General features: G+C 44.0%; 1 protein-coding gene and 1 long non-coding RNA gene across 2 annotated transcripts; one reads left to right on the forward strand and one right to left on the reverse strand.

The window, feature by feature from the left end:
* Nucleotides 1-9,389: 9,389 nt before the first annotated feature.
* On the reverse strand, nucleotides 9,390-37,749 carry ACBD3 (acyl-CoA binding domain containing 3). Its single transcript, XM_077340802.1, has 8 exons — nucleotides 37,378-37,749; nucleotides 22,576-22,717; nucleotides 20,900-21,040; nucleotides 18,689-18,847; nucleotides 16,594-16,768; nucleotides 14,834-15,023; nucleotides 14,003-14,287; nucleotides 9,390-11,803 (listed from the first exon to the last, which is right to left on the reverse strand). The coding sequence occupies exons 1-8, from the start codon at nucleotides 37,652-37,654 to the stop codon at nucleotides 11,592-11,594; spliced, it is 1,581 nt and encodes a 526-aa protein (XP_077196917.1). The 5' UTR covers nucleotides 37,655-37,749; the 3' UTR covers nucleotides 9,390-11,591.
* Nucleotides 28,291-35,743, forward strand: LOC143838908 (uncharacterized). Its single transcript, XR_013231471.1, has 3 exons — nucleotides 28,291-28,403; nucleotides 32,069-32,175; nucleotides 34,460-35,743. It is a non-coding gene; the product is annotated as an uncharacterized LOC143838908 (long non-coding RNA).
* Nucleotides 37,750-52,376: the final 14,627 nt, after the last annotated feature.

Here is a 52,376-nt window from a genome sequence, read left to right on the forward strand (position 1 = left end):
GAGGAGGGGCGGGATCCATGCAATGTTTCCTGCCACATATGATGAGCTTACTTTGCCCCGCTCCAATTGATATCCCTGTTCTGCAACAATTTATATAAGAAAGCCAGCATGGTGTAGTGGTTAAAAGCAGTGGCTTGTAATCGGGAGAATCAGATTTGATTCCCCACTCCTCCACATGCAGGCAGCTGGGTGACCTAGGGCTAGTACCTCACACTGTATCTGTTGTGGGGAGAGGAAGACGATTGTAAGCCATTTTGAGACTCTATTTTGAATATAAGGTCAAAAGCTTTTAATGTTGTGCATGTGGTTTTCAAGAAACCTTGTAAGAAACCTTGTTCTTGGGCCTGAATCTGGGATCCTGAGCCCTCACTCGGGATTCACTGGCACAAGACTCTTAGCCTCTGTTAAGGACCAATCACATGTCTTGACAGGAGCTTCAAAAGTATATATAAGTTTCACAGTTCCGATTGTTGTTGGTCAGTATTTCTGGTTCCAGTAAAGTTGTTGGTTGTTGGAGCTGAGTGTCCATGTCTTACTGAACCCTTGGATTTAATATTAAACATCTTTCCCTTCTTCATAATTCGTTAAGGGCTAAGTGGGCGGAGAGTGGGAGAGACCAGTCTGGGTGAGGGACCAATCAGAAGGTGGACAGCAGTTCTGACCAGTCAGGTGACGGCCCAATCAGAAGGCATAAAGCGCCTTCCGACTGGGCCCTCAACAGCACCAGCTAGAGCAGCAATGAAGGTCGCCCGCAACAACGGCAGCACGGCCCAGCACTACAGCACCTGGTGAGATGGGAGCCTGGTGGGGACTGTGGCAGCTGAGGATGGCTTCCCCTTGGGCCTCCAAGCAAGGCCACCATGATGGCCCTGCTTAGAGGCCCCAGGGCAAGCTTGGAGCCAGGCGGGGAGCGGCACAGGCGGGGAGGAAGGCGAACAGGGATGACCTTCCCTGGGGCCTCCCAGTAGGCCCACCGCATTTAGTAATCCATAATCCTTTATAGTTTTGTTTACTATGCTGAATATACATAAGAGGACCAATGGTAACATGGGAGCCAAGAGCAGAAGGTGAACCGAGGGGGCAGGAAGCCTCTTCCATTATTACCCAAACTGGATCCCTGAAAGGGAATTGTGGGGAATCAGGAATATAGCAAGAACCTGGGTAATGCAAGCTCTATTCTACCAATTTGTACAGGGTCCATTCCCTGAGATAAGCCCTTCTTAAATGAAGACAAAAATTAAGCTTATACTCAAGGGGATTTATTTCGGGGAAATATTGGGTTACATTCAAAACATACACAAGCAAAACCATACACTCCACAGGGGGATCTTCATCAGTCCCCCCATTGTGATTAAAATGGCTGGGGAAGAGGCAGTAAAGGCAGTAATCCTGCACATGGAAGATAATGCACTTTCAATGTGCTTTTGCAGCTGGATTTTCCTGTGCAGAACAGGAAAAGCTACTTCTAAGGGGTGTTGAAGGTGCATTAACCCTTGGGTGCAGAATGGGCCCTGGTCATCATAGATGGCACACAGAAGAAGCAGCAGGCAGGCTGGGCAGTATAGCTTCATAGAACAGGAACAGGGTAAACATCAAGCGTTAGTACTTTGGGCTGGGGCAGAAAACAGAAAGGCAGGTCACATTCACTGGAACATATCCACAGGAAACAGCAAGGCAGGCGGAGAGTTGCTGTCTTCTTGACCAAGTCAGGAGGTTGAGATACCAAATATTTTTCCTTCTTTAAGGGAGAGGGGTGAAGTTGGGGGTTGTATGTCTCTGTTCCTTTTCTCTCTAATGGCCTTTACGAAAGCACACATGAGAACAGATGTGGGTTAGTTATCATGTCTGCTCCAGTATTTCTAAGTTCCTTCCTCAGAAAAATCCTGTCACTGATTCTTTTATTCCGCTGCTGAGGGGCAGAATCTCTATTCTGGAAACATTTAGGATTGAGATTGTTATGGGGGAAGTTATTCATAGGGAAACCATTTTGTGGCTTTTTCCGGGCTTGCGTGGCTGCAGGGAGCTATTATCTCTGTTCCTATTAGAATTGGGGTGATTCTGATTAAAGCAGTTTTCCCTCTTGATTCTGTACTGAGAGTGGAGACCAGTGTTTGCATATGATACTGTCTGAATGGATAAATGTTTGGAGTCCTGGTTTCTACATAACAGCTTGTTATTGAGAAATTCACGAGTACCTGATTCTCTAAGCTGGTCTGCAATGGGAAGTGATTTCTGGATTTCCTTCCTCTCAGTTCTATCTGTAGGGGTTGTAACTTGAACTGGGTGTAAGGGAGCTTGGGGTTCTATGAACATTTTGGGGATTGCTGCTGCTGGTTGGGGCTCATGAGGAGCTGGCCCTACCCTTTCAGGGCAGACTTTACTATTGGCTACCCTTTTCGGAGTGTAACTTCAGCGAACTTGAATGTGGCTGTTTTTTTTTTCAAAGACAAGCCTATTTTATGGGTCCATTTTACAAGGTTGGCTTTCTGGGGAAACCTTTAGGGAGAAGTGTTTGCTTGATCAGAGCAACACCTTTAAGGATCAGGAGACTATTTTTTGGACAGTTCCTGCTTAGCTCCAGCCTTTTGGGCCCTAGTCTGACAGAAAAAGGAGCCTAGCTTTCCAGGCTTGGCCCTAGTTAGAAGAATCTAGCCCTTTTCGGAGGTCCTAGTTCCTACAATAATGAACAACAAATAGAGAGCAGGGATCCTAGCCTTTCGAGCTAGAGTTCCTCCCAAGAAAGCAAAGCTGAGAAATCCTCCATGAAAGAATTGCTATCAAACACATGCACACATTACTCTCATCAAATCCGAAAACACAGGGTTTCTTCACAAGAAAAATTCCCTACATCTGCCTTTATGGTAACACCATTCCCCAAGTCTTAGAAGCTACCTCCACCAGAGCCAGTAACAAAGTCATATCATATGTGTTCACAATCAGGGATTGTGTAACACATGAAAACACCAAAAATAAAAAAAGGATTTAGAGTATTGATTCCAAAAGAGCACAATGCGTTTCAAGTCTGCTGTTCATGAGTGTAAGGTGGTTGGTAACAATCTGGAGAGGTTCAGGGCCTCAATAGACACCGTAAGCCCAAGTAATAGGCCAGTCCCTGGGTTCCCTCTGAACAAAACAATTTCATAGCCTTCAGCTGCAGGCCAGTTGATAAAAAGGAGAGGCAGATTGCATTAGGAAAAATGAAGGGGTGGAGGAGTGCTTTTTCACTTGCGGCATCAAATGAGCATAAAAGAGAAAAGGACTGAAAGGGAAATTGCGTGCATGGATGAACGGCAGGGGAGCATTGTGTGTTCATTCTGCTTTCTACAATGGTTAAGCTCCATAAGTCAAGAGGTAGAAAAGAGGGCACAACCTTTCTGTGCTACATACAAGCAAAGTGTGCTTAATGTCTTTATTTTGCCCAGCAGGTCATTAGCCTTCCATACCGAGTGCATACGTTATGGGGGGGGGGGGAGGAAAAGAAGAGATAATCCTCCTAACTAAGTCAGGACATTGGTTCACGTGCTGAAGGAGATGTTATCGGGTGGGTGGTGCAATTAGCAAGTAATTGCACTGTTGAACTGTACTTCACTCTGATGCTGGTGTCACAAGGGGTCTGCCAATAGGTGGCCAATCTGGTTTATGAATTTTCGGGAAGATGTATATTTGCGGGATACTCGGGTGTTTATTTTCAAAAAAAAGGCTTCATTTTTGTTAATGTAGCTGAGGCCCAGGCAACACTATAAGTTGTGTCATTACTTGTATCTATAAGCAGCAATGAAATGTAAAATTGTCCTGACCACCCTGGTAATCTACATAGCAGTGGTAGAATGAAACTAGTACAGAAGTTATTATAATATTGACATTGGAGGAGTGTATGTCCCACTGTTTCTATATGAAGAAGAAGAGTTGGTTCTTAAATGCCGCTTTTCTCTACCCAAAGGAGGCTCAAAGTGGCTTACAGTCACCTTCCCATTCCTCTCCCCACAACAGACACCCTGTGAGGTGGGTGAGGCTGAGAGAGCCCTGATATCGCTGCTCATTCAGAACAGCTTATCAGTGCTGTGGCAAGCCCAAGGTCACCCAGCTGGCTGCATGTGGGGGAGTGCAGAATCAAACCCGGCATGCCAGATTAGAAGTCTGTACTCCTAACCACTACACCAAACTGGCTCTCAGAGCCAAAGAGTATTTCCTTTTGAGATTAGTTATTTTCCTGTATCTTCCTTTTATTACAGCTGAAGGGAGGTTGTTAAAGGTAAAGGTAAAGGTATCCCCTGTGCAAGCACCGAGTCATGTCTGACCCTTGGGGTGACGCCCTCTAGCGTTTTCTTGGCAGACTCAATACGGGGTGGTTTGCCAGTGCCTTCCCCAGTCATCACCGTTTACCCCCCAGCAGCAAGCTGGGTACTCATTTTACCGACCTCGGAAGGATGGAAGGCTGAGTCAACCTTGAGCCGGCTGCTGGGATCGAACTCCCAACCTCATGGGCAGACAGATTCAGACAGCATATCGCTGCCTTACCACTCTGCGCCACAAGAGGCTCCAAGAGGGAGGTTGTTACAGCATGCTAAAGTGAAGGCCTTTCTATGACTAGGTACTTAAAGTTTGGTTAGGCATGTCATAGGAAAGGACAAATATCTATTGGGTTCACTAACAATAAAGGATGTATCACTTGAAGTTCTATATCCATTAATCTCTGCTTAAAGGACTTCTTTGGCCTGATCATATTCTATACTCAGCAGGAGCTCTGGAGAACCAGCTAGGTATAGTGTGTGGCATAGTGGTTACAGCATCCAATTAGGGAGACCTGCTGTGGTGGCTTTCTGAGAGCCTTTGCGTCACTGAAACACTCAGCTTAACCTCCCTTACAGGGGTCTGTTGTGAGGAGGGGAAAGGTATTTGTCAGCCACTTTGGGACTCCTTCGGGTACTGAAAAGCAGGCTATAGAAACCAGCTCTTCCTCTTCTGTATCATAGAGGCATTTGGGAGTGAAAAACATTTCTAAAATCTTTATAGTATTTTTTCCTCCAGTCACACTCTTAGGAACTAATTTCCAACCATGGTTATTATTGAAAGAACCTGTTGCCAAGGTAACAGTATTGTCACTGCACTAACAATTTTGGTAGCAGCTCAGCTGAAATTTTATGGTTCTTCTGGGATATTGAACATGTGAAGCCAGCTTGCTGTAGTGGTTAGGAGTTTCTAATCTGGCAAGCTGGGTTTGATTCCCCGCTCCTCCTCCACATGCAGCCAGCTGGGTGACCTTGGGCTCACCACAGCACTGATAAAGCTGTTCTGACCAAGCAGGGATATCAGGGCTCTCTCAGCCTCCCCTACCTCACAGGGTGTCTGTTGTGGGGAGAGGAAAGGGAAGGCGACTGTAAGCTGCTTTGAGACTCCTTCGGGTAGAGAAAAGCGGCATATAAGAACCAACTCTCATTCTCCTTCTTGAACATCCCTGCATCCTGCTCAATTAAGATATAAGATTTATGGCAAGAAGCAAAGCCAGGCCAGAGAGACCATAGCACCCATGTATGGAACCCACCAATGAATTCTCCCCAATGGCAACTCGTATGCACTTATCTAACCACAAATTTGTTATCAATGGCTTTTGCAACCATTTAATCTTGGAAATACCCCTAGCCTGTTAGACTGTGCATGTTTGTGTGCTTTTGAAAATTTGCATTAAAAAAAACTGTCCGTCAAGTTAAAAGAAATGTATTTCTCAACAAAAAAAAGCAAAGCAGCTTATGCACTGCTCTGAAAACCGCTTCATGGACCTTGCAAGCTGAAGAGCCCTCCCAAAGCAAAGGTGCAGAAGGGCCAGGGGCACTGCTGTTGAGGGAGCCAGAAAGCCTTGCTACACATGGTTATGCACACCCCAGCTTTGAGAAATGTATTTCATACTAACTTCAGACTGAGGGAATAACTCTCGGCACATTCTCATTTCTATTCTGGTGATCCCTGGGGCTCGCTTTAATTTGCTCTTTCAAGATTTGCCTTTGAAGATGTGGTTGGAGCCTAATCTAGGAGCTCCCTATTTCCACTTGCTCCCATTTAAGGGGGGCCCGCTCCTTCTCTGCAGTGGCTCCCCCCTTGTGGGCTGAGTGCTCGGAAGTGATGAGGAATCCCCTCAGGGCCACTCTCGGGCCATTCCCTTTGCAAGGCTTTTTAATGGGGGCTGCAGGGCAGCCTTTTCCTTGCAGAGGGGGGTTAATTGTATCTTGCAAGTTTTTAAAACTTGGATTTGTAAGCCACATTGAGCTACAAGGGAAAGATATAAATATCTGAATAAAGTTTAAAAAAAACATCTCTCAGTCCTGGCTCAAGTTCCAGTGCTGCTTATGACCTTCAAAGCCTTCAATGGCTGGAGGTTTGCGTACTCTAGGGGAAGGCCTTCTCCAGCCTTCCCATTCTCAGAGGCCTCCAGGACTGGGTTTTACAGGCTCTTGTCCCCTTCTGCTACTGGTGAGTTTTGCTGCTATTATTTGCTTTCAGGCTGTGCTGGTTGAGGTTTTGTATTTTTGCCCTTTTACAGCATACAATGTTATAGAGCTTTAGACTGATCCTACTGTGTCTTGTACCTCACTTTGGACTGTTCCAGGTGGCAGACAACACCCACCCATTATGTAGGAAATATAATTCCAGATTTCCTCCTTCTCTCCAGCCTTCTGTGACTATTACTGGAGTACTTATTATCCCAGTGAAAACCATACCCTGCATGGCTGCTCCCTCCTGTTTGGGCCACAATTCCTCTCAGCATTCCCGGCGTGGCCTCCTTTTCCCTTTTGACTAGGTGGCCAGGGTGGCTCGCCTGTTAAAAAACCTGCCTAGCAATGCTTGTGCCCTGCTGTGTAGCTGATGGATTTTCACATATCTGCATCCAGGGCTGTGCATTCATATCTATCTCAACATGCCTTCCCCCTCGTATCAAGTCTCTTCGGTTGCAGAAGCCCAGCCCCACAGATCTCCATCGCCTGCATTTCAGTCCTGTCTCCTTCGCCACCACAACTAGAAGGGAGCTGAAAGTTTGGTCTCAAGCAGAGCAGGACTATTCGTTAAAGGTCACATTGAACATGGCAAGATAATGCCACACTGCATGAAAACCATTTATTTTCCTCCCCCCCCCACCACCCAAAAGTGTAGATTTTAAGGATCTTAACATATGTTTCCTAAATAAAGTTCTGAACCACCCAATCTGGGGTTTAGCCCATCTCTCAAAAGGGAACATGCTTAGGCACCCAGTGTGCATGGCATGATGTTGGCAGCAATGGCATTTTAAACCATTTTATGAAGCAGCTTATTGGTGTCTCGGTTTCCCCCAGCAAGTATTACTACAGTGTGAATTCAGATTAAAAACAGCCACTTCCCACTTGCTGGAGTATTCAGAAAGGGAACCATTTTAGACTAATTCTTTGCCTCACTTGTAAAAAACCTCATGAAATCCTAGGGCTGTTGGACAGCAAGGTCCTCCTGGACATCCCATCCCAACTGGAGATAGTCTGAAAACTGACAGACTAGAAAGTAGTAAGCTTCATTATTCTGCATCAACCCCATGCTGACAAAGCTGTCAGCAAAGCAGCCACCCAAGACAAGGCAGTACACATCTTGGCTATGTACAAGAGCTGCTTTTTCCTTTGCCATTTCAGCTTCCATTGAAAATACATGGCACTTCAGGATCTGGTCAATAGTCCCACGAGTTTGGTGTTCTTGCAGTCAGCCTGAACAGCAGACATTGTTTTGAGAATGCACATTCAATCCGGGGCTTCCCAGAAGCCTGGAGCCTTTGTACAAATTTGAGACAGCACTGTTAAAAGACTTCAGCAAGAGCAGTAAGCCACGTAAAGCCTGGCTTCAACAGCTGGACAAACCACTTATTCAGAAACAAGCCATTCACAGAATAATAGACATTTTAGACGTTTTTGAATGGCTGGATCAAAAGTATTTGAAAGTTCAGCAGTTGAAAATGTATTTTGGAAGGTGCAATACTTACAGCATTGCCTGTTAAAATGATCAGCATGGAGCTTTTGGCTAGGGACACACTTGCCACTGGCAACAGGGGACTGTTGGTGTCTAAGTTTGTTTCTCCTAACTGCAGCCCCTCCCATTTAGGAACTGATTGGAGAGTATGCCTATTCTCCCCCCATTAAACTGCAGTGATTTGGTTCAAGACCCTATTACCATATGATAAATTGTCAGAGCTCCTCCCCATTCCTATTTTTTCTGCTTCTCAATTCATGTGAAAATATTTGTTTGGAAGGTTCCTCGCTATGGCACACTTCCTTTTGTTTTTTGTTTACAGGCTGATTTGCAAATATAATGCTCTAAATTAGCGGTCCCCAACCTTTCTCAGGTCAGGGACCGCCTCCGGAGTGAGGGAAGAGCCGACGGCCCGGGTGCTGCGAAAACGCGCACGCGCAATTGCCGCACATGCGTGTTTTCGCCACCAGGTAGCGCTAACGCGCATGTGCGGCAACTGCGCGTGCGCGCTTTCACCACTAGGGGCACTAACGCGCATGCGCGTTTGCGTCACCGACATGCCGGCGGCTGCGCCTGCCTCTTCCCTTCCTTCTTGCTGCCGGCGGGGGAAGGCAGGCGCGGCTGGCGGCGGCCCGGTACCGTGGCCTTTGCGGACCGGGGGTTGATGACCCCTGCTCTAAATGATGTAGGCTCATATGTCAAGATGCCACTGGGAAGATATCCTTCCTAGAGGTCGGAAGTTGAGCACGGTTCCTTCATGTATGTTCCAGGATTCGGTTTGTTGGATGCAGCTGGCACAGAAGGCAGGAACTTGCATTTTTCTTACCTGTGACTGACTCCAACATGTACTTTTCATTTAGAGAGGTGGCCTCTGCACCCAGAATTATTCCCGAACTCCTGCCTCTCGTGATAAAGAGGGCAGGTCCTTTCCAACAGCAGCTTAAAGGAAACAGAGGAACATGCACCTCACAAAACCATTGCCAAGATTCCTTCTGCCATCATATAGTACCAAAACATGGAGGACCCTTTATGTTCTCCCATCTTCAAGATCTCCATGCCCCTTTTCCTCCTACAGCCCAATGTCTGTCACTATAATATGACAATCAAGGCTCCATGTTCAACAATGTAATGTGAACTGTGGAAGCAGGAAAATGTAAAAAACAAACAAACATTGTTAAGTTATGCAAATTAAAAACCATGCTGAATAATATACATAAGACATAAAAATCTGGAAGAACTCCTTGACAGCAAGATGGTGGTAAGCTGATGAAGCTGCCACAGATCCCCTGACGTTTCTGACTTAGAAGGAGGATGAGCGGGTCAAAAATTTCTTATAAAGAGAGAATTTTGTTCCAATACACTGTTTTCCCTCCAATCACAGAAATAGTAGTATTTAAGAAAAAGCCAAGCAGTTCCATATAAGTGACTTTAATTCAGATTCAATATATTATTCCAAAGTATTTTGAAATTGCACTTGTTCTGTCCTAGTCCACAGTTTGAGGCAATATTTAAAAGTTGAGGAGTTTGGATATCCAAAACTCAATGGTAAATTGCTGCTGTTTACAACAAACATACTCTCCAACACAATTTCTTTTTAAAGTAATTTTGTTTGGGGGGGAACTAAGTTGAGATATAGAATTAGTACCTCTTACTTTTTTTAAAAAATACAGGTTTTAAAAAGCAACCTAGTTCCTAATTCCATCGTTTATACAATGTTATGTACACATTAAAACAAAGTGTTAGAGCAGAATGGCTGGAGCAGCACTAACTAGACAAAAGCTTGTAACATAATGCTAAATCAAACAAGATAGAGGAATTGAGTGCTTTTTAAGACAACCATCTCTATAAGATGTGATAGGAAAAATGTATAATATATGTACAAGTATTCGAACAGACCCCCACCCGCAAAATTCCAGCAGACCCATCTGTAATGAAACATATGCCTGCTACTAATTCATGTAAGTTCTACTGTAAAGAAGGGGAGAAGAGGGGACTGCATTCCTCATGCATAACACAAGTTATTTCAGAAACACCAGAACTCCATCTTGCTTCTTGGAAACCTGGGGTTGGATTCTAAGCACCACAAGTGAAAAATGGAATATTCCTACTATCCTTTCCCACTGTAGCCTGCTGCACTCCATCCAACGTAGTTTTTTTTTAGGGGGGGGCAGGGCGGGGGGGGGGATCAGTGGACCCTAGGGAGCAACACAGAGTGCCTGAAGTAAATTCTCGTTCATAGAAGTATCCACCGCGCTGTTAGGATGCAACCCATGGTTCCATGCAAAGGTTGTTCTGTGGCTGCAAATACAGAAAAACCACCTGCCTTTGTCACTACTGAACAAATACACAATTTTGCAGTTTCTTTCTAAAATGTTACACAAATTAGACTACTACTTGTATATCTGAACAAACATTTTACATATCTTTTCAACACTTAATTACCTAGGATTAAAGGACCCAGAATGAGTGCACAAATGTAACCTTGATAAACTAGAGTTAGTGTGTTTGTGGCAGTGATTTCTCAAGCATTAATTCCTACAACATTGCAGACATTTTAAAATTATGTAAATGCACAAAATGCAAACTAAGTTGTATCAAAAGGCCCAAAACAGATTGCAAAAAAAAACTTGTGCAGACAACTGGGTTCAGTTTCAGGGTTCAGTTTCAGAAGAGATGAACTTTAGCAGGGATGTTTCCTGCATATATCTCCCTTATCCCCAATCGAATAGGAGTTGTACAAGAACAGCGCCTATTCATTTTAGCGTGGCAGGTACAGGAGAATCTAAATATTAACTCAGGTGCTTACTAATATGAAGCCACAATCCTGCATAAAGCCTGGTGTTTGGATTAGCAGCAGATGAAGAAGAAACCAAGAATATTGATTTAGTCATCTGTGACACCCAAGACTAACTATGCCAATGTGAAAATCAAAGCAAGAGAATTCTTTGAAAAATACACTCTTGCTTTGCATCAGCTGCGTGCCTCTAGCAAAGGCAAGCACACACCTCCATGTCTCATCCAGCAGCAGAAAGGCTCCAAAATGACTTCTTGAATGAGAACAGACATGAGACAACTGGCTTCTGAACTGCATCCACTAAAGTTTCAAGTTTAATGATGTAAAAATCTGACATTCAAATACAGTTTTAAGTAACTTGCTTGCTACAGTGCAGATTGTACCCGATTCCCCTCCCCCAAATAAGGCTGGTACCCTCAAATGAACAGTTAACAGACTTTTCTTTAAACGTTCAACCCATATGGGTCAGGCAATGCCATACTGACCGCCATCAATGAACCTTCTCCCCTTATCCATGTGTGTTCAAGTTGAAGGGGTTTTGTAAAGGTCAACATGTCTGCTTGCATGGCCTTTTGTCTTAAATCTGGCACAGACACATCACCAGAAAGGACCAAGAAGATCCTGCATAACCCCACTAAACCTGCATCAACACCAAGAAGAAAGACCAACTCTCAGTGTCAAAATTCATACACACACGCACAAAAAAAAACCCCATAAAGATACACCAGACAGGGTCAAAAGGTCCAGTATGCTTGAAGGAAGTTTCAAATAACATAACATCTTCTGCACAGCCCCAGACTCTGACACTGCAACAAGATCTTTATCTAGTATAATAGACTCTGTAGTAAACTGTTTTTGACCTCCATAGCGAGTAGGAGTTGTCAAATTTAAGAAGATAGACTCCTTTCCCTGGGTACTGATGGCTGCCAGCGTATACTTCTTCATGACAGTCTCGTCTGTACACAGGCACTATTTCATCTAGTTGAGGCTTGTTGGCATTCTTTTTGGCTTTTTCTTCACTGCTGGCATTTTCTGTGAAAGTCAGAAATAGAGTATTAGTCACAATGCACAAGTTGCCTTGATGTCACACATCAGAGCTCCCACAACCAAGTATTCATAGTTGGTGCTGATTAATTTATCAGAGGGCTTGACAACTCTTAAGCAAATTATCTCACAACAAAACCAATAACACATAACCATATCTCTCCTAGCACTACATGGCGGAAAAAAACCCGCTGATTAAATGCTCACGCAAATACGTGGAGCAAGATCATCAGTTAGGGCTTTAGTACATCAAAGTTTTGACTGAAGGTAACCTTTGCGATAAGTTCTGTACTGAAATCAGAGAACAGCACTCCTGCAGCCCAAGCTGGGCCAACATGGATAAAGAATGTTATGATCCCCCCACAGTGTTTTCATTCTGCTTCAAATGGGTTTCTGGCAGTGCCTGACCCCTGGGTACATGGTTTAACTTCAACCAAAACAAGGGCCCCAACCTCTGTCTGAAGCTCTGTCTGAAGACCCTAAAGCTCCATCTGAGTTCTGCAGGGCCTATAAGATGCAATTATTCCTCCGGGCATTCTATTGAGACACTCTTACTAGTCCCACCACCAGAGTATCAGTGTGTTAAATCGTTTTATAGAATATTTGTATTTTTATTTATGTTTGTATGTATACTACCCTGTGCCCTGATTGCTGGAAAAGGGGCAGGATACAAATCTAAATAAATAATATTACAGTTGGTTCTATCATTTCACCTTTTTTAAAAGAGTTTGTTTTCCCCCTCTGATCATTATATTTTTACCAATACCAGAGAACAGTGAATGATAATCCAGAAGTCATAGCTGTGAACCTTTAGAGAGAGTTCAAAATTAGTCTAAGACATACCATATCTATCAAATTTTAAAAATCATGCCACTGGACATGGTGCTCCATATTACTGAAGCATGGTACAGATTGCTTATGGCCTGTAGCATGGGGTTTATAGCTAACTACAGTTGGACATTTTTTTTAAACCCTTTCTGAGAACATTGCCAGGGACCAACTTTTATATTCTGTTGATGCCAATGGGATCAGAGTTTCTCAATGACTAATCTCTAAAAATTCTGCTCCTGTGCATTGATTTTTTTTCCAATAGTTTAGAAGTACTCTGCCCCTGCCCCTTCTCCTAAAATACATGGCACTGCTTATTGCCATAACAAAGGTTTTTGAAAATTTGCCTAAGGAGGTATTTAAAGAATGGTCACTATTTATTTCAACATTTTACTCAATTGAAACTAGAAAATGAAGCAAAAGAAATACCCTAACAGCAGGTAGATCAGTTAATATCAGTTAATCTGTGTGAACTATATGAATGTTGCCAAGAACTCTGTACTAAACTGCAGTTGGCAAGAAATCATCCCTGTACAATTCTAAGATCCTCCAGTGTCCTTTCATCCCACACTGCAAGGCCCAGCTTTATGCTTTTTTATAAATCATGGTTTTAGAACAGAGGCACTCTACAAAAAAGCCTAAAGTGCATTACAATACAGTATGGTGCAAATGTTGGGGTAATGGTCCCAACAATAAAGGCCTTCTCAAGTTATTGAGGCAAAGGAAGAGTCTCCAAGAGCTCAGAAAGGAGAGGATCTTTGAAATCTTCACCAGCAAGAAGGAAGAAGCAGTTGAAAGACAGTAAAATCAGTGGAATCTTAAAAACAGATAAAGGCCAGCACAGAAAACCACACACTTCTAAGAATATATCCCAGAATCATAAGGCAAGATAGTGTTTAAGTATCAAGCAGTTAGGTCTTCTAGGCTTCACACACACAAATACTGTGTTAGATTGATTTTAAAAAAAACTATAAAAGCAAAAATAATAGTTCTGCTAAATTTTAATTTGCATTCATTTTAAAATTATCACCATTTGATGAGGATTCAGGTGACATGCTAGCAGCAGAACTACCGATGAGCAAACCTTGCTGTTGCAAACATGAGGTCAGAGACAGCAATGGTCACAGGATAGTGTGTCCAACTCGCCAGCTCCTGAAGACCCACAGTGACATGCAGAACAACAAGGTTCCTGAGCTGCTCCTCACCAGCTCCCTTTCTTTCTCCACACACTAAAACAAATTTCCCCACATCCCAATCCCCACCATCACCAAACTCAACATTTAAAATAGACAAAACCTTGCAACTTTTTTGCATGGGATAGAAACTGATAATTAAACCCCTGCTGAAAATTCAAGATACCTTCATCCTCGTCCTCATCCTCACTGGATTCACTAACATGTACGCTGACTGCTGTATTAGGAGAGTCTGTCCATTCAAAATATACTCCAAAACCAATGTCATAATTGTCTGTAGCAAATTCCCAGAAGAGATAAGAGCCTTCTTCATGGGTAGGTACACGAACTGTCACTACTTCTCCTCTGCCAACTGTGATCACAGAGTCTGCATCCTGGCGAATCTTCTCTTTGAAATCTGCAATCTGGGGTCGTGTCCACATGGATGGTGCTGCTATAACAGGAACTGATTCTAAAAACAGGGAATTAGAAGTGTAAGATGTGCTATTTACATCTGGACATATAATTGTGCTGGAGTAGTGAGGGGGCATCGTTTAGTGCTGCTCCAAACAAGAGAAAATTCTACAAAGCCTCCCACTAAGTTACCCATGCTAGTCCAAACACACCATCATCTCAGGCCCAAAGCAAATCATTTCATCTCCCCCCCCCCCACCTCCCAACACCACCAATACCTCATATTCTCCTACAGCAATAATTCACAAGCTCGGGTTTAGGGGTCTTTTCACACTTAATTAGGAACTGAGTTAATACAGAGACAGGAACCCACTCTACCTCCAGCCTTGTTCTATTCCTTCCCTTTCACTCTGCCTGTAATAGATTGCTATTGATGCATAGATGGTATAGCCCCATAATCAGCAGACCAAAGTGTGCCCTTGTGGACGAAAAGGGCACCAGGCGATAACCTGGCCAGAGAGAGCCAAGCCAAAAATAACATGTTTGGATTCAACAGAAAAAGTTTTGCCATTTCTCTTCCATGGTCAAGGACCTTTGCTCATACCTTTTGGTCCGTTCTCTAGTGCTTCTTCTAAAGCATCTGTTTCCAGCTCTTTTTCAGGGTTGTCTGTGTGTGCATTGGCCTGCCCATTGACAGACGGCATTTCTCCTGGGGCAGTCAAGTTCACCTTCGACGCTGAAGTTGCTAAAGCTCCTGCTGTAGCTGCAGCTTCTTGCTGTTTTTGTAAAGCTGCCTACAAATAAAAAAGCATGATGGCAATAAGCAATCTGAACATATCCCTGAGGGGAGCTGCATGGTACTATGGGCAGGTAACACACAGTTGTAGTTATGTGGAATCAGCTGTCATGATACAGTTCCTTCTCTACCTGTGAAGTCTTGGGGTTGCAGAACATGTACACCATCAGTCAAACTTGAGGGAGATTTTTAAAACGAGGCAAAAAAATTACTAGTTCATGAAGGCAGTCTGAGGCCAATCGCTTTGCATGCTGTTAGCAGCCACTGTATTAGGGATCTGTATTAGAACAAGTGCTTCTTAATTTGTTTATGAATGATCTAGAATTGGGAGCAAGAAGCAAAGTGACACAGAGGGCAAAGGAACACCAGCATATTGTGTCCAATGCTTATGCTTTGTTTAGATTTCTGTAATCCTAGTCTTGTTATTTTGCTTATCGGCTTGTTCTACTGACTGCACTGACTTATCTTGTGTAACCCACCTTCAATTTCAATGAGAAAGGCAGAATATAAATAACAAACACAAATAGAAGATACGGAATAGCTCTTAGAGGAACTGGGTGAATGAAGCAATGGCTATTACCTTAGGAAGATTAGTCATAGTGACATATTTAAGGGACAATGGCTATTAGTCATAATGGTTAAATTAAGTCTCCATTTTCAACAGCAGTATACCTCTGAATGCCAATTGCAAGAGTGTAATACTGGAGAGGCTTTGGCCTCTGGATCTAAACTAGGGTACAGCATTCTTCTGATTCGGCAAGACACTTCCTATGAAGTGATACAAGCAACAGCACCTAAAGTTATGTCAAGGAAGCAGAAGATTGATTTGCACTTGGAGACGGAGCATCAATAAAGGAAAAAGCTGAGCCATTATTAATTCCATCCTTCTTGTGTTTTATTTTAATGGAATATGTCCAATTATCAGAGTTCCATTCTCTAGGCCTTAATCTGCTACGATGGATGAGCTAAATTACTGGCAAGCTCTACCTCTGGCAAATTATGATTTCCCACCAAAACTAACAGCACCTCATCTTAAAGTTCCACAGCTCCTTTCCCTTCACTTAGAGGTATCATAACTTACTCTGGCTAATGGGCAGCCAAGAGGAAGTCACTGCAAGTGCCAGTAGTACAAGATAAATCTGCTCTTCCACCTAATGAAAGGGGGAGAGTTCCTGTCAGGTAGTTCAGCAGTGGCTCAGGAATGAAGGCACCCTAAGCCACACCCTGCAAGAGGGATAATAAGGCATCTACTCATTTTCTAATGTCAGGCACATGCTTATGCCAGTTCTAGAAAGGACTGTGCTTTAGCACAGCCAGCACAGATATACCAATTATCATAGTCTTATGTAAAATGCATTCTGAATCTTCAGAGGAAGTGGAGAATTACTGGATACATTAAACATTAACAGAGGTTTTTAAATATGTGGGCATGATGCAATAGTAGAAATGCAAATGTCACCTTCACTGTTACTTGAAAAATAGATGAGTTGTCCTGCCAATGTCTCGGAAGGAACACTACTATTTCAAAAGCAGCATTGCTAAGACAACTGGTCCAAAGGCTACTGTACCTGTTGCTGTGCAAGTTGGACCTGGTAAAGCTGTTGCATGTACTGTTGATAATGCTGTTCTTGGAGCTGACGAATTAGAATCTGCTGCTGTTCATAGTTGCCTGGGTACTGTTGGGCTGCATACTGTTGGAACTGAACAGCAGTCTGGGAATTCAGTGCTGCCATTATTTGCTGTCTGGATTAGGAACAAATGAACCCAATAAATACAACTTTGAAAGCATTCGAACTGTGGAGCCTTAAGCACAGAAGGCTGTTCATATTAACACAACTATTTTTTAGCATTAAAGAATGGTATATTAAGGATTTGTTTTTGAAATGCATTAGTGGAACATACATAAGAAAGGAGATCAAAGTGAGTCTTTCATTTCTTGCAACATATAGCATGGTGGGCAAGAAACTGAGCTACAAATCTGGAAGTCCCTGAATCAAAATTTGTTTCCATCATGATGAGCTGCTAGGTGGTCTTGAGCCAGCCATGCTCCCTCTCAGCCTCCCATCTGCAATACAGAGATAATAATTCTTGTCTTGTAACAGGAATGTGTTACAAGTTTACAATAAGACTGTGCATTTAACAAGTTCTGAGCACCCTACAGCACTGTAGACATGCTGGATCTTGTATCAATATTAGGCTCTTCAAAGCTATCAGTGCCAACCACCAAAGCTTATAAAAGTCTGGCAATGAGGAAAAAAAATTTCACATTTCAGCAATGGAGTCAACTGCCTAAGGAGGTAAGCACCCCCTCACTGACAGTCTTCAAGCGGCGGCTGGACAGATACATCCTGGAGGCTTTGGGCTGATCCTGCATTGAGCAGGGGGTTGGACTAGATGGCCTGTATGGCCCCTTCCAACTCTGTGATTCTGTGATTTTATTTTAACTTTTTAGCCATCTTCAGCTAAAATTAAAGATAGGGTATAAATGTTTCATAAATAAATAACAGAATGTAAATAAAATATTACAATCTGCACAGAACAACTGTGCAAATCTGCAGCGGTCTCAGGATTTGGGTTCCTGACAGAGTGGTTTCTCAGTGGAACAGGCTTCCTCGGGAGGTGGTGGGTTCTCCATCTTTGGAAATTCATAAGCAGAGGCTGGATAGCCATCTGACGGAGAGGCTGATTCTGTGAAGCCTCAAAGTGGTGGCAAGTGACAGTAGATGAGCGATAGGGATGTGAGTGTCCTGCATAGTGCAGGGGACTGGACTAGATGACCCATGAGGTCCCTTTCCAATTCTATTATTCTATGATTCAATGCAGCAGCAGATTGTGAGGATCTGCAGAGTACACTCAAATAAATAAAGGCAGCAGTTCCTTACATTTGCTTATAAAGTTGTATAATGCCCAATGGTGGTTCTAACTCCTAACTAAAACCAAGAATGAAACCCCTTGTACCAACAGTCTCCAGGACCCAGTTCTGGAGCACAGCTGACTTATCCAGAAGAATCCAACATACCAAAGTAAGTAAGTCCCACCATACAATTAGGAAAGCTGCCTTAGTCACAGCAACCCAAAGAAGGAAAGAAAGAAGGATTTTGTGGAAGACATTATTTCTACACTATGATTAAACCAAGAGCTAATGCTGAATATACTTGTAACATATCACATTTTTAAAGTGCAGACTGTGCATTTAATATTAGAAGAAGTCTTATGAAACATTCTTTTACTTGTGAAGCTAGTAGCAAAGTTACAACACTCTTAAATGAAAACTGGCACGTGGGCAGAGGGATGTAATTTTTTCCTGTGATTTAAGAGGAGGAAATTGCAAGCTTCATTGGAGAGCAGCTTTGGATGTATTATACATAAATCTTGTCCACAGTTTTCTGACCAGAGTGGCTCATGCAGATTGCCAAGTAAATTAAGAGAAATGCTTTGGAGAGAGCACCATTGCTGAGAATTGGCAGCTGAAGTAAGCCTGGGAAAATCCCAGGTCAAATGCCTGTTCCAGGGCTTACAGTGTGACCTTTGGTAGGTCATCATTTAATCAGATGCAGCCTAACCCACTTCACAATGGTGTGGTGACAACACAGCACCTTGAGTTTCTTTTGAGGGACACAAATGTTCTTTTAAAACACCTGCCATGTACCAGTGCTTGCTTACTTCTGCTGTTCCATCCGGAACCTCTCTTCTTCTATCCGCCTCCTTTCCTCTTCCTCCCGTCTCAGTCTCTCTTCTTCCTCTCGCCTACGTTTTTCTTCCTCTTTTTGTAAACGCTCTCGTTCTTCCTCTTCACGTCGCCTACGCTCCTCCTCTTCCCTCCTGTAAATGCCAAAGTTACCATTAGACGATTCTACAATCTGAGCCTGTGGTACCACTACCATTTTACAACCTAAATTCAACTCCAAAGTTGAAAGCAGAGTGATAATTGGGAAGGACCAATTGCACCACTGTGAACTCAAATGTGGAGTTCCACAGGGAGCGATTCTCTCCCCAGCATTATTTAACATCTTCATGTGCCTTCTCGACCAGCTTGTCTGAAGCTATGGGTTGAACTGTCACCAGTACGCTGATGACACCCAGCTCTATCTCCTAATCGATGGTCAGTTGGACACCTTCCCACTCACACCCTAATTCCTCGGCTAGATGCTTGGAGATGGTAGTGGAATGGTTTCAGTGTAGTCCCATGAAATGCAACGGGAGGTCCTCTAGATAGGTGGGAAAGGGACAGACCAGGAAGCGCGCCTCCCAAACCTGAATGATATGCAATTTAAAACTGCACAATCAGTCAGGAACTTGATGCTTGCCTAACCATGGAAGCTCAAGTCATGAAAGTAGCTCAACTGGCATTTTTCCATCTCCGCCAAGCCAAGCTATTAGCTCCCAAAATGTCTCGCCACAGTGATCCATGCAATGCTCACTTCTAGGCTAGATTACTATAACTTGCTCTATGAGGGCTTTCCTTTACCCCTGCTCCAGAAATTACAACTGCTCCAAAATGCAGCTGCTCACATTCTTACCCGGAACACCATGGAGGACCCCAATCCTTTAGCAGCTGCACTGGCTACCAGATCAGGTTTAAGGTACTGGCACTCACCTTCTAGACCATATGCAGTCCAGATTCTGCATACCAAACATGGACCATCTGCTTGTCCACCCACGCCCCCAGATATTGCTCCCAGATAGAGAGTAATAGACCTTTGCTGGATGGGGGGAGGGGTTATATATTTATTATCCGCCATCGTGATACTGTGTTTTAATTATGTTTTAATGGGTTTTTATGAGATTTTATTGTTCTTATGAATTTCTGTAAACCGCCACGAGACATTTGAGAGCGCCGGTAAAAAAATAAAATAAAATAAAATAAAATAAAATAAAATAGAATAGAATAGAATAGAATAGAATAGAATAGAATAGAATAGAATAGAATAGAATAGAATAGAATAGAATAGAATAGAATAGAATAGAATAGAATAGAATAGAATAGAATAGAATAGAATGAGAACTCTAACAGACTGGTGATCCTTGGCCCCAAAGAAGACAAGAGCCAGGGCCTTTTTGACCATGGCCCCAGTCTGGTGGAACGATCTCCCCAATGAGATCAGAGTCTGGACAGAACTTAAACAGTTCTGTAGGGCCTAAAAAATGGAGCTCTTCCGCCAGGCTTTCAGCTGAAGACCAATGATGGAGAGCCTCCTGCTGCCTGGACCCATCCCACTGCCCCAAGCTCATAGTCTCTGACTTTGCAACTGTTGCAGGTACTCATGTTTCTAAGTTATGTTGCTGTTGCTTATTAACTGCAATTATTGTTATGTTCTGTTCTCGATTGTTAAATGTAGTTTAATGTACACCGGCCCAAGATGGAAGGATGGACGGACAGACAGCTCAAATCATACATTACAACTCACTGTTTAGTGCTACCACAAGATCTCCAAACAATAATGATAAGAGAAGAGATGGGGCAACTAAGTGGCGCGCGGCTGCCGGGGGCTCCCTGCAGGGAAAGGCTAGCGCCCATTGTATTTCCGCATACAATGGGCTTTGCCTCTAGTTATCAATATTTTGCTTGTTTTTATAATATACCAAGTAGTCAAGAAAAGCAACTATCTGAGTACAAAACTAGCGATGGTACAAAACCAACCTATTAATATTGGGACAGTTAAAATAAAAAGTAAAATCTTATGATTACGTGTATGTATGTATGTATGTATGTATGTATGTATGTATGTATGTATGTATGTATGTATGTATGTATGTATGTATGTATGTATGTATGTATGTATGTATATAATGTATGTATGTATATATATATAAGCTACCAAGACGGAGAGCAACATGAGAATCCCCATGCAATACAGAAGCTCAGGTGGTTACCTTTTCTTTTCCTGCTCTTCTTTTTCAATTTTATGAGAGGTAACATATGTTGAGAAGAGATGACAGCACCTGTTTAGGAGCTTTACAAACTCTGTCATGGCATCCTGCTTTGTCATGTTTCCTAGACCAGCCCATTCTTTCCTGCCAGAAGGAAGAAATGTAATGAAGTAACATTTTGTCAAACGAAATGCACATGGGGAGACAGATGGAAGCTGTTGTCCTAGCAAGTTAAAAGGTAAAGCAAAAGCTTTTCTAGTCAGCTCATTGAGATCAGAATTCCAAAGGCAAACCACCTCTCCCAATGTCTGTGGGCTAGAGTGTTCACCTATGCTGAACACCTATTCTGCCATACCTCTTGGATACTGAAGTTCAGATTTTGGGTGCACTCCCAGATGCCAAAGAGGTACTGGCAGCCAGGAGTGATATCATGAGCTAAGGCTGTTCTTTTCCCCCAAAAGCAAGAATCTGGCTACAGTCACAAATGCCACAGCAACTTTGAGATTAGAAATCTATGAGGGATTGACCCTGGAAGCTGCAGTGTGAGGGTTGCCACAGATCATCATCATTTGGACCATGTTACTTCAATCTAGATTTAGTTTGCCAGCAAGGTACAGCAGTTAGGGTCTGAGAGACGCAAGTTCAAATCCTTACTCTGCCATAGAACCTTGCAGTTTCTCAGCCTAGCTTACCTCACAGAGTTGTTGTGAGGATGAAAGAGTTGGACTCTATGAGCTCCCTGTAGAGAGATGCACAAATGAAGTCAATAAACTCCCAAATAGTCTATAGACCCAATTCAAGGTGCTGATTCAGGTTTCAACATTCCAAAACCAGAACCCCTTAAAGACCACCTCCAATATGAGCATCCCAGCTATACTGAGGCTCTGCTCCATGTACCCTCACTGTCTGAGGCTTGATGAGTAGCAACATATGCCAAGACCTTCTCTGTGATGGCAAAACTGAGGAGTGCCCTCCCAAGAGAGAGAGAAAGAGAGAGTCTGCATGGTTTCTTCATTAATGCCACTCAAGAAACTTTTGCCTCAGCAGGATTTTCAGTTTAGTTGCTGTTTTTCTTTTTATTAGGCAACTGTATTATTTTTGTGGGCTGTGATGGTTATGTGGCTTTATTGTTGCTATATCTGATATTGCTACAAGCCACTTCAGGGCTTTTTTAAGTTAAAAAATGGACTTGATATAAATATTTTAACCATGATTTTGACCAAGATAAAGACAACTGAACAGACATGCTGAAGGGCCCTACTAAAAAGAGGTTCCTACTCATTTAGCTCGAATCCTAAACTGCATGTGCCATTATGAAGTAATCTGATCAGCAATCATTCTGCAGAAATGACATACCCTTCACTAGATGATTTCCAAAGACCATAAATAGAGTCTACCTAAACATTTAAGAATGTAGCAACATGGTAATGATGTGAGGACAAAAGAAAATTCGATATAAAATTTAATTAGGTGGGAAAGTCTCCCGTATTTCAACAAAATTTGATGCCTTCCAAAGTCCAGAAATTCTGCTTAAGGATATGTTCCAATGCTGCTAAAGTGCTATCAATACACTCACAATATTGTGCAAACATTAAGCAGATGCTGGTTTGGCCTGGCTGAGAATATCTTCTAAAAACCCTATTACATGAGTAGCAGCTTTACAACTGAAAGTTTTATACCTTCTGTCATTCCCCAGCACATCAAAGAATCCAACTTCAGGACAAGAATCCGGATTGTAAGGTCCCAGCAGAACTTGCTTGTGCAACGCTACAAGTCTGAGTTTTTCTTCATATGTTGGATGAAATGCTTTACCATCTTTTTCTGAAAAGAGAAATAACGTTATGAATTTAAAGACAGGCATGAGTAAAGTCACTGCACTACACAGTTCAACCAGTGAACCCTTACGACTTGTTCAACACTCCCAACAAGTTCCTGGAGACTCTATCCTCTCCAGAATAGGCACATGGCCTGTAGTGCACACAAGATTTATATTCTGCGTCCACCCCACCCACACACACCAGACTGTGCCACTGGGCTTTTCTGTACTGTTAGGTGTAAGGACAGCCTCCACAGCAGGAAGATCCACAGGAATATGATGAACTTGCCAAATAAAACTGGTAACCAAAAAGCTATGTGTTACTTTAGCATTCCTATGTCGATACTTGTCCCCACTCTTTCTATGTCTTTGCTCATTCCCATACTTCCTACGAACAAATCTCATAGCTAACTGTCATTTGTGGTAGCCTAGTCAGTAGGTGTGGACACTGACACCTGGTTTTGAGTTGCAATGCTGCAGAAAGTTTTATAATGCACTAGCAATTTTAAAAGTAACCTATTGTTCATGCTGTCCTGCAATCCAGCACCACAGCAGTCCACAACAACAAGGGCGCAATTGTTACAAGCATGAATACTAGGTCAGTGGTTCTCAAGTTCCAGCAACTTGAGAATGCCTTTTTATTTTTTAAATAAACATTTGTGCAATACAATAGAAAAGATATACGTAATAAAAAGTGTATTCATAATAGGCACAAGGCTAGCATGTCTACCCAAAACGCCCTCTGAAAGCGAGAACCTCATATTCTGCTGCAAGTTCCATTCTCTGTGCAACCCTCAAGCATAATGAGTCTAATCTGCAGACCGCCATTTGGATTTTGTAAATTTTTGTGGCTCTATGCCCTTCTCTCCCCATCCCTGTCACACTCCACATGCCAGAGAGCTCGTTTTCAAAGGCATGTGGCAAGCTGCACACACCTCAAGCTTCTTTCCTCAAAACGATACAGCAAGATCCTTAATCAGATGAAGTTAACTGCTTGTCTGTACATGGCCAACAAAGTCAGGTCTCAGCTGGTAGGTGATTCTATAAAGCTACAACCCAAACACCATGACTGAAGTCCTAATCAAATTCACCCTTAACTGAAAGGCTCTATATACCAGAAACTACTATGATAGCACTGCACCAAGATGTCATAGGGAAGAGTAGAAAGGAAAGGAAAGTTCCTTTAACAGTTCCTTAAACAGTTCCACAGGGCCTGCAAAAAGGAGCTCTTCCACCAGGCATTTGGCCGAGACCAGACGTAATCAACAGCGACCAAAGGGCCCCTGCTCCCCCCCCACCCACCCCCTCAGAATTCCATCAATAAGCCTGTTAGTACTACTATATTGTTATACTGTTATATCGTGCTGTTATTTGGTTACAATTATTAATTATCAGTTATACATGTTTTACAGACTGTTTTATGTATTGTTCTTTGTTATGATGTAAACCGCCCTGAGCCTCTGGGGAGGGCAGTATATAAGTACGATAAATAAACAAACAAAGGAAAGGAAAGGAAAGGAAAGGAAAGGAAAGGAAAGGAAAGGAAAGGAAAGGAAAGGAAAGGAAAGGAAAGGAAAGGAAAGGAAAGGAAAGGAAAGGAAAGGAAAGGAAAGGAAAGGAAAGGAAAGGAAAGGAAAGGAAAGGAAAGGAAAGGAAAGGAAAGGAAAGGAAAGGAAAGGAAAGGAAAGGAAGAACCCTCCTTAGTAACACTGAGCAAATTACACCTGATCCAATAAAACTGAGAGGGTTGTTTTCACATTATCCAAGTGACATGAGATCACTTCAGGCCCCTCACCCAGACCAAAGTGGACAGATTGCTAGTTTCAATGAGGCCCACTACCTGTTGAGACCAGTGGTCCTCAACCTGGGAGTCAGAACCCCTTGGGAGGTCGAAGGACCCTCTCACAGGGGTCATGGCAGGGTGAGCAGCATGACCGAGAGGGGCACCGCCACTGTTGCTGCTCTTCCTGTAGGCGCCCGTGCATGGTGGGACAAGAGTCAGCACTGGACTGAGAACCCCCAGAAGAAAAAAAAACAATTTATATACAATCATGAACAATGGATCTTCACACCATTGGTCAGTTTCAGTTTAAGAACACTTGCATAATTTTATGGTTTGGGGTTTATGTCCTGGCCACGGGGTGGAAATGGCTCTGATCGTCCTGACAGATAATCTCCAGAGACAGCTGAACTGAGGCGGATCAGCACCACTGATACTACTAGATATTACAGCAGCTTTTGATGTGCTTTGTCTGAAGTAAAACCCCTCAAAGATAGAAATCCTGCGGCTGGCGAAGAAAGGTCCAGAATAGTGCATCTCCCAAGCCCGGACAGAGTGCAACTTATGACTGTACACAAGGTCAGGAACTTAGAGGTGATCTTTGATGTCTCCTTATCCGTGGAGGCTCAAGTCATGAGACTAGCCAAGTAGGCATTTTCCCACCTTTACAAGCTAAGCTACTAGTACCCTACCTGGCACCAGAACACCTAGCCTCAGGGATCCATGCGACAATCACCTCTAGACTGGATTATTGTAAATCACTTTACAAAGGCCTGCCCTTGGCATTAATCTGGAAATTACAACTGGCCCAAAATGCTGCTGCATTAGGACACCACAGAAGACCTACATAAGACCAATACTCTGGCTACATAGATTCCCATCTGAGTTCCGGGTTCAGTTCAAGGTTTTGTGCTTTAAGGCAGCGAACTGCAACATTTTGCAAGCCGTGGACCGCTGCGCCAGAGTGTGGGGAGAGGGCAACCCAGGGCCCCGCACATGCATGGCAGCCCCGGTGCAAACACACATGCGCGGACCTGCCGCGTGTGCGCGTTTGCGCCCCCGCTGGACTGCAGCTCCCTCTTCCCGCCCCTCAGGCCGCAAGGAAATCGGCCACCGAAGTGGCCGATTAGCTTGTGGCCCGGCAAGCTTCTCTCCCCCCGCCCAAAGCAAGAAGCTTGCTGGGCCACAAGCTAATCGGGCGCTTTGGCGGCCGATTTGCTCGCATCCTGGCGAGCTTCTCGCTGCGGGGGGGGGGGCGGGAAGAGGGAACCGTGGCCCAGCACCAGCCCGCAGCCTGGGGGTTGGGGACCACTGCTTTAAGGCATACACGGTCTGGGACCTGCGTATCTAAGGAACCACCTTCTGAATATGTCCCCTGGAGAATACTCCGCAGTCAGCTATCGCCGACTGGTTGGTAGTCCCCAGCCCTACATAACTGTGACTGGCCTCAGCCAGGGCCTTTTCAGCCCTGGCCCCATACTGGTGGAATGAAGTCTAAGAAAACATCAGGGCTAACACAGTTCCACAGAGCCTGTCAGACAGAGCTCTTCTGCTGGACATATGGTTGAGGCTAGTACGCCTGAGAGACTGATACCATCATATGGGTATCCCCTGCCAACCTTGAGGTTCCCCTCCTATTCCTTAGTCAGGTGATAGTTGGTACCAACTCTATTCTTAGACCAATTTAAAGAATAATTATGCAAAAGTGCTGCTAGTTTCTAGTGCTTCTATTTTATTTTAATGTATTATTAATGTACTAAGCCCGCTGTAGAAACAATACAGTGGGCACTAGCAGGCAGCGGGTGGGTGTGGCTGAGCGCGGGGAGATAAAGGGACGGGTGGACAGGAAGGAAGGAAGGGAGGAAGGAAGGAAGGGAGGGAGGAGGAAGAGGAGGAAGAGGAAGAGGAAGAAGAAGAAGAAGAAGAAGAGTTGGTTCTTATATGCCGCTTTTCCCTACCCGAAGGAGGCTCAAAGCGGCTTACAGTCGCCTTCCCATTCCTCTCCCCACAACAGACACCCTGTGGGGTGGGTGAGGCTGAGAGAGCGCTGATATCACTGCCCGGTCAGAACAGTTTTATCAGTGCCGTAGCGAGCCCAAGGCCACCCAGCTGGTTGCATGTGGGGGAGCGCAGAATCGAACCTGGCATGCCAGTTTAGAAGTCCATACTCCTAACCACTACACCAAACTGGCTCTCTAAGGGGAAGGAAGGAAGGCAGGAAGGCGAAGGAAGGGTTAGAAGACGGGGCAGGGGTGGAAGGAGGGGGGAAGGTGAAGGGGCCCCGTTGGGTGGGGTGGATGCCCCTCCCCCGCCCACCTCCCTAGCGGTGCCCCACCCCCGCCAGGGTCCTGGCCAGGTCTGGAGCTTCTGGGGCGGCAAAGGGACAGCCCCGCCGCAGCAGGGCTGTACCTTTGCCGCCCCAACGGGCCCAGCAGCCTCCTGGCCGGGTCCAGAGCTTCTAGGGCAACAAAGGGACAGCCCCACTGTGGCTGCCGCACAGCAGGGCTGTCCCTTTGCCAGCCCAAAGCTCGGGGGGACAGCCGGGCCACCGCCTACCTTGCTTGCCTGCAGGGTAATGGTGGTGGCGGGGCAAGGTGGCCAACATGGCGGGGGAGGGTCCACTGAGGATTCATCAGTGAGGGGCCCAGGGGCCGATTGGCCCCTTGGCGACGGCAGTGGACTGACAACTGGAGGGCCAATGGCGATTGGGCCCTCCGGTTGGGGCCAATGGGCGCTCTTCCCCATCCCAGACAGGATGTGCCCCAAGGGCCCTTAGCGAATTATTAATACTGCTCCCATGAAGCGGTTACAGATTTAATGGTTTTAATATATAGTACTAGGAGTAAAGCCCATTTTATGTTATGTCCCAGCTCCTTTCTCAAGGTGGAGGAGGACCCGAGCTGGAGGACTCACCCTGCGGGCTGCCAGCTCAATCTGTGAGGCGAGTCCACAGCCAGGCAGGCGAGACCGGGCCAAGCAGCCAATGGGGAGCCGTGCTTTTAGCGCCTCTCCATTGGCGGCTTCGCCCTGGATGGACACTCGGAGGGCCCAATCAGGAGCCGCTTCCCGGCTCCTGATTGGGCCCTCCGAGTTTTTATCCCGGACAAGGTCCACCCTAACTCCTCCCAAACAGCCCTTACCCTTTTATTTAATCTGCTCCGCAGGAGCGGTTTACGATGTGCATATTGTTGTGAGCCGCCCCGAGATTACTTGCTCAATAGAGGTGACCTATAAATATATATAAACATAAATAAATGAAATATAAGAATAGCCATGCTAGGTCAAACCAAAAGTCCATTTTGGTCAAACATTCTACTCCCACAAAATACCACAGAGACCAATCAGCTACTCCTAGAAAGCCCACGAACAGGAAGACAGCAACAGCATTAGCAGTATCTTGGCTGAACTCCTTTGATTTTAAAGGCCTCACAGCATCATTCAATTCATGATTTTTAACTTTGCTAATCTTATTCATGACACAGGAGGTAACCATATTACCTCTCCTACTGGAGGGAGTAGGCAGACATAAACAGAGGGAGTTGACAAAGAGAAATTTTTCTCCCTCACCCTACTCAAGGGCATTTAAAGAATCCAATAGACAGTATGTTCAGGAGAGCCAAAAGGAAATACTACTTTACGCAGAGAGTGAATAAAATGTGAAATTCACTGCCAAAGCATGTAGTGATGGCTACAAACAGCTTTAAAAGGGGATTAGGTAGATGCATGTTGGATAACCCTATCAATGGCTACTAACCATGGTGACTGAGAAAAACCTTCACACTAAACCTCTGAATTCCAGATGCAAGAGGCAACATCAGGAAAAGACCTCAGCCTCTATGCCCTGCCATTGGCCATCCAGATGAACCAGCTGCCGCTGTGCGAGACAGGATGCTGGACTAGATGGACCATTGGTATGATCCAGGAGGGCTCAGGCTCTCCTTAAGTTCTGTCTTTACAATGGATTTGCATATATCTGGACTGGAAGTCTCTATGGAACCTATGCTGAGAAATGCTGTCCTACACTAAGCAACTGAGATCTTAGGGCTTTAGTCCTATGAAGACTTACTAGGGTTTAAGTGCCACTGAATTCAAAGATATCAATTTCAAATAAGCATGCAGAGGACAAGTCTGCAACATTATGTGTACTTGCTGGCAGATCTCATTGATTTCAGCAACACTTGAATCAGAATAAACATGCACAGGATTAAGCTTCAAAGACATTCAGCATAAGGAGTTTCCAGAATGTTCCACTCCAGATAATTATTTCTCATTTTATGGTCTTTTTTAATTTTCAAAGATTTCAAAATTACTTTTGCTTAAAAATACACATATCCCCCTGCCCCAAACATATGGGGAAAGACAGGTAATGGGGGGGGGGTCATGCTCCACACCCAAGCCTAAATATAAAATAATAATCTCTAGAGGGCTACCACAAGATCTCCAAATCTCTCGGATTTCTGGTTTGTATTCTTCATAAAGATATTTGTCTATCCCCTTTATGATTTCAAGTACATGAAATCCTAATTCTGACTATTAAACCAAGATGTTATTTCATTACATACTCTAGAAGGCAATTTGCCAAAATGTTAGTGAAGCAAACATATAAGTGGTTTTTACTTTCAATTATTAAACAGTAGTTTAATGAATTATTCACAAATATAAGTGCAAAAACAGAGAGGCAAGGATGGCTAAGAATGAAAATGCTTCATTAAAAGCAACACAGGATAATCCAGTTCATGGTTTTTAACTTGGCTTATCGGCTTCATGACACAAGAGAAAGTAAAAAACCACAAACATAACTACATTTACACAGCACCAAAAGACCTCTTTATAACTTAGTTTCAGCATCATTTCCAGGTACTGACATTTGTGATTTCAACAGGTTAACTCTGAAACAGTAGTTTGGTCTGGTCCAGTTGTAAGAAAATCAAAATTCCCATTTCCACAAACACAACAATGAGGCTGAGAGAGTTCAAATAATGAGTTCTCAAAAAGTACCAGAACAGCACGAGCTGATATTTACAAAAAGATGTTTGCTGAAACATGGGGAAAGAACACATGAATTTCTTTCATTGTCTACTGTATATTATAACAACAGAGGCACCAAGTGAAAACCTTGAGATTCTAAACACTTGTACTTATTTGAACTACCCAAGTGGTCATGAATACTGGCCACAAGCAGGGAAGAAGGAAAAAACTGGAAGGTTTCTGTATGCCACTACCAAGTTAATATGTGAAAAACCGACAAATTGGACAAACAAACCATATGTACTAAAATCCATGGAATTATAGCAGTTCCATTATGGTTTCTAACTGAGCATTTAGGAAATTGCTGTTAATAAAAACACTCTAAGCGTGTGTGTCCACAATCCACTTACCTTTCCCTGCATTAAAATGAAAGCAAGAAAGAAAAGGAAGGGGCAGCAGAAGGGCTGGCTAGAACTAGAATATTCCATGGGATCAAGGGGTTGGAGGCCAAAACAACAGGCCAGATGGGAGTGGAAGGCAGAGATGATGCAGAATACAGAATGGAAAACTTTGTGAGAGAAAGAGTACACTGAGGATTTTCTATACTATTTAACCATGCATGTGACTTAGCACATGGTTCTAAAACTTTTGAACATCCGTGCAAGACATCCGGTGGTACCTTTATGTTCAACAAAGTTTAATAACGTTTATGTATTAGCATTATAAACCATTTTATGGTTGGCACCACTTCCTGTGGCAGCCCTTTTGTGACAGTGACCACTGCCCTATGCCAGAATTCCAAAGCTGCTCAAAAAGAATGGGGTCTTCAGACATAAAATAACAGGTCAGTCTCTACCAAAGAGAATCAAGGGACTCCAGACAGAAATAAAACCAAACAACTTTCAGAAAGCAGGAGACCAAATCTCTCAGGACACAATGTTGCTAACCAGAAACCATACACCAACAAAAATAATTTCAAAAGGAGAGCCTGTCTTTAAACTGCTGAAACAGGGCTTAGTGATAAATTTAAGACTATTTGATTCAGACTGGGATTGTGGTTTTCTCTTCTGTCACAGGTAGCAATATTATCTTACTGGCTAAACCAATAATGAGTGACTGTTAGTAGATCATGCTGTTCTTCTTTATGAACTTGGGCCTATACAATTTATTACATCAATACACAACACACACCCATATATTAAAATGAACTATCACATTATAGATGGAACATACAAAACAAGACCAAATTGTGCTTGCCTGCCTACAGGACAGTTTCCTACTGATGTGGTCTCAAACCAGTCAAGACAGCCAGTCTTCAGTTGAATATGGGCAAGATGGTGGAAAGGGCTGTCACAAACCAACTAACAGCATTCCTGGAAGAAGCTTCAGTCCTGGACCCATCTCAGTCAGGTTTCCAGCCTGGCCATGGGGTAGGGACAGCGCTAGTCGCCCTGACAAACGACCTCCATCGCCAGTTAGACCGAGGCAGGTCAGTGCTGCTGATATTGCTAGATCTTTCAGCAGCGTCTAACACAGTCAACCATGAGCTACTAGCTCTCCGCCTCGTCGATGCCGGAATATGAGGAACAGCCTTTCAATGGCTGATCTCCTTCCTCCAGGGTCGTGGATAGAGGGTCTCCTACCCTATTCAACATCTTCATGCGCCCTCTCGCACAACTGGTACGGAAGTTTGGGCTGGGTTGCCATCAATATGCAGATGACACCCAGCTCTTCCTCCTGATGGATGACCGCCCTGACTCTCCCCCAGAAATATTGGCCAGCTGCCTGGAAGCAGTGACGAGATGGCTCAAGCAGAGTCACCTGAAGCTCAGTCCTTCAAAGACGGAGGTCCTGTGGCTGGGTAAGAAGGGCCCATGTGAGGAAGTGCGCCTGCCCACCCTGGATAGCGTAGAGCTTACTATGGCTCACTCCGCCAGGAACCTGGATATGATCCCTCACAATGGAAGCCCAGATCACAAAGGTAGCACGGCTGGCATTCTTCCATCTCTGCCAAGCTACTAGTGCCTACATCAATTGCAATGGTTGCCAGTTGAATTCCGGATCAGGTTAAAGGTTCTGGTAATTACCTTCAAGGCCATATGCAGTCAGGGCCCAGTGTACCTGAGGGACCGCCTCCCTGCCTATGCCCCCAAAAGAGCTTTACACTCCGCCGCCACCAATCGGCTAATGGTCCCTGGCCCAAAAGAAGTTCGCCTGGCCTCGACCAGGGCCCTGACGGAACTAAAACAGTTCCACAGGGCCTGCAAAAGAGAGCTCTTCACCAGGCCTTTGGCTGAGGCCAGGCCAACCAATCAACATCTGCAGGGGTCCCTGCCCCCCCTCCAAGAAACCCACTAAAACTCCTGGACCTGTTTGAGTTATTACTGTTTATGTTATAATGTTACCCAGTTATATCAATTAATAATATGAATGTTACAGTTATTATATGTATGGTTCATGTATAGTTTCGGTTATATGTAAACCGCCCTGAGCCTTCGGGGAAGGTGGTATATAGATATGAACAAACAAACAAACAAACATCTTTTTATCAGATTAGCTGTAGAACAGGTCACTAGAAAGTATGGAGATAAATCTATCTTTTCAACAGCTTTTTTTTGCAAATGTGACACCGACACAATTCATGGGACACCGACCTCACCAAGCAGTTGAATTCATTTAGAAGATTATCAAGAAGAGAGCCTGAACCTCTCAAGAGTAAGTACTTCAAAAAATAAGGTCTCAGAACTTCTAGGCAACTATGATCATGGATCAGAATTTTCTCCATTAACATACAAAGTGAGAATCATAGAGTTGGAAGGGATATCTAGGGTCCAACCCCCTGCAAAATGCAGGAAACACACAACTACCTGCCCACCCACAGTGACCCCAATTACATGCCCAGATGATTTCCCCTCCCCCCCAAAAAAAACCCCTCAGTATCCCTGGCCAGTTGGGCTTGGAAGAAAAAGAGATTTTCTAAAACATTTCAGCCATTTACAGCCTACTGGCTCAACAAAACATATCAAAGAATATCATGTAGGAATAGATATTTAGCATGTAAGAATAAAATTTGAATTTTAAACGGTAAGAACAGGATGGCTTTAGCAACATAACATTTTGAATAATTTCTCTGTGGACTGAGAATCATACCATGTTCTCTACTCTGAACACTATAGTTTAACTATAATTTTATTCCCTTTTAATCTGAGAAAGCTTCCTTTCTTAAACTCAGCAGAGAATAAAACTTTCAAACTGGAAACTACAAGATGAAATCCTCAAGCTGTGAACAAGCTTTCCAAAAGGCCCGTAAATAAAACAACACTCAGGTTTGCTTTCAAGAAAGTGATGCCTGAGGGAGAGAAAAAAAAGTAAAGGCAGAATCAATTAAGAAAGGAAATTCTTCACTGAAAACAGATAATGGAAATGTGATGGGGCAATGAGACATTCAAGGGCTTATCCCTAAGGTAAATAGCAAATGGCATCCTTTTGTGACATTCAGGAGAAGAGGTTTCTAGGTTACAACATGCTGTATCTTGTTTGAATTCACTAATGCGCATGAACTTCCTCTCTATTCCCTCTCATAGTCTTATAAACTTTATTGTTGCTAAAGCATAACAAATTACAGCCTAATTATAATCCAAACAAGCTTGCAAAAACATTATACTGTCCATATCTTGCCAAAAAAGGGAACTACTACACATCAGCTACAGGGTTCCATTCATGTGCAAAGGCCTGCATCATCTTGGACCCTCACAGCTGCAGGGGCACCTCTCTTACTCTTTTTGTTGTTGTTAGGTGCAAAGTCATGTCCGGTCCATTGCGACCCCATGGACAACGATCCTCCAGGCCTTCCTGTCCTCTACCATTCCCTGGAGTCCATTTAAGCTCGGACCGACTGCTTCAGTGGCTCCATCCAGCCACCTCATTCTCCTCTCTTTTATTTTCACAACTCTGTGAGGCAAATTAGGCTGAGAATATTTAACTGGCCCAAGGTCACTCAGACAGCTTCCCCATCAGTGTGGTGATTCAAACCAGGGTCTCCCAGATACTACTCTGAGACTCTTACCACACCATGGGTACCTGCTGTTGAACAGTAGCTTGCAGTCAGTCCTAACAAGTCATGCAAGTTTGGTGGTTACTGCTTGGCCTTGAGGAGTCCTCCCTCAAAGATCAAAACAGCTCTGAACATCCCTCCACCTCTTGCACTGACAGAAACCAAAGTTTGAATATTGGCAATATTGCTGTGGTTGCCTAGCATAACCCACAATGGTCACTGCAGAAGGCATTCATTTCTTAAAAGGTACAGACACTTGAAGCCAGCTTAGCATAGAGTGGTGGCCTCTAATCTGGCAAACTGGGTGACCTACACTCTCACCAACCTCACAGGGTGTCTGTTGTGGGAAGAGGAAGCGTTGGACAATATAAGTGACTTTGGGGCTCCTTTGAGTAGTAACAAGTGGGGTTAAAATGGCAGCTGTATTTCTTATATTACTTGGACAGGATTTACTGTCAGATTTTTAATTTTAAAGTTCAGATTTGTCCACAAACCTGGAGCTTTTTTCAACTTCACATAAAGATCTGCTTTCTCTGTTCATGATTCCAGTCCCTGCAGATTTAAGTGTACACAGATTGGGCCATGTCAAGAATTAGACACACTGATATATGATGTAATCAGGACTATTATCTAGGCAACAGCCACCTGCATTCTCTTTAAGTCAAAGATTTCTTCATACTAGCTTCAATCCCTTCTCTCCTTCCCTGATTGGAGGAGCAGCTGGCCTCCAATCTGCCTTGCCCACCCCTCCTGAATCAATCAGAATTGTTAATTCTAATTTTTCCAATCTTTCTCACTCATCCTGGCAAGCCAGCAAACTTTGGCTCCTCCATTATCCTCAGTCCCAATAACTGAGCTCCTTTCCCAAAGCTAAATCCTACACACCCCATTCTGCACATGCTGATTTTTATATTCACATTTGTTTGTTCATTTGCTTGCCTATAGGTGGGCCCCAGGTTCTGAAACACTGCTCTGATCCATCCGAATTTGAAAAAGCACATATAATAAGAAGAAAGAAAATCTTTTCAATCAAACACACCAGTAGGAATCTCTGAAGAAGTTTATTAAGCCTCAAGGACAGAAGCCCAAAATTAGCAAATCTTAATAACTAGCATAGCCTGGAGGATCATGCACTGCCAGTGACAAACAAAAAGCTGTAATTGAGGAAACATTGGAGAACTGATTCAGTATTGTTTAGTTTCCCAACCTCTGCTTATGTGTTTGCCACAGAGTTCAATGTACACATCAACTAGAAGCAACTATTTGTGATGTTACTCTGAAGTCTAAAGAGCTATTAAATACCAGGATGCAACAGAGTGCAATGAATCAAACCGACTCAGACAATGCATTTTAAAAGAAAGTTAACATTTTGTGTGTGGGGTTGACAGCCAGCACCATTTATTCACCACAGCAATATAATTTTTCAAATGGGGTCTGGAGACAACAGTTGTATTGACTTCCCAGCTTTCACTAAGCGCCAGATCTGAAGTATCAAATTACTATGAAAGAAGGTTGGTAAGCCTTGCACACCCATAGTAGTTAATCTTTGACTTGTCCCCACCGTTAATCTTTCCTTCATGGCAGCCCACAAAAGTGAACCTGGATTTTTCATTCCCAACATACAGGAAAATATATAAGACATCAAAAGTGGATCTTAAAAGTTTTGTTCCTTCCAAATAAGGTACTTATGCATTTCAGATCAGAAAAGTTCATATATTAGTTTCTATAGTGAGCAAACAATCTTAATACAAACTGATTCACTGGGGCAGAAATTTCCAAAAGCATGTCTCTCACACTAGACTATGATCAGATTGTATTGTATTGTATTATTAATATAGTATAGTGCTAACACTAATTTATGAAAAAAACATCTGAATTTATAACAGAAGACTTCTAGATACTGAGTGGCATTAATGATTGAAGCAGCTATAAATATTACTATGCCTGAAAATGGTTAAAGTAATCATTTATGCAAATTCACAGTCATGCAACTGTAGTAGGATCACAAATAGGATCCCAAAGACTGACTTCAAGTATATGTTAACTTGGAAGCAGGATGAATAGTTCTACTTAACCTGAGTCTGCCAGAACTTGGAAGCTAAGCATAGCCACAGTTAGTATCTGGACGGGAGACTATCAAAGAAGCTTGGGGTCGCAACATGGATTAAAGCAACAGAAAACCACCTCTGCATCTCTTGCCTGGAATGCCCCATGGAGGGAGTCAACTTGAGTCAGTAAAAACTTGGAAAGCATGCTCTTTTTCAGCCTTCCCTGAATTCTGCACACTTACTTCTGAAACATACAAATGTAGGGCTGGGCTCAATTACAGACCACAATTAACAGCCACCATTGAAACCGGTTAATGGGAGAGGATCTAATACTTGCGCATCTAATAAAGTGATCTTTTGAGGCTTTCTGTATACTCTGCACTCTAACGACATTCTCTTATAGCACATGATTTCAAGATCCACCCACCCTAGAAGATTATCTGGATTACTTTACATTTGGGTTTTGCAAACCATTCATCTGTGATTACAACCACTGCTAAAATGAGTACCACAATACAGTATCTATCTGCAACAGAACATCTAGGAAACACTGATACTGCGTAAACTGATTCCGTGACTGCCAACTGTAACATGAGAAATCTTACTGAACATGGGACCACAAAGAGAAGGGGATGTTGCTGTTCTTCTCTTCTGTTTTGTCCATCATGTGAAAAGCTCAACATGAGACAAGCACCTTTCCCTTAATTAATTTTACAATGGGAGAGGAAAAAGAGATAATATGATCATGAATGCAATCCATTTCCATGAAAAGGAGAATACAGGGAATGTGCTTTATATTTTTTCTAACAGAGAAGTCAACATGCATAATGTGTGTGGAGGAAGTTACTTACTAAAAATACAAATAACTGATTCTGAGACAGTGCGCAATAAGCAGAGCTTTTATTAATAGTATTGCAGCCACTCTACTCCTCTTTATGAACATAAATATGTTTGTTTTACATAAGAACCCTGAGCGCTTTTACATGAAGTAACTGCAATGTTGCCATTAGTGATTTCAGAAAAGCTAAATTAAGCACCGAATCAATAAGCAAGTGATCTATTACTAAGCCCATCTGACTGTATTTATCCACTGCAACTTCCTGTGGTTTCCTCCAGCTTTACTTAAGGGCTTATCTAATCTCCAACCCCCCTACAGAGACTGATTTGTTCAAGACCACAGGAAAAAATAGATACCGCCCAGAGCTGCAAAGAAATGGGGGGTATAGAAATCTAAATAAATAAAATAAAAAATACCCTTCTGACAGGCCCATTTCAAACACACAAACAGCAATACAGACTAGGAGATGATAGGGCAGGAACCAGAATACCACTAAATTTACTTCTGAAGGTTCAAATTACACCATCTCCCCATAAGGTAACTGGGGGTCTTATTTGGGGAGAAATGATATTTTTTTCCTTACACCTCACATGCCACGGTAGAGTCATTTCCAAAGGCTACCTCTTCAGAGAAGAGATAACAATACGTTTTAGAACTCCTTGTTTCGGTGCGTGTCTCACCCGCCTGCCTCCTTCCCTTACTCGCTGCCACCGATTGTACAGCGCTTCCCCCTCTCCCAGATACCTTCACAGCAGCCCTCTGAGGGAGGCCGAGAACTGACAGGCGAGCTCTAGAAACAGCGGCGCTTGTAGCCAAGGCGCCGCCAGAGGCTCCGGAGGCCACCGGAGGTGGGGGGGGGGGCTGCCAAGCACGGGGGGCTGAAGCCGCCTGCGCCGTCCCTGGAGGAGGAGGGGGGGGGGAGCCCAGAAGTCACCTTCCCGCCGGAGGGAGGGAGGGAGGGGCTCCTACCCGCTCACCTTTGAAGAAGCGCAGGGCCAGGCCGTACAGCTCCTCCAGGCCGAAGCCCCAGCGGCGCTCCAGGCTCAGCGCTCCGTCGCCGCCGGCATCGTCGTCTTCGTCGGCTGCCTGCCCGGGCTGGACCGCGGCCCCTGCCCGGCTGACGCGTGCGGCCCCGGCCGGGAGCGGCCTGACATCGGGCTGGCCGGGCCTGGCGTCCTCCGAGTCCGGGCTCAGGGTCAGGCCGTCAATGGACACCTCCAGCCGCTCCGAGCTCAGCGCCGTCGCGGCCGCCATCACCTGCCTCGCCCCCTGCTGCTCGGCTGGGCGGCCACGTCTCGACTTCCTGCTCCCTCCTCGCGACCCGGATCTTCCGGCCGGGAGGAGGGAATGGGGGGGTGGGGGAGGCGGCGTCTCCGGCGGCCTCGCCTCCCCTCCCTTCTGCGCTTCCCACACGCCCCCTGGGGGCGGGAGCCCCGTCGCGCCGGCCGCCGCTCGGGCTCCGTACGGGCTGCCATGGGTGCCGCGGGGAGCTCTGCTGGCTGAATGGCGCCTGCCGGAAAGGAGGGAGCAACCTGCAGGCTGCGCGCCCCGCTCAACACCAAACGGGGCGCCTGCTGCAGAATTAGCATTCATTCCAGCACGAGGGGCAAAGCCTGTTGTACCCAGGATCACAACGGGCGCTGGGAGGAGGAAGGGGAGGAGTTGTCCAGTCTGTAAGGGCATGGGGTTGAATGTGTGTGTGGTGTGGGAGGTTGTGTTGGCATGGTGGCAAATGAGGCCATGGGTGTGGAGATATGGGTGTCAAGAGCCTGTGGTGTGGAATATTCGTTGAGTGTGGGAGAGGACTGACCTTTGGGAATTGTGGCATAGTGGTTACAGATGAGCTTTCCAGAGCCATGTCCTCAGATATGTGAAGGGAAAATCAGACTGGAGACTCTTCTTAGAGGGAGATTACATGGCAACCAATTCCCCCCAGTTCTGGATTCAATATCATTTCCTTTCTTGTGTGAATTAGGCCACAGACACAGAAATTTTCCCCTGCCCTAATCCACATGGGATAGTCATAGTACTACTCCTTCTTTCTCTATTTTTGTTGTTGTTGTTAGGTGCAAAGTCGTGTCCAACCCATCGTGACCCCATGGACAATGATCCTCCAGGCCTTCCTGTCCTCTACCATTCCCCGGAGTCCATTTAAGTTTGCACCTACTGCTTCAGTGACTCCATCCAGCCACCTCATTCTCTGTCGTCCCCTTCTTCTTTTGCCCTCAATCGCTCCCAACATTAGGCTCTTCTCCAAGGAGTTTTAAGCCAACTTTTGCACTCTCCTCCTTCACCCAAATCAAAAGACAGTATACAGTCTTGCCAAACTCCTTTCCTAATTTTGAACCAATCAGTGATTCCATGCTCGGTTCTCACTGTTGCTTCTTGACCTGCATATAGGTTTCCCAAGAGACAAATAAGATGCTCGGGTATTCCCATCTCTTTAAGAACTTGCCACAATTTGTTGTGCTCCACACAATCAAAGGCTTTAGTATAGTCAATGAAGCAGAAGTAGATGTTCTTCTGGAACTCCCTAGCTTTCTCCATGATCCAGCGTATATTGGCAATTTGATCTCTAGTTCCTCTGCCTCTTCGAAATCCTGCCTGTACTTCTGGAAGTTCTCGGTCCACATATTGCTGGAGCCTAGCTTGTAGGATTTTGAGCATAACTTTGCTAGCATGAGAAATGAGTGCAATGGTGCGGTAGTTTGAACATTCTTTGGCATTGCCCTTCTTTGGGATTGGAATGTAAACACCTTTTCCAATCCTGTAGCCATTGTTGAGTTTTCCAAATTTGCTGGCATTTTTTTTTTACTGTTGATATAATATGTGCCCACATGCTTCTTTTACGGTTGCTCCTTAGAAAAAGAGCTGGATTTTTGTACCCTGCTGTTTACTACCCAAAGGAGTCTCAAAGCAATTTACAAACAGATTTTTTCCCTTTGTTTCAATACAATAGACAACCTGTAAGGGATGTGGGGCCATGAGAGGTCTGAGAGAACTAGGAATGGCCCACAATCACCTAGAGCCTCACTTGGAAGATAGCAACCCTAAGAGGAGGTCTCTCTGTGTACAGCAGTCTTGACCTTAGTCAGGTTTATGCACGCCTAGGTAGTATGGAATTCCAGAACATGAACCTACACCAATCTGGCAACCTTACCTCCTACACCAGTTTGGTGTAGTGGTTAGGAGTGCGGACTTCTAATCTGGCATGCCGGGTTCAATTCTGCGCTCCCCCACATGCAACCAGCTGGGTGACCTTGGGCTTGCCACGGCACTGATAAAACTGTTCTGACCGAGCAGTGATATCAGGGCTCTCTCAGCCTCACCCACCCCACAGTGTGTCTGTTGTAGGGAGAGGAATGGGAAGGCGACTATAAGCCGCTTTGAGCCTCCTTCGGGTAGGGAAAAGCGGCATATAAGAACCAACTCTTCTTCTTCTTCTTCTTCTTCTCTCTGCAATGTTTTCTTGACCTGAAATAGGTCAGGGGGTGCTAGGTAGTTGTGGGTGCATTACACACTTTTGAGGCCCCACTTCCAGACTTCAAGGAATATGTTCAGACCAGGGATAGCCAACCTCAAGGTGGGGCCTGGAGATCTGGGATTGCTGCTCATCTCCAGACTATAAAGATCAGCTCCCCAGGCAAAAAATGTCTGCTTTGGAGGGGTGACAGTGTATCATTGTATCCCACTTAGATATGCCAACCTACAGGTGGGGTCTGAGAATCCCCTGAAAGTACAGCTCATCTCCAGGAAGTTAGGTTGAAGGAAAAGCTTTCTCCCCTCACATGCATCCCTTCAAAAGGAATGCATGTGGCCCCAGACACGCCTTGGCTAGCGCAGTATGTTGCTTGGCTGGTGACGTCTGCCCTTCTGAAGCCTGAGGCCTAATTCTGGCAATTGCAGTCCCTGTTGTATTGTCGGCAAGGCAAAGTTGTTACCTTATAAAAGCGGATCACCTAGGTCCCCCCAAAGTCTCACTGTCTACTTTCTCCACTTGAAATTCTGGGCCACTTATGCCTTTTTCATAGGACCTTCCTGACAAATTCTGTTTTATATTTATCAGGCCAAGCTTGAAAAAAAGATTTTAGTCCCCATGTCTCTCCAGCCATTTACTTGTTCACTATTTACAGTTTTAGGCAGTAAATATTCTTTATTTATATCTTCCTGCATTTTCCAGACTCACAGGACCAATGCTGGGCTGTCTGTCAGTCAGCGCCACAAAATACAAACAATTGCTTGCAAGGGCAGACCAAAGCCCATAGCCCAAGAGGGACACACCCACACCATTCCCCCACCAACTGCAGTCTGCAAGCCTCTACCATCATCTCTAGATCGCTACTCATCTCTAGGTTATAATGATCAGCTCTGCAGCCAAAAATAGCTACTTTGGAGGCCAGACTCTGAGGCATTGTATGATTTTGAAGTCCAGCCCAGGGGTAGCCAACCACCAGATGGGGCGTGGAGAACTCCCGGAATTACAGCTCATCTGCAGAGTATAAATATCAGTTCCCCAGGCAGAGAGGGCTGCTTTGGAGTTTGGACAGGGTTGTTGTGGAGAAGAAACATATAAGGCCTCCCACACAGGTTGTTGTTGAATTGAAACACTTGAGGCCTGCTAGGATAGCAATAGAGTTGCTTCAAGCACAGAAATAGAGTCCATCAAAATCTTAACAAGAATATGTGTCCTAATATGGGAAGCAAAACAGTGGCCCACAGACTAGAAATGCTCAATCTGCATTCCAGTTCCTGCTTTCTCAGAGCCAGTGCTTAAAGCGTGATGTATTCTAATCTGAAGAACCAGGTTTGATTCCTCACTCCTCCACATGCAGCCAGCTGGGTGACTTTGGGCTAGTCACCGTTCTCTGAGGAGCAGTTCTCTTAGAGCTCTCTCAGCCCCATATACCTCACAGGGTGTCTGTTGTGGAAGGGGAAAGTGTTTGTAAGTCACTTTGGGCATCCTTTGGATAGTGAAAAAACAGCTCTTCTCTTTTTCATGGGACTACAGTGATACTCATAAGCTTACCACAAAGATTGTGTCTGTATATGAAACTGGAAAAGCCAGATGTTCTGTTACCCAAATTGCTGGGTAATAGCAAGAGGCTGTGTAATGTAGGAACTTTACTACCAGTTTTTACAGGGTCCGTTCCCTGGAAGAAACCCTTCTTAAATGAAAAAGACAATTAAGCTTACACAGGGGATTTATTTGGGGAAAATATTGGGGTACACTCAAAGCACACACAGAAGCCAAAAATGAAAAAGAAAAAAACCATGCATACACCAAGTTCTGCAGGGGGACAAGTTCAAGATACTGCACCTTTCTTGGATCCAAGCAGCCAAGACACAAGGTTGACAACATCAGGGGGTGGACAGGATGCTGGGTGTGGAGGGATCAGCACAACACACACACACACTTGGGATGTGCACAAGGCTTGATATAATGTTTGAAATTCCCGGGCCAGCTCCAGTGACTGCCCACTTTGAGTCCCATGATTGATGATTGGTTTCTGATATTATGACCAGCTGATAGGTGAGTTTGAACTGTGAGGTCACTACACTTGGGAGGTAATCTCATCAAGTGGAACAATATCTTGGCTAGGTGTATTGTGTTGCTAATGATGATGATATAAGGAAAGCCAGATTAGATGAAAGAATAAAATTGGTGGAAGGCACGTTAGCTATTTGAGATATGGAGGTAACACCACATTACTGGCTGAAAACAGTGAAGACTTAAAATTAGTAATGATGAAGGTTAAAGCAGAAAGTGCCAGAGCAAGATTACAGCTCAATATGAAGAAGACAGAAGTAATGACTACTGAAGAATTACACAGCTTTAAGATTGATGATAAAGAAACTGAAATAGTGAAATATTTTCTGTTCCTTGGCTCAGTCATCAACCCCACGGGAGACTGCTCCCAAGAAATCAGAAGGAGATTGAGAATGGGAAGGGCAGCCCTGAAGGATCTAGAAAAGAGTGTAAGGATGTGATGCTAGGGACCAAGATAATTCATACCATACTGCTCCCCATTACTGTGTGTAGGTGTGAAAGCGGAACATTGAAGAAAACTGACAAGAAGAAGGTTAATTCCTACAAAATGTGATGTTGGAGGAATGTTTATATATATCACGGACCACCAAAAACACCAGTACTGGTTTTACATCCAGTCAAGCCTGAGCACTGGCCAGAAGCTAAAATTACTAAACAGAGGCTATTGTACTTTGGTCATGTAAGAAGGGAAGACTCACTAGAAAAGACTATAATTCTAGGGAAGGTTGAAGGGAGCAGGAAAAAAGAGAGACAACTTGAGCTGGAGGGACTCATTCAAGGAAGCCACAGCCCTCAGTTTGCAAGACTTGAGCAAGGCTGTTAATGATTGGCTATTTTGGAGGACATTAACTTATAGGGTCACCGTAAATTGGTAGCAAATTGACAGCACTTCACTCACACACATACATGATACTTTATACTCATAAGGTATTAACTTAATAGTAGAATCATAGAGTTGGAAGGGATCTCCTGGGTCATCTAGTCCATCCCCCTGCACAATGCAGGACACTCACATCCCAATCGCTCATCCACTGTAACCTGCCACCCCCTTAAGCCTTCACAGAATCAGCCTCTCCATCAGATGGCTATCTAGCCTCTGTTTAAAAATTTCCAAAGATGGAGAACCCACCACCTCCCAAGGAAGCCTGTTCCATTGAGAAACCGCTCTAACTGTCAGGAATTTCTTCCTGATGTTTAGACAGAATTTCTTTTGAATTAATTTCATCCCATTCGTTCTGGTCCGTCCACCTGGGGCAAGAGAGAACAACTCTGCTCCATCCTCTATATGGCACCCTTTTAAATACTTGAAGATGGTTATCAGATCCCCTCTCAGTCGTCTCCTCTCCAGGCTAAACAGTCCAAGCTCCCCCAACCTTTCTTCATACGTCTTGGTCTCCTAACCCCTCACCATCTTTGTTGCCCTCCTCTGGACACACTCCAGTTTGTCCACATCCCTCTTCAATACCGTAGTATTTATGTTTTATATCTCCCCTAAAAAAAACACAAGTAAAAGACATGTGATGCATTTCAATGGGACCAATCAAAATATCACAGAACAATGCACAAGTTTTTTGGTTTACCAGAACTGTTCATCAGGCTGAATGCCAAAAGTGGGGTGGGTTGGGGGATATGTTTTTCAAGCTAAAATTATAAGATCTGTGGTCTGTATCTTGCACAGGACGTATTTCACAATTAATTCTAAACTTACTGATGTCTTAGAAGAGTATAAATGCCACTGATTAATCAAATGTCTCTTGTACCAGACTTTATATTCAGATCCTCTGGAAAGCCAAGAGCAGATAAAAACTATGGTACTCCCAAATTGGATATCAGTTTAGATCAGGCTTTCTCAACAGGGTTTTGTGAAAACCCTTGGGTTTCTTGATGGAAGGGTTTCCTAAGGTGGAAGTTAATTTATTTCAATTTTTTTTTTAATTGCTAAACATTTATCAAGTGATGTAACTGTCTGCCCCCCCCCTTCCAAAATGGCCAATGGTGGGTCTGGAGGAGGTAGAAAGGGAGGGGCTCGGGTTGGTTGTTTACACAGGGCTTTTCCACACACCATAAATGTAGCGCAATGCTTACCTGCCGTTTCGCATGATGCTGCCGACATCCCGCATCTGGCCAGCAACCTTTTCACTACATCCTCCATTATATAATTCTAGTTGGGGAATCACAAAAAGTGGATTCACCCTCCTAAAAAGTGCTAGCAACCGAAGAGAAACAAACAGGCCACCAGCAAAATAAATGTATGAAGGTGAATAAGCATTATATCCACCTCCACAATTTCCTGCCCTCGCACCTGCCTCCCTTCTTACACAGAATGGGCTAATGTTAAACTGGAGAACTTTATAAGCATTGATGTGACACAAAGCATGCTTCTCCCACGTTTTCTTTTTCCAAAATTGTAAAGCTGCTTTTTTAAACACAGCCTTGCCTAAGCAACATTACCACTGCGTTCTCAGTTAAAAAAAAAAAAAAGCCCTAAAGATTCCCCCCCCCCCTTGAAATGTAGGTGCTTTGCCATCTTGGATGAGCAACTTGTTAAACTAAAGCAGTTCTCAGTTATACTGCCCCCAATCCTGAAGTGAGGATGGTTTCCAGATGAGCAAAAAGAAGGGAGACTCAGATGACCAGCAATGTGTGTTGGGTATGTTAGGAGCACTCTGGAGGTACGTGTTGGGATGGATACAGAGTTTTAAAATCCCAGGCCACCCACATGTCAGCCCCTTGGGAAGTGAGGTATGAAGTAAGTGACCATTGACTGGTTTCTGATATTTTGAGTAATTATTAGGTGACTTTCAAATGTGGTGTCACTGAGCTGGGGGCTCAGAGTGTGACTCATGGTCAGGGATGCTGATGAGATTAGTGTTAACTCCAGGTGGGGATACAGTCTGGAATGGGCATAATGGCTCACATTGATCGGTGGATAGGGGGATAGGGAAGAACAATAAGGGTCATTGGTACAAGGGTGTGACAGGAGGCTTGTTTTCAGATAGACATAAGAAGATTTCATTAGTTCAGGCTTTCTCTAGAGGCAATCTGATGGTTTGGCTGGGAGGAGCACTGGTCCAATTGTGCTCCCCATAACTGCCCAGTAAGTCAATTGAACTGGCCTAGAGGAAATGGAAAAGGGAATTTTCCCCTTATTATTCTGGCAGACAAGATGGAGCCCAGCCTGACCTCTTTGACCAATAAATATAGCCAACAACTTTCCATATTGAGTATCTATTTCATTCATTCATTCATTCATTCATTCATTCATTCATTCATTCATTCATTCATTCATTCATTTTTATATACCGCCCTCCCCGAAGGCTCAGAGCGGTTTACATATAACTGAAACTATACATGAAACCATACATATAATAAAATTAATATTATTAATTGATAAACCGGGTGACAGTATAACGTAACAGTATAACATTATTACATAAACAGTGGTAACTCGAACAGGTCCAGGAGTCTTAGTGGGTTTCTGGGGGGAGGGGGGAGGGGCCCTGCAGATGTTGGTTGGTTGGTCAATCTGGTCTCTGTGTGTGCCAGCCTGCACAGTGCCCAATATGTGCCAGGCATATGGAGGTGTCTTCTTGAAGACTGCCTCCTTTATGGTGGCACTTGCCAGAGTAACAGTAGAAGGTAATTTTAATTAGGTTTTCTGTTAAATATAACTACAGTCTGCTGCTTGTTGCAGCAGACTGTAAAATACCACAGGATTTGAAAACTTGCACACTGATTTGTGTTGTTTTGCTTGATCTAAATATTCTTTTTTAAAGTTATTTTTAAATTTTATTCAATTTTGGGATATAGAAAAGAATAAAGGAGGGGGAGGAAAAGGAAAGGCAGAAGAGAGTAATAAAGTTACCTTTTAGTCATACACTCTCTGTAATAATCTTATCCTATAGATCTCTAATGGTACTTATTATAGCAAATAGTTAACATGCAAAGATGGGTATGATAAAGGACCAAAATGGTAGGGACCTAACAGAAGCAGAAGAGATTTTTAAAAGGTGGCAAAATTATACAGAAGAACTATACAAGAGTGAGCTTAATGTCCCTGATAACCACGAGGGGGTAGTCACTGACCTGGAGCCAGACATCCTGGAATGTGAAGTCAAATGGGCCTTAGGAAGTCTGAGCAACAATAAAGCTAGTGGAGGTGACAGCATTCCAGTTGAACTATTCAAAATCTTAAAAGACGATGCAGTAAAAGTGATCTTGGGGGACTGGGGCAAGCTGCTGTCTCTCTTGCTCCTGCCCAGGGCAAGTCACTTTGAAAAATACCATGTGGGTCAGCCATTTGCAAAGGAAGGTAGTCAGACCTAATCAGATAAAAGAATCCTCTGTGAATCTCAGTCCTTTCCATTGCCCGATTCCTAAGATTTGTATAGAATGTATTTTATTTATTGGTACACAATCCATGGCTTATGTGACTGAGAGATGAGGCCTAGAGGGATATCTGATATGCCATTCCCAATCACTATTAAAGAAAGTATAATCCATTTGCGTTTTTTTTTTAAGCAATAGGTAGAAAGCGAGGTTTAAGATTTATGCATCATTTCCTGGTTCATTACTGTTTTCTTTAGAGAACCTGCTGGGCAGTGCTGAAATGTGCCAGTATTAAAACTTGGCTATTCAAAAGCTGCTACCATGTCACTTATCCTGGCAGCCTTTGACACCAAATTTCTGAACTTTTAAGTTACCGCTTTCCTTGTGTCCCCTTTATTGCTTTCTGTTGCCATTCTTTGGGATCTTCCCCTTTTCATTAGAAATTGATTATAAATTCTCCAAGGTTGATTTTCAGAGAGGAGGCATGCTCTATGTCTTGCCAGAAGTGTGACGTTGTGCCCAGTACAATAGTTCTCCATTGATGGCCCATCACAGGTTGGGCATCTGATTGCTGTTGGAAATCCCCCCTTTTAATGCTCCTAATCTTCTTGTCCTTTATATACACCAGGAGAGAGTTCACTTCTTTGTTGGAGGTGCCCACTGGTTGGCAGTTTTTATGCCAGAAGCTCAGAAGGAACTGAGAATCCCTGATGCCACCTGCTGGACAGAAGCACTAAGAACGTTAGATGTGCAGAGGCAATTTGTAAAAAGACTGCTCTGTATTTTCACAAAGATGTGCCCCTCTTAGAAACTGCTGCCTCGTCTGCGGGTGTAATTGGTACCAAATTTAAACACAGTATGGCAATTGCAATTAAACTCATAAAATATATCTACTTTAAACAACAGATAACCCACCAATTATACAGACATGAAGCTCAATATTTATACAGAGTCGAGTTCTTTTTCTTATTCCAGAGACCTAAACCCCCAGGCAATTCTTCTGAACACAATGCCACATCTGTTAATGATGTTTCACTTTCCACCTCATCAAGGGCAAATATGGGAGGTGTGCCAAAGAATCTCCAAGGGGGTTTAGGGATTCCTTAGGGGTAAATTCAGCTGAAAAATAAATCACAGATCACAAATACATTCAGTAAATTTAGAATTAAAACATAATTTCTTTGTAAAGGTAGCTGACACACAGAAGACACTCGCCCATATTCTTATTCTGCTGAGGAAGCTGAAAGGTGAGACCAGTGTAAACGCCAGCAACTGGTTCTGGAAATAATTAGTAATAAATGGACATATTAAAACAACTAAGAAGACAAGTATCTAAGTGATTTTTTTTATTTAGACCTTACATGGGATGTGGGTTTTTTTCATTCCTATGTTGGGTACTCCTTTGTATATACTAACTCAGCATGAGCCAGTTTTGCATTCTTAGTCATGAATTAATTTAAAATATAGATATTCCACACTGTCTAGATGGCTTCCAAAATATAAACAAGCACATATGAAACACCTACAAGTGTATTCATTAAGTTAACTCCTTATGGTTTCTTCATATGAAGTTGTTTTATAAAGGTTCATATGGGCCAGGCATGATAAGGGTGCAGAAGCACACACATAAGTACCGGTCCTGCTAGTCCTGAAGTACCGGTAGACCAGCAAGCCAAATTCTGAACAGTTTTTTGCCAGGCAAAGAAATGTGTCCTCTTGCTGTGGCTTCCCTTCTGTACCCTTGCTAATCACAGAAGGTACACATCCCTGTCACCCAGCTGGATGAGAATCACAGGCACATTCCAAAACAACGTAGGTAAAGAGCAATGACACAGTGCCCCACCCTCTATCTGGCTGCTACAGCAAAGAAAGTTGATTCTTCCCTGCGTAGTAAGGTAAAGGTAAAGGTATCCCCTGTACAAGCACCGGGTCATGTCTGACCCTTGGGGTGACGCCTTCCAGCGTTTTAATGGCAGACTCAATACGGGGTGGTTTGCCAGTGCCTTCCCCAGTCATTACGGTTTACCCCCCAGCAAGCTGGGTACTCATTTTACCGACCTCGGAAGGATGGAAGGCTGAGTCAACCTTGAGCCGGCTGCTGGGATCGAACTCCCAGCCTCATGAGCAAAGCTTTCAGACGGCTGCCTTACCACTCTGTGCCACAAGAGGCTCTTTCCCTGCGTAGTACAACGGCACAAAACAGCATAGTCATAACTAGTTGGAAATGGACTCCTTTCTGTGACAACAAAACTACACTAAAATATTAAATTTATATCCCATTTTTCTTGCCTTGTAAACGCAAGACAGCATAGGTAGGGCTCCAGAAAGATCCCCCATCCTGAGGTGAGGCAGGTCTGAACTCTCTATTTGCAGAGAAGTATCCACAACCATCGTCAGGATCCAAGGAATTCACCCTCTTCCACAACCCTCATCTCATCTCAGATAAACATATGACTACTATGGAGATCAAAGAACATGATTCTCTTGGAAGTCGAGGGAGTACTGCAAATGTTTAACTTAATGCTTTCCTGTAGGAAAAGTTTTCTTTAAATGCCCAGGCTATTGTAAAGGTGTTAAGGTGGCCTTGGATCAAAGGCAGCCCACTTTGACATTCTAACAGGAAGGGAACTTTGTTGGAAATAGCCCTGTCTGGTATTGGGAGATTTGCTTTGGTTTTCACACTTCAGCTGACAGACATTGCAGCTACAAAGCTATCAGTGCTCTAAACATATATATAACTTTCATAAAATTGAAGGTATATTTCTCACCAGAGTTGTGACCAATGAATTTCTAAAGCACTGAGACTTTCTTAGGGATAAATGATCTTCTGGTTAGTAACCATTACTTAGCAGCAGGCTGCCAACCACCTGGAGAAAAAAAGTCATGCCTTTAGGGTCACCAGTCTCCAGGTGGGGCCTGGAGATTTCCTAGGATTACAACTGATCTCCAAATAATAGAGGTCAGTTCTCTTGGGGCAAATGGTGGTTTCCAAGGATAGACTCTCTGGCATTATTTTCTGCTGCCGTCATTCCCTTCACCAAATGCCACCATCTCCAGTCTCCACCTCCAGCTATCCAGGCATTTCCCAACCTAGACTTGGTTAGGTAAAGGTAAAGGTATCCCCTGTGCAAGCACCGAGTCATGTCTGACCCTTGGGGTGACGCCCTCTAGCGTTTTCATGGCAGACTCAATACGGGGTGGTTTGCCAGTGCCTTCCCCAGTCATGACCGTTTACCCCCCAGCAAGCTGGGTACTCATTTTACCGACCTCGGAAGGATGGAAGGCTGAGTCAACCTTGAGCCGGCTGCTGGGATTGAACTCCCAGCCTCATGGGCAAAGCTGTCAGACGGCTGCCTTACCACTCTGCGCCACAAGAGGCTCATCTAGACTTGGTTACCCTAGTTATTTTCAATAGAAGTTTTTGGACCCTATTTGTTTGCTACCCAAAGCGGTGTCAATGCAGCTTACAATTGCCTTCTCTATCTCTTCCCACAGCAGACACACTGTGAGGTAGGTGAGGCTGAGAGAGCTCTGAGAGAACTGCTCTGTAAGAACAGCTCTAAGAAAACTATGCCTGACCCAAGGTCTCCCAGCTGGCTGAATGTATAGGCATGGAGAATGGCCTCCAGATTAGAGGCCACCGTTCATAACTGCCACACCTAATACTGGCAGTCTTTTACCTCCCCTTTCAGCAAACATGCATAGAAAGACTATTCCATAAAGTAATGAAACAAAATATGTTGAATTGAGTTTTCTGGATCTCATAAGCCAACTTCAGAAAGATGCTGCCCTCTTGTGGCAAAATTAAACAAGATTGTGTTCCCTTCAGGAAAGTATCAATTAGTAGCAGAAAGTCTTCAAATGCCAGTCCTCAAATGGATTGTGTCCAATTTCAGGTTGGCAGCTTTTGACTCAGGTCCTTCTAGCTATCCATTCAATATCAGTTGATTTTGCAAGCAATTATCAGGTGATTTTATTTACAACATGCCTCGAAGAGTGTCAACTGCCCATTTCCACTCATTCAACCTTTATCAGATAGGCAGGATACTCCCCCCCACACACAACTGGCAACCTGACACCCATTCTGCTTCAGCAAACTTCTTAAGGCTCTACTAATTACTGAAACCACTGGAGATCTAGAAATATGCATTTGAGATCAAAATTATGATAGTTGGTGAAAAAGAGTGAAACCCATATGAATAACACATACCATAATTCTTATGCAATTATGAGATACTGCTGAAGTTTCCACCTTAAGTGCAGCTAAATTAGCCTCCATGACAAGCAGGGCCATGTCTGTAGTGGCTTAAAAACTCTGGAATGCTCCTTCTTGGGAATTCTGATGATTTAGTTTTAACTGTCATTCTGGGGCATTTTAAGATGTTTCACGTTTTATTTTGCCTTTGGTTGATTTACTGGTCCTTACTGGGGAATAAAATAGGACTAACTGCTGACAAGACTGTCCCTTCTATGATGTTTTTGAACTCTACTGTTGTTTTATTTCTATTTAGATTTGGCTTTATCATAATTCAATATCAAATATTGTATTTGTATGTCCCTTTATATGCATTTTAATGAGTAAATTTAGTATCCAGTTACTAGAATTACAATAAAAATAGTAACCATACATAAATACTTTATATAAATCAAAACAGGCACATAAAAGACTCCTTTATATTAGGATTAAAAAGGTGACCCACTAGTATAGATGCCCCTTGGAGAGGTTGGTGGGCACTAATATGCCAAAGTATATCTTTGTAGAATGATTTAACCTTTTCATATTACTTTATCTATGAATAGTTTGAAGAGCCGTTAGTCTTATTTAAATAATGACTCTCTAAGGCCCATTATGCACGGCCGCCGAAACGGCGATTTCGGGTCACGTGGAAAACGCGGAGGGGGAAGACGCGACGCATACCGGTTATACATGGGGCGGGGCGCGACGGCGGCAAAACCCAGAGTAACCGATTATGCACGCGCCGATCCGGGCGCCGCTTCTGGTTGCGCCCCGCTCACCCGGAAGCTGCGCTTTCTTCCGCGTTTCACTGACGCGGCTTTTTCGGCGGCATGCACCGAAGCTGCAGCCGGTTGCAGCCGGCTCCGTGCGTTATCCGTGATTTTAGTCGCCGCCATTCCACCCCGAATGTGCGCTAAAACCCCCGTGCATAATGGGTCCAACAGACTGTACACTGACCTTCTTTGTTCTAAAGACCAACAGATACAGATTGATATTTATGCTGTCCTCACAACAGTGTCTGAATAGTCTTGCCACCAATTTGCCATGTATTTTAAAGATCTGCATGGCTGATAGAAGTCCAAAGATGCTGCATTATGAAATAATATGACAACCTTGCACCCACATAACTTTGACTGTCACAAAGTTCTTAAAAGTTCTTGGAAGCCATATTAGACAAACTGGTCCCAGTCCGATGCAACAAGCCATACTGGATCAGCCCAAGGGACCTAGTATCCTCTTCCCAATCATGTCCAGCTAAATGCTTCTACAAACCTTACACCAGAACTACTAAGCAAATAATTTATTTAGTTCTGTGTACTGAATAAGAGGGAATGGGATGGGTCAGTAACACTCAAGATGGACCATAAGATGTATATATTTATTTCCCTTCCTCAATCCCCTGCCCCTTTGAGTAGCCTGGACAGCGTTTTACCAACTATGCCAAGCATGGTACTAGTGCCCTACCTGTCCTTGGAACACTTAGTCACAGCGATCCATGCAACGGTCACTTCCAGATTAGACTTGCTCTACACAGGCCTACCCTTGTCCCTGACCTGGAAATTGCAACTGGTACAGAATGCGGCTGCGAGGGTCCTCACTAGGACATCTTGAAGGGCCCATATCCAGCCCATGCCAAAACACTGGTTGCCAGTTTGCTTGCAATCAAGTTCAAGGTTTTGGTTTTGGTTTTGACCTTCAAGGCTATATGCAGCTTGGGTCCTGCCTATTTAAGGGACCGCTTATATGCTTATGCCCCCCACAGCGATCTTCACTCTGCAGGTATGAATCTGCTGGTTCTCCCCGGCCCCTGAGAAGTGCACCTGGCCTCAACCAGGGCCAGGGCCTTTTTGGCCCTGACCCCA

Source organism: Paroedura picta, chromosome 1 (genome assembly GCF_049243985.1).
Source record: "Paroedura picta isolate Pp20150507F chromosome 1, Ppicta_v3.0, whole genome shotgun sequence".
NCBI classification, from domain to species: Eukaryota; Metazoa; Chordata; class Lepidosauria; order Squamata; family Gekkonidae; genus Paroedura; species Paroedura picta.

Bases quoted from the DNA above. Each gene is read 5' to 3' on its own strand.
- ACBD3 (XM_077340802.1), bottom strand. From the start codon at position 37,654: ATGGCGGCCGCGACGGCGCTGAGCTCGGAGCGGCTGGAGGTGTCCATT. The intron at 21,041-22,575 runs GTATAAAACTTT...TCCTTCTGGCAG, and splicing joins GTGCTGGGGAATGACAGAAG to GAAAGAATGGGCTGGTCTAG. The intron at 16,769-18,688 runs GTAAGCAAGCAC...TTCCTAATCCAG, and splicing joins TTCCGGATGGAACAGCAGAA to ACAGCAAATAATGGCAGCAC.